Below are 72,089 nucleotides of genomic sequence, written 5' to 3'. Positions count from 1 at the left end.
GCGTCGATTCTCTTCAGATCTTCCTGTGTCTCTGAACAATTTTGTATCTTTTCGACATCTCTGTACACATCTTCTTCATCCGTGAAAAGCCTCACGAAACTTCCGACATTATCCACTAGGTCAGTTATACACTATCTCATCAAAAGTAATAGTGGACATTAATATGGGCTATGCCTACTCTTCACCTTTATTCCTGCGTGAACTCTGCTTGGAACACCGTCAGAGAAGTGTCTTAATGACAGTGAAGGATTGGTTCATCAAGAACCAAAGACAGCGAGGGTAATGATGTTGGACGCTTTGGCCTGGAGCGAAGTCGACGATTTACCTCATCCCAAAGCTGTCCCATTGGACTCAGGTCGGGACTCTGGGCAGGCTAGTCCATTTCAGAAATGGTGTTGTCCACAAGGCGTTGGCTCACAGTTGCTGCTTTATGAAAGGGTGGACTGTCTTGGCACTAGAGTCAGTCATTTTATACGAACTGTAACTCTAGTGTACGGAGTACTCCATGTGGTAAAATGTGTTCATATCCCTTCGCATTTAGCGCAATAAGAAGACCATGAAAACCATACCATAACGTAACACCATTTCCGCCGTACTTCACTGATGCCAGGCAACGTTCTCCAAGCAATCGCCAAATCCCAACTCAGCCATTGGATTACCACAGGTGTGAGCGTGTGGGTGTTATTCTGTCATTCTGCGCAACGGTTTAATCTGAGATGTACCCTTTACCCTGTGACTCCTGCAAGATGCAATTTCCACCCCCACACTACTACAGAAGTCAGACAGACGCTCCTAACGTTCTAAAGAGAAATGCCTGAAAAACTCTCAGCAATAAATATCTTCTGGAGTCGTCCGCTGTAAGGAAATGACTCAAAAATTCACAAAATTTCTTACGTAGTTAGTGGGATACCTGGGTACTGGATTAGTGCTAGTTAGTGTAAGAAAAATATGAAACTAACGAAAATTATTATTTATTTTGCAAAAATTCTGAGAAATCACAATGGCACTTTTAGTTATCAACTGAACAAGTTATTTCCGGTTTTTTTTTTCGGAATGTGAAGTTACCTCTTAAGGATAGGACTCGCGAATGCAATTTCTATACAAAGTTTAAGATTGTTATTGGCTTGACAGAATGGCTGAGAGCCGCGCCTACTCAACTTGAATAATTATCCATTAGAATGTTGCTAGGTACGGTCGAGGCTGTCGTGTGTGAAATGCAGCGAAGTGTACTGTTGTGGAGGAAATATGGGGCTCGCAAACGCTGTAGCGCACAATACCGTAAGCTGCGATGACTGCTGTTTTCACCGCTCTCTGCTGACAAATAACATAACTTTCATTCTATCTGGATTGACCTTCGCCAATAAAATTCTCCCTACGCCTTGATGAAGTCAAGGACTCCTATTCGCCCCTAGTCTAACTATTGGCGTGGTACACCAGTCAGATAACCAGCCCACCGTGATACCACTCAAAAATTCGCTCGCAGGCGTTTAACTCTGTCCGTTCACACTGTACAATAAGTGTGGCGGCTGACACAGTGAACAACGCTTAACCACAAGGACTCAATATAGAGTTGCACTCCTATTCGCTCTCGACAGAGGTGCTCTCCCAGTGAAGTACTGAGGAGAGACTTGTTCCTCGCTCTTTGAATACACGTACGAGTGCACACGCTCTCGTTACGTGTTCTCGCTCCAAGAGCGACAACAGAACGGCCCCTCTCCACACCAGACGTGAAGGGGTATATCTTTAGGTCTCTTCTGTTATTCCTTCAGCTCAAGGCATCAGGAATATCGTCTGCCGATCAGCATTGCTCTTCTAAAACGGGAGAATGACGTTTCGTTTAAGGTGGCCAATCCGGAAGTCTGTAACATCAGTGTTTGGCGTTTGCTGTCTCCCTGTGAAAACCTCTGAAACTGCGTGCTATGTTTGTAAAGAATGTGTAGGCTGAGCGCTCCGACACAATGTAGCGTAATTTGCTTTTAAGCCGAACACGGGGTCGTTCTGCCTTTCACTCAGGCAAACGCTGTCTGCTATACCGGCCCTCGCCGTCTGACGTAGATAGGCTGACTCATCCTTCGAGGGGACCGGCCTCCCGGCGTGCGGTCTGCCTCTCCCGAACTAAAAGCCCCTACGACCGTCGTGTCTTGAGTGTGTGTGTGTACGCCGGCCTCGAGTATTTCAATCTCGGTGCGCACTTTCGATTTAATACTTATTTGCATATCGTTTACATGAATTCATACAACATTGACTTTATCTTATCGAGTTTGGGTTCGAGTGAAGCGTCTTGATGAGCGGAATATGATTGTGAGGGCGAAATATGTAAGCAATGAAGGTCAGGAGACGACGATATCTTACATACAATGAAGGTCAGGAGACCACGACGTCCTACATACCTCTCTCCTTCTGACAAAATTTTTGTCTGGGGTTTGTCAATGCTGAGGAAAACATTGACAAAGGCAGGCAAAAATTGTTCTTTTAGCATTTCCAATAAACTTTTCTCAGTTACGCTGAACAATTTTTTCTAATGATTTCATTATATCTATTGTTTCTATTTTTAATTCTACACTTTATGCTTTGTTATTAGGCAAATATAGACTTTACAAAGGTTGTTATTCTTTGTCATTGCCAGTATGTATGTCTGTTTTTCTTTTTCATTTCCAAAAATGGTTTTTTCAATATTAATTTTTCTAAACTCGTTAGTGTACTGTGTGTCATGTTTTAGTGTGGTTATATCTTTTCTTTAGTTAAGCTTTCCGTGAATGTTCCCAAAAGCTCTGTTGTGTGACTTTGTTTTATTTATTTAGGCATTACTTTTCTCGTGTCACTGTTTTAAGAGTGAAGAAGTGTTTTTTTCTTTATTCTATCCTCTTTCAACCTATAATTAACCAAAACCGTTTTTATATAAAAACCTAACTAGGCTTTACAGGGATTTTTGAGATTATCTACTTATACTAATTAATATTCTTTACATAATATTTTAAGGTCTCTATCACATTATGGGCATTACATATATGATAAAATAATTACTTTTACAAAAACGGAAAAAATATTTTTACAAATATATCATTTTCTTAACCCTACATTTGTATTTTATCAGTCTTTTCGTTTTATGCTGCGTCAGTTTCTGTGCTAGACGATCCCCACTGAAATACTGGAAGGCGTCGACTCATTTGTATGGGTGTCACAAATCATGAGAGAAGCACTCTAGCATGCGAAGCCGGGTCTTACTTGTCGACATTGCCAAAATGGAGTGGTACTTTTAACCGATTATGATGACTGTGGTTTACCGCATAAACAGTGATGTCTTGGTACTCCTTTGCTGTCACACCTGGGGCAGTATGGCAGTTCGATGATTGTAGTTGACTACCGACGATCATCACCCAATATTATGCTGTGACATCTTGGTACTTCACACCTGGTTCGGTATGACAATTTGATGATGTGGTAGGGAGAATACTGTTCTTTTTGCTGAATCTGTTTTTGGATAATGTTGGTTGGTACTACGTAATATTCCGTTTGCCGTTTGCTTGTATTTGTTTGACTATTCAAGGTTTATTTTTGGAGAGGTGGTTGTAGTAGTTGCTATGCCTCAAAGTTCATGGAAAGACGTTTGTAGCAATTTGCTTTGTAGGGTAGGAGAGAAAGGTATGTTGCTGTTTTCTGCCCTTCTTCATCTTGTATCTTCTGTTCTTCTCTTCTTTCTTGCATTCTTCTGCTCTTATTGGGCTAGGAATATGTGAATTTTAGTGTAGGAGTGATATAGGATTTGTAGGATCTGACTGCCTTTCCAAATGTTACTTGATGAGTTTGTAGATCTTAGTAATTTTTTGTACCTTCATTGTCGTCTCGTCGTATTATGATTCTCTCCACATCTTCCGTTGTGTAGCAGTGTCGTGACATATGAAACGTCCCTGCTGTACGTTGTCCTCCTGAAGTCCAACCTGGTTGCAACCTGCATTTCCAGTGAGGCGTTGGTCTTCATGTTGTTGTTATTGCCCTAGATGCTTTCTCAACATGTCTGTACCCTCTCTGTTGCTATCTCGAAGCATCTGGTGTTAAGGGAGCTGATGATTGGTGTTGGTGGCGATGTCCCTTTTTTCGTGTAGAGAAATTTTTTTACAATGTTTTGTTTTATACCAACAACAAGAGATTTTGACTCTATACAATGCAATGTTTAAGAAAATGAAGAAAATTATTATTTATTTCTCTTATGATAATTTAATTAAAGCACATATCTATCATTTTTATAGCCTACCACTTCTTCATTCTTTTAACCCTGCTGTTCTGTTCGGGTCTATATGACCCGAAACGAATATGAACGTTATTTTACATTATGTAAATACCAATATATATTTATGAAACTTTGTGACTTTGTCTGAAAATGGATGAGCAGCATGTGTTTTAAAAGGTTTTAAAAAAGTTTAAGAAGTTTGGGCTTCAACTGTAATAGTTGCATATGTAATGTTCGGGTCATAATGACCCGACACAAATATGTTTAGTGTAACTCGTATTTATTTCTAAAATCTGGAAATGGCGAAAATTATTTTTGTTGTGTTGTGTGGGAATAGTGACTGCATCATTCCAACTTACTCTCAACAATCACCTAAAGCTCCATGCGTTCACAACAATGGGCTTGTTTGTTGCTTTCCCCAGGAAATAATAATTGGCAGTTCTCAATAATTGGAATGCTTTGTTTCTGCCCAGTTTGACTTGTGACACCATGGCGATGAGACCATTGAATGATCGTGAGTTGGAAGAAATAGTAAATGCCTCACCAGATGAAGGATCACTTTCTGAGTTTGAAGATCACATCAGCAATGCATCTGAAAGCGAGTGTTCCGATGACAGTTACGACAGTCCACAGCCCATACAAAATAGTGTAGAGACTTTTCTTTCTAAAAATGGGAATATAGAATGGCAGTTGCATCCACCAGCACAACATGGTCGCCTACCAGCTTCGAACATCATCAAGAGTACCCCAGGAGTTACCAGGTATGCAGTCAGCAGAATATCTGATGTAAAATGTTCATTTGAAGCAGTATTTCACACAGCGCTTCAAAATGAAATAATAGAGATGACAAATATTGAAGGGCAGCGAGTTTATGGTGAACAGTGGACAGATATTGATGGTTCTGTTTTCCATGCATACTTAGGACTCTTACTCCTAGCGGGTGTATATCGATCTCATGGGGAGTCTACAAAAAGTTTGTGGGATAAAGATACTGGGCGAAACATATTTCGAGCAACCATGTCTCATGAAACATTCTGTAAGATATCACGTGTCCTGCGATTTGACAAGAAATCTACTAGAGAGGAAAGACGACGTACTGACAAACTTGCCGCAATTCGTAGTATTTGGGAGAAGTGGGTAGAGGTCCTTCCTAAACTGTATAATCCAGGAGAAAATGTTACTGTTGACGAGCAGTTAGTAGCATTTAGAGGTCGCTGTCCATTCAAGCAGTATATCCCAAGTAAACCGGCAAAATATGGGATCAAAATATGGACCATGTGTGACAGCAAAACTTCATACGTACTGAAAGCCCAAATTTATACAGGAAAGGTGAGTGGAGCGGCACCAGAAAGAAATCAGGGAATGAGGGTGGTATCTGATCTCACTTCTGAGTTACGTGGTCAGAATATCACGTGTGACAACTTTTTTACGTCGTACAATTTGGGGCAGCTGCTTCTGAAAAGGAAATTGACTATGTTGGGAACTATACGGAAAAATAAGCCGGAGCTTCCACACAAAATGACCAACAAGGAGGTACACAGCTCTTCATTTTACTTCACAAATGACACTACTGTGGTTAATTATATTCCTAAGAGACACAAGAATGTTGTACTTATGAGCACTCTCCACCATGATGCGGAAATCAGTGACAGGGCTGATAAGAAGCCAAAAATGATTTTGGACTATAATTCAACCAAAGGTGCTGTAGACACGCTTGATCAGTTATTAGGTACATATACATGCAAACGAAAAAGTAATAGGTGGCCAATGATAGTTTTCTACAATATTCTTGATGTTTCTGCTTATAATGCATACGTTTTGTGGATTTCGGTTGACCCTAATTGGAATGCAAGCAAATTGACTAGAAGGAGAATATTCTTGGAGGAACTTGGAAAGTCACTGATAAAAGAACATATTGCATCAAGAACGCATTTCCCAAGAACAGAAGATTCTTTGAGAATGGTCACAAGCATCCAAAACCCGAATGATGTGGGTGGTGTGTCAGAATCGGTAACAACAAGAAAATCTACAAAACGTGCACGCTGTAAGTTCTGTCCATCAAGTAATGACAATAAAACAAACATGGTGTGTGGAAAATGTAGTAAACATATTTGCAAGAAACATGTAACCTACTTGTGTCCACAGTGCAAGCAGTAAGAAAAGAACTGTAGTATTTTATAAGATGATTGTATTGAAAATTCTGTTGTTTCAAATTTATGTGAATACTTGTGCCTAAACTACAATCAGTAAGAAGAGAGGATTCTAAAGTTGTAGTGCTTTCTATGTTGGAATGTAATAAAAAAACTGTAGTGTGTTCTGTACTGTAGTGTGCTCTAAGATGAATATCTGTAATGACAACTGTCTGTTGTTAGAAAATGTCAATACTTACGTCTAAACTGTCAACAATAAGAATAGAAGTATGGAAAAACTGTAGTGCTTTCTAAGTTGAATGCCTGTAATGGAAACTGTCTGTTGTTTCAAATTTATGTGCATATTTAAATGAAAAATATCCCTCAATAAAGTTGTATGCATTGTTATTATTATTATTATTACCATTATTATTATTATTATTATTATTATTATTATTACTAACAAGGTACTGGAATAGAACAACAATGTCGATAGCTAAAACTGTACCAAAATTTATGTTTCTAAAGCATTTTGATATGTCGGGTCATATTGACCCGAACAGTATATATGTCAAGTAAAAGTGAACAGAACAGCAGGGTTAATTGTTGTGTACCATTTATTGTTTGTGTGCATGTTGTAGTGTACTTGATACTACAAGAGATTGTTAGTGTGTATTGTGTCCCTTTTTCTTTTAATTAATGTGTTATTTTGTCGATTCTTAATTTATTTTTTATTTAGGGGTTAGTGTAAGATAGGGTGGACGTTAGTTTGCCTAACCTCTTCGGCATTTTTCAATGCAATCTTTACGTTTTGCAGTCTTCGGTGTCCTAACTTCTACATCTGGTTTCCCTTTGGTGTGTTGTTCTTGTCTCTGTGGACCATAATTTCCTGTGTAATTATTCGCGCCTTGGTCTCGCCAGTTGCTGTTTCTGACATCGTGACCTCTTTCAAAGTACCCTTGACCGTTGGCATTTTGATTCCTAAACCCATATCCGCCACTGTATGAGTGTCAATTACCGTTCCTATTTGGGTACCAATTATTCTGGTTATCGTTTCTATGACAATTGTCTCCATTGTGCCACTTTCCTTGTCTGTTAAATTGCCTGAAATTATTGGTGTTAGGATTACGACTATTATTATTGGAATATTCGTTCCTAGTCCTCTCCTTTTGCTGTTCCCTTTCCTTTCTTTTTTCTTTCCCCTCGTCTTCTTTAAACATAAATTCAAGTTCCCTTAAAACCTCTTTGAATTCTTCGGTGTTTTCATTTTTACCTACTGTCGCCTGTTGATACTTTACCGGTGATTTCATTCTAAATAGACGTATCAGCTCTCCGTTACTGTATGGTTTGTCTAGGCATTGATTCTTTTTGTCCATTGTATCAAAGAATTTTACCACGCTTTTCCCTCCTGAGTTTTCATATGGTGTCATTTGAAGTAACTCGTATTTAATTTTGTTTTGCGCCTCCTTAGACCAATACATTTCGAGAAATGCTGTTCTGAACTGTAGGCAAGACGTACAGGTAGCCGCGATCTTTTGCATCACCTCTGCTACTGTCCCTGACATGTGTGCACAAATGAAGTCAAATTTGTGAGCTACGCTCCAGTGGTTTGGTAAGCCTACTTGAAACTGATCGATGAATGTGCGTGAATGCAAGCTACCGCCTTCTTCCTTGAAATGTCGAAATTTTCTAACTGTAAGGAAGTGGTCTGTATCATCTCTACTCATAAATCCGGTTTGTGGATGATTCATGGACTCAAATAACCTGCCACTGCTTGTGTCGTCGTGTTTATTCTCTGGTAATCTACTGCCTGTCTGCCTATTCTCAATTTCCTGACGCATATCCGCGTCATATCGTATCATTTGTGAACAAAAGTGTTGCTCGTGTATTCTACTCTCGTCGTTCGCGGTATAGTACCAGTGCTGCTATTATGTTGTGTCATTGGATTTACTGGTTCAGTTGCCTGTCTTTCGATTGGTATCGGCTGAATGTATGTGTTCCGTTTTTCTAGATACTGTGCCTGGTCCTGTGGCATGTCATGTATTACTTTAATCGGGGTTTTCTGTTTCGATTTCTGCGCGAGTGTTACGTCTAGCCTTGGTTCTACTTGAACTTTCTTAGACGGCGCGTGTTCGTGTACTGAATTAATACTTGACATGTCAGTTGTATTGCTACAGGTGTAATCGGTCTCGATCTTTTCTTCGATAGTTTGTATCAACTCTGTTCGAAGCTTTTCAAACTGATCTTTGTTTCTAAGTCCTATTTTATTGATCCGCTGATCATATTTTTTCAGTGAAACCTTTGCGACCTTGCTTTGAATTGCTTGTTCTTCCGAAATTTGTATCGCTGTGCGAGTGTCTTTTTTTGCAAAACGTTCCACCTTTTTGTCACCGTTTACGATGTCAAATTGGACCCTGTCCACGTCAGTGCGTAATTGTTGCTGACATTGTGTTAGTACCTGAATTCTTTCCCTAGATTCTTTCGCATCTTTGTTTATCTGAGTGATCTGACTATCAATTCTGGCGATCCCTTCTTCCACCTGGATTTTAACCTGTTGGATCTGTGTCTTAACAGCCTGATTATCCTGTTTCAATTCCTGATTCTGTTTCGTCAAACTAGCGTTCATTTTTTGTAACATCTCCATGATCGCGTCCTTTCCTGTAGCACTACCTTCTGCTGAACTATGTGTTCTCGATCTATTGATTTCTACTCGGTCAGTTACGTCGTTTACTGGGCTATGCTGTGGCGTTTCTAAGTTTGATAACTGCAATAACCCGTGCTGTCTGTGTTGAGGACTAGTTGCGTTTGTCATTGAACCATTGCGTGGCGCAAACAACTCCCCATTCTGCCCTCTCTGTTGTGTATTTCTTGTGTTTGCAGGTACAGTTTCGTCTGTTACGGAACCTTTTGGTGCCGCTCGTAACTCCGCACAATTCTGTGTTTGTTGTTGGGGGATATTTAGAATGTGTACGATAGGTCCGACGTATTCCAAATGTTCCCCCTCTTCCTCACTGTCTATTTCTCTTTGAACGTTAGCTAACTGCCGGTTCATTGACTGTATTGACGCGTATTCTGTCCCTCAATATGCGACAAACAAACGCGTTTCCTGTGCTCGTTTCGCTTTTATTCTTTGCCATTTCCTACGTGGGCTGTATATTTCTGGCACAGAATGTACCCTACTTGGAATTTCATATTCTGGAAATTCGATGTTCTCGTACCTTCGATTCCCATCTGTCTGATCTGTCTCAGTTTTATCCCAGTCTAAATGAGCCTGCTGATTCTGCAGCTCCCCGACTGTCCTATTCTCTGATTCACCGTCTGTCCTATTCTCAGGTTCACTTTCTGTCCTATTCTCAATAAGCTTGTTTACTTGCTGTCTATCTGGTTGATTCTCCCCCATCTTTCCTACTTGCTGTCTCTCACGTAACCTTTTGGCTTGTGCTCTCCTTAACATGGGAATTCTTTCAACACAACACAACCCTATCTACAAAACTGTAAGACCACTTACCAGTTGGTTGAACCAAAAACAACAACAATGTCGTGACTTCTCGGCTAATGTTGTGTCTGCTCTGCTACAGTCTCCAATCGCCATCTGTGCACTTGCAAAGGGAGAAAAATAAAAATGTTATTTCTTAATTCTAACTTATATGATGCTGCATCACACTGCGTCTCTGCATCACTCTGTGTCTGTGCGTATCACCTGAAGATCCTATGTCCTAACAGCTACACAAAAATCGTAAAAAATGCAAAATTTTCCAACGCTATAACACACGCCCTTTTCCCTACAATTCTGCTTTCTTCACTGCCTGTATCTATTCTGATCCCAATCTTTGCAAATAGCTATTTAATACATGAAAGAAAATTCTTCAAAGTACTACTGCTGCGAACTGCCATACCTAACTATCCTGACACTTTCCTATCCTGGTAGCTTGCCTATTTTACCTATCCTGGCAGGGTCGCCATTTTCTGGGAGTGTGTGGGTGCTACTCTGTCATTCTGTGCAACGCATTAATCTGAGATGTACCCTTTACCCTGTGATTCCTGCAAGATGCAATTTCCACCCCCACACTACTACAGAAGTCAGACAGACGCTCCTAACGTTCTAAAGAGAAATGCCCTAAAAACTCTCAGCAATAAATATTTTCTGGAGTCGTCCGCTGTAAGGAAATGACAAAAAAATTCCTTGAAACCGCACTTTTGCAGAGAGATAGTGGCATCATGCGGACACATAGCCACGTGTGATGCTGATCATAATTCTTCCCTTTAGGTTACCTCATATTTTGTTCGAAGTAAGAATAGCGATTCGAACGTGTCAGTTGAAGAAAGTACAAAGTGTTCCAAAGCCGCCTAATCTAAACTGTTTTTACACAAAGAACGATAACAAGCTCATGAATGTTACTTAAAATACCTTCACTATGAAGTGGTTTGATCATTCAATGAAGAATCAGATACGGTGGCAGAACACGATAACTTCTGTGAAAAAAATCTACGATTGTATTAATGGTGCAAATAATTTAATTGGCCGTGGGTGAGTATGGACCAGTTACTAATACGACTGAAACTGTTCAAAATAAACTTCTGACTTCCGGCCAGATATTGGGCTATGTTTGCCAATTTGCTACGCAATTTTCTCAGTGCTGTGCAGATATTCGCTCATGTCCGTCTCCTCAGGAATGCATGTTTAAAAATTGACGAAAGCGGAGAATTCTGTGTTGATACAGTGGCGCAGCATCACTTCAGTGACCTGGAATTTTATGAACATGGCCGGAAATACTTTGACAGCCTCTGTTGAAGCGTATACTTAACGTTCGCCTGTGTGTTTAATTTTTTAGTTCTGAGAGAGTACATTAGGAAAACGATGTCTCTGGATTAGCGCGCGGGGAAGCCGCGTGGTCTTGGGCGCCTTGTCACGGTCCGTGCGACTCCCCCCGTTGGAGGTTCGAGTCCTCCATCGGGCATGGCTGTGTGTGTTGTCCATAGTGTAAGTTAGTTTAAGTTACATTAAGTAGCGTGTAGGCTTAGGGATCGATGACCTTAGCAGATTGGTCCCATAAGACCTTACCACAAATTTCCAATTTTCTGAATTAATAACTCCCAAGAAGGTTCCTTAGATTCTAGTATTAAGCTAAAGTTAGAGAAGGTTGGGGAACTTATGTATATCGACTTCACTGGCGTAAACAGTGTCTCAACAGCTTTTACCATGGCCGAAAGAACATACATGTCCGAAAGAACAGATACCATCTTCATATAGTTAAGGCTAACCGGCCACTGACCATCTTATTCTGTGCTGGATGCACACGCATTGCCCGAACTCTTACGGGACTCGACAAGATTGTCTGCCGCGAGTAATGAGTGTATTGGGCAGGGCACTACGAATGTAGTGTGTGGACATTAAGGTGGAAATGTGGGTCTCACGGGGAGTGTGCAAGGGATAAGTCCCTGCAGTCGCACTATCAACTTTGCCCTTGGTGGCTCACATGGATAGAGCGTCTGCCATGTAAGCAGGAGATCCCGGGTTCGAGTCCCGGTCGGGGCACACGTTTTCAACTGTCCCGGTTGATGTATATCAACGCCTGTCGACATCTTAGAGTCTTGATGTAATTATCATTTCATTGTTAAACTGATGTTGACGCTGCATGAGATACAAATTGTATAAAGAAAACACTAGAATATGTATGATATGGTAGTTGCAGAGGGATAACAAGATTAGCACAACACAGGAAGAGAAAGCAGATGTCATCAAACCAGGCAAAAATCGTGTTGACAAAAGAAAAAGAAAGTGGTTCAAATTGCTCTGAGCACTATGGGATTAACTTCTGTGGTCACAGTCCCCTATAACTTAGAACTACTTAAACCTAACTAACCTAAGGACATCACACACATCCATGCCCGAGGCAGGATTCGAACCTGCGACCGCAACGGTCGCGCGGTTCCAGACTGTAGCGCCTAGAACCGCTCGGCCACCCCGACGGCAAGAAAGCGGTCAAATGGTTTTATTGCCTAAGAAATATTGGCAAATCTGATGATTTATCAGATCAGTGTAGATTGTTAGATTTGTTAGGATTCGTCAAGCTAGGTTTCAAAATAACTAAAGCAAAGACGGATTTCTTAAACAGGAGAACCATGATTTATCAATAGCACTAACCAATACCGAAGTTCATTTCAGTACGGCTAAATGAAGTTGGCAGAGTAGGAGTCAGGGAGTGTACTTTTTTTCAGGACGCACGTTCGTGTCGGTATCCGAAGTAGGTTCTTGAGAAAGACGCAGAAAATAGTTTCACTGATCCTGTCTCGCTATGTTGAACTCCAAATTCCAAGAAACATGTATTCACACTGTTGTGTAATAGACATGGACTGAATCCTATAATTCAGGATAATACTCTGCAGGTTCTTAGATGTAAGTTCAGCTATGTGAGTTTTTTTTTTAAACGAGACTATTGTCTTTTCAAATAGTTTTATTATTGGCTATGCAGAGCACTTTTATTGGGTCAGTAAAATCACTCTTTGGTCCTTTTCTGTAATGTTTAATTGAAAACAGATCCTCTACCTTATCTGCACGGTTTTGACACTAGACTGAAAATATCTCGACAGTTTCGTGTTGTTCTTCGTACTACGCACAGAACCATCTGAAAATGTGTTCCAGAAACTCGCAGAGCAGTGGGCTACTAAGTGTCCGACTGGATTACAGAAGGTACATTATGAAACAGGAGTAGTAGACTGTGTTCATTCCTTCTATAACCATGCGTGATTTAAGTGTGATACTTGACAATGCAGCAAAAGGAAAGAAATAAGCGTTTAACGACTATCAGATTTAAACGATTTTGGGGAACCTAATTCTGACTGGGCGTCAGAATCCTGGTCCTCCCGAGGGCGAGTCGACATATTTACCACAGCACTACCTAACAATGCAGATTGTAGTACAAAGTCTATTCCCCATACATTTAAAGTAACACTCCATCAGAGAATTCTGATGGGCTGATAGTCATGTTCTGTTGCAGTGGTGATAGTACACCTCAAGAGCAGTGCGTTTGTCTCGAGAACGCGAGCAGAAGTAAAACGAGATCAAGAGCACGAGTGCGCAATCTGTGCCTGCCGATCTAGACTGCTAAATGGTCACACGGCGAGGCCTCAGTCCACCGGCTACGCGCTATATAAGTCCGCCGCTGCAGCTAGCGGCACCAGTTGCTCGCAGACGACAACCGACACTCCCACACCATGTACAAGCTTGTGAGTATCCCTCTCTCTTGCTGCGTGTCTGAACGAATGTGGGGGTAATGAAACTGTAGGTCAGCTGAACATACGATTTCTGGAACTTTTTTGTAGTGGATGAATGTAGGAAGTTACAGCTGATAGCAACTACAAGCTGACAGATGTTGCAAGAGAACCGTCAATAATAGACTAGTAAGATTTCTACACTCGGGAAGTCTGAAATAAGACAGGATAAGCTGTCTTGGTCTCTGTATTGTGCAGTGTTTTTTCGGTTTATAAAACTATTACTCATTTACCCGGCCGAGGTGGCCGAGCGGTTCTAGACGCTACAGTCTGGAACCGCGCGACCGCTACGGTCGCAGGTTCGAATCCTGCCTAGGGCATGGATGTGTGTGATGTCCTTAGGTTAGTTAGGTTTAAGTAGTTCTAAGTTCTAGGGGACTGGTGACCTCAGAAGTTAAGTCCCATAGTGCTCAGAGCCATTTGAACCATTTGAACTTATTTACATTATTTCTAAACACATTATGGAGTAATAGGCATAGAAAGAAATAGCTTTATGTCAGTCAGTGACTACTCAAACAAAAGGTAACATCAGTTCATGTCTCCTTCTCGTAATCATGTACATAAATGAATAGAAATCTTCCAAAAGTAAAACGGTTTTTACAATTTACTTACAACTTAAACGTATAGTGAAGCGAAATCATCAGACATATTTACTAAAGGTTTCCAGTTCTATGATTCTCAGCAATCCTGCACTGTACGTTAGAACAAGTACATGTAATCTGTCCCTTTGGAATCTCTTTAAGAAACATCTGGAGGAGACGAAATCGTTTGAACCGAGTGCAGTAAGGAGTACAACAAATCCAACAACTACCCATAAATTAACCATGGAATGATAAGAAATGTTTTAAGAAACTGAATGTTTTAAGTATTTTTATGCAAGAAAATCAGTTCTATTGCTTCAAGTAGGTTATTTACAGTTCCTGTCGCACACTTGCGAAGTCTGTAATTAAGGTTCTGCGTAAGAACTTTTGTCTGGTAACGAAGGACTCACATTGTTAATTTTCGTGATATAACTCAACCACACATGTGACATGTGACATGGTGCAATGCTAAGATGCAGGATTCCTACTTGAGAGGATGGTGGTTAAGAATCTCATCTGGGCATTTAGTATTTTCATTGTTCCTTTTAATTATAAAAGGCAACTAACGGTTACTTTTATAGGACACAGGCGATTTCCTAATTTATCTTTCCTAAGCTTGAACTTGAGCTAGAGTTTAAACAATAATATCGTCGTTGTCGATGGGAGGTGAAATTATAATTTTCATTCTTTCCCTTCACACTGAGCGTTTATATGTTATGTCCACTTGATGTTCTTTGTTTCGTAAATTCGACGTACACTAACTAGTTCTGACAGAGTGTGCTAACTCTCTCAGTATATACAGTTTGTGGAACGAATGTGGCAGTCATCATAACGACATGTTTCTGTTATTTACTACAAAACAAAGAATAGTACTCTAGTGAGATAAAAAAGATACGGTTTTACTTTTCCTTACGAAAGATGTAGGTAAATTTCTGGACGTATTTTTCTACGTGAAACTTTCTCTAATGCGTCTCATTTGCGACCTCTAGGAGTGTGACCTGTTGTATTAACTGTATGGTCAGCTTGACAACACAGTAAATATTATCGTATATAGTTGTAAAACGTGGGCCGGCCAGGGTGGCCGAGCGGTTCTAGGTGCTACAGTCTGGAACCGCACGACCGCTACGGTCGCAGGTTCGAATCCTGCCTCGGGCATGGATGTTTGTGATGTCCTTAGGTTAGTTAGGTTTAAGTAGTTCTAGGGGACTGATGACCACAGCAGTTAAGTCCCATAGTGCTCAGAGCCATTTGAACCATTTTTTTTTTTTAAAGTGACTTCATATGGTGGTACTTGCAGGTGATCCTGATGTGCGCCGTGGCCGCCGCCCACGCCGGCTACCTGGGAGGCTACGCCGCCCCCGCCGTCGCCGTAGCACCTGCCGTGGCCGCCCCCGCCGTTGCCGTGGCCCACGCCCCCGTGGCCGTGGCGCCCGCCGCCTCCTCGTACGCCAACACGTACCGCGTGTCGCAGACTGCCCGCCTCCTGGCCGCCCCCGCCGTCGCCGCCGCCCCCGTAGCCTACGCCGCCCCCGCCATCCATGCACCAGTAGCCTACGCTGCACCTGCTGTCGCTGCTCCTATCCTCAAATATCACTAAAATCTAACTTGTGTCTTGTCGACAATAAAGTGGAGTATTTATTACAATAAGTGTCTTCAAAATTACACCATCACCTATCATACGTAATTCGTTACTGGCGTCAATAATGGACAGCAAGTTCATTCTTATGCATAAAATGGCAACGTTAATCATCATTCACCCACACTTAGATTATGGTTGTGTACGCATCAAACTTTTCCCTGGTTAGTACAAATATATTCGAAATCTAACGTTTTCTGATAAGTACTCATGTAACTTATCTCCAGTTTCACCCATTCGCTGCCTTAACAAGAAACACTTTACTACTTCAGTACGATGCGTGTTGCATTTTATTGTACACTCGTAGATGTTTAAAGAGCTATTCTACGTGTCGTCCTAACAATGGATGCAATATTGTACTCGTCTGTGCAAAGAGCTACGACTTCTTCCAAATAGCCCCAAATCGTAAGAGAAGGTTGCGTGGTTTTTTGCTGCAGTTCTTCAACGGTTTCAATGGGAATGCTGTACAATTCGCTTTCTAGAAGTTTCCGGCCAGAAAAGTCCAGAGGATTAAGGTGAGCTGATCTTTGGGGCAAAAGTACGGTTCAACTTATCCATCTTGAATCATATTTACACGTTGGATGTTTTCTTACATCAACAACGATATGCGGTTCGCTCCCATTCGGAGTACCACATTCCTCAAACTTGTGAAAGAGGAACGTTCTGCAGCAGTCCTAAAAGACACTGCCGTAGAAACAAAAGGAATCCTTATCCATCAAGCTGTTTTGGAAGAATATATGGCCTAATGAGAGGATCACCAAATCACACCTTCACCGAGAAGTGTTGCTGTCGTGGTGAGTCACGAACAACATTTAGGTTTACGTCAATCCAAAGAATGTGTATTATGGAAGTTAAATACACCATTACTCTGAATCTCGATTCGTGTTTTAATAAAATGTTACTTGTAAAAGAATGGTTGGCTGCAGACAGTTTTTTCATCCACTGAAAAAAAGAGGCTCTCGAGGACCAAAGGTCCTATGACTAAAATATGGAACGTCATGGAGATGGTATAGATAGACCGAATAGCGTTGTAAAATTCCCCGTACAGTACCAGTAGTGTGACTCAGTACAGAAATATGTGTCGGTATTGTTCTTGTCGTATTTCCAGAAGGCGTTTAAGTGATTGTTAAACATCTTCAACTTCGGGAGCGCGGCAGACTGCAAACCAAAGGGGCCCGGGTTCGATTCCCGGCCGAGTCGAGATTTTCTCTGCTCAGGCACTGGATGTTGTATTGTCCTTACGTTCGTATCGTCATAATTGGCATCCCACAACTGAGATGGCTGTATGGGAACGTTCCGCAAGCCCATAAAAAAGATAAAGAAAGTACTTCAGGTAAGATGCGTGCTGGTTTTCCTTCTCGTTTCACACATGCGAAGCCTCCCTGCTGTCGGAGGGGTGTATGGAAATCTACGACTTTCAGCCTGTCATCGATCATTATTTTTTTCGAAGCAAACATACAGCTTGCGACTTATTACCGTCAGCTCTACCATCCATGAAATTCCTGTCTGCATTCTCTCAGTTGTTATACGGCTCCACTGTGGCTATACATAACACTTCGCAGATATATGACGTGACCGATATGACTGCGCACTGAATCCATTCTATCCGTCCAGTACGTACGGCCTGACTTCAACTCCACACCCTTTCTCGGTGATGTTCATTTTTGCAAATAACATCACATCACGGACTGCTTCAAGTACGCAACGAGTGAAGCATAACGGTACTGACGATGAATGAAGCCAGTGGCGGCTGGTACCCACCAATGGCAATCTCTGCGTAAACGACTCTTCTGCAGACGCAAGTTAACTGGGAAGTTTTTCTTCCGTTATCGCATAGCTTCACCTAAGTTATTTGTCGCTGTTACTTGTGATGCACCCCGTATAGATGACTTTCTGTTTGCTACATATCAAGGAGAATTACGTATTTTTGTCAACGTAAGTACTGTTATCAGTACAAATAACCTTTCAATAACATCGGAAATTGTATGTAATAGAGGTAAAAGTATTACTGATTAGCTTTTAACAAATGGTTTCTCTCTTAATTCACGATAACACACACACTGTCACGCATACAGCCACAACAACAACAACAACAGCAACACACACACACACACACGCACACACACACACACACACACACGCGCGCGCGCGCGCGCGCGCGGATGCGCCCGTGCGCGCGAACACACGCCCACACGGGCGCACATACGCACACGCGCACACTCACGCACATGGGCACCCACCCACTCACCCACCCACACCCACACACACACACACACACACACACACACACACACACACACACACACAACAGGCACAGAGAAAGGGAGAGAGAGAGAGAGAGAGAGAGAGAGAGAGAGAGAGAGAGTGGATTCTGAGTTATGTATAATAAGGGATATAACACAGGTGTTTAATTTAATGCTTAAACAAGACTTTCCAACTAATTTCCACGATCCAGTCACATTAAGGTGACCACGACCTATGTTCTACGTCAACGTGCAATAAGCACTCACAGACGCAGAGTTGCAGCAGTAGCAGTGGAAGGTATTGAAGCGTGTCAGGAGGACGCGGATGAATCCTGCAATCGTCGGCAAATGTGTGTGAATTCCTATGGGACTAAACTACTGAGGTCTGCTACTTTAACTGAACCAAGAACAACACACACACCCATGCCCGAGGGAGGACTCGAACCTCCGGCAGGATGGGCCGCGCTATCAGTGACATGGCGCCTCTAACCGCCCAGCCACTCCGCTCAGCTGCAATCGTTGTCGTAATGCGGAAACGGAGTAATTTATCTGACGTCCAAAAGCACATGATGACTGACTTTTTGGCCAGGGCTGGAATCATTTCTGAAGCGGATTAAAGTACACCAGCCGTGACAAAATGGGGCTATCTAAAACCGGCGCCGGGGCAACTATGGTGCACCACATGTCATAAATGACAGGAGTTAAAGAAGGCCGTGTAGATGTGTACGGCTGAATAGCTGACCACGTATATGTATCAAGGGGCTACAAACTGTGTCTCCTAAAAGACCTTTCGCCAGACGTTGCTCCCTGTGGTCCTCTATAGCAGGCACCTCATTCATCCACCCTTGCTTACCACTGTTCTTTGCGACGAAGGCTGCAATTACGACGGCAGTATCGGAACCAGACGGCCACCGAGTGGCGGCAGGTGGCGTTTACAGATAAATCGAGTTTTATGCTCAATTGACATAAAACGCCTGAAAGTAAACACGGTGCTACGTTGGGAGGGTCCAGGCCTGGGGGAGGGCCTTTATTGTCTGGGGAATGTTTTTGTGGCGTTCCTTGGGTGACTTCGTCATTCTGGAAAGCAGAGTGGGTCAGCTAAAGCATGCATCCACCCATACATGCAGTTGGTTTTTCCTCGGCACGATGGTATCCACCAGCAGGACACCGTGATTTGTCTCACTGCTCGCAGTGTAATGGCGTGGTTCGAAGGGCTCGAGGATGACTTTACAGTAATGTCTTGGGCAGCAAAGTCATCGGATTTAAATCCAATCTACAATCTGCTGGACCACCTCGATTGGGGTGTTCGCGCCACGGATGCTCAGCCGAGAAACCTAGCGCAGCTGGTCACGTAAGTGGAGTCGGCATGGCTCCAGATCCATGTGGGTACCATTCAGAACCTCACTGACTCTTCCTGCACGTCTCGCAGCAGTCCGCGCTGCAAAATGCGGATTTTGGGCATTTGACTGGTGATAACAGTAATGTGATTCGACAATGTAGATAATTGTGTCAGTGGTGTTGCGTTACAGCTGAAATCGCTACAACTAAACGTTACTCAAGAGTCGGCTCATCAGTTTCTATACGGAATTTTCGGCTATTTTGGCCCCTCTTAAACGATAATATACCACAGATCACTCGAACAAACAACTGTGGTTAACAGTTGTATTTGACATTTGTTTGCTGTCAAAAACATTTTGAAATCAAACTAACATGGTATCTGGAACCGAGTGAAAACTCCACGCCAGCCAACATGAATTCCTGTTACATCGGACATGCGAAACTCACGTCGCAGTTTTCCCATAGAGCACACTGAAATCCATAGATCAAGGTAGTCAGGCAGATACACTACTTCTTGATGTCGGAAAACCATTTGACCAAGGACTACTACAACCGTTATGAAGAAAGCCGGCCGGAGTGGCCGAGCGGTTCTAGGCGCTACAGTCTGGAACCGCGCGACCGCTACGGTCGCAGGTTCGAATCCTGCATCAGGCATGGATGTGTGTGATGTCCTTAGGTTAGTTAGGTTTAAGTAGTTCTAAGTTCTAGGGGACTGATGACCTCAGCAGTCAAGTCCCATAGTGCTCAGAGCCATTTGAGCTGTTGTGATGAAAATTATGACCTTATGAGGCATTAAATGAAATCTGTGACTGAAGGTTTATTGGTCCCACAAACGTCTGTGCTACTGTAGTAAACGTAAGCAGTCACTTAACTCAGTATTGGGAAATTATGAAACTTATGTATGCTCAGGCATGACGCCAGGTACTTGTAGCTCCGACAAGGTATTCCGTACAGGCTGCTCTGTGACTGCTCAGACGCGGGAAACTCGTCCGTGCGCAATTCTTGTAGAGTAACGTGCATTATCGTTGTTCACCATTGATTTAACCTATTAGTGTATCTTCTTGGAACTTTCCCCCATCTTTCTCCTATGTATACGACATATTTGCGCATGAATTCATATTTTCACTTAAGATCACATTTCTTCTTCAGTTTCTCTTTCTAAATTTTGCACTTTGGTATTTTCTTGTGCTGTCTGAGCAGACACGTTTTCCGTCGTCACCTCGTACCTTTGTTCTTGTTCCTGCATGTTTCATTTTGTAGTATGTAATGCCTCTACCATCTGTTCATAGGTCTTTTGACAATTCAATCTACGTCTATTGCCTATCCTCGTGTAATTCATTACGCAGTTCTATCCTTACTTGAAGGGTTATCACGCATAAGGGGCTAAGCTCCAGCATTATATAGATAATGTTTTCTGGTTCGTTAGGTGGTATGTGAACAAGACTTTCACATAACAAAAACTCTGTGTCCAATGATGTCTAATGTAAGAGCTGCGAAGCGCAGTAGATGGATGAGAAGTAACTCCTATGACTTCTTCATACTAACTTGGGTAAGTGCAGAATGCGTTACAGGAATTAGGTATACTGGACATAGATATTATACAATTCTTCTCGCTACTATCGTTTTGTAGCCTGTCTATTTCGTCTTCTCATTGTCGGTACAAAAATATGAATAATTAAAGAAAAGGAAGTGGTAGAAAAACTGTTAACTCTAAAAGAAGTCCGTTATTCAGAAAAGAGCAAAGATGAGGAAATATTTTGTTTCTGATGATGTAATGAACACCATAGCAACAACTGGCAATAAGCAACCATTTAAAGTTGTTCATATGATAGGGAGTTATTTTGTGGACTTTCAGCAAGGAGCTGACATGCTAATTATTAACACAACTAAGGAAGTCGAAATAGTTCACGAGTGAGCTGCTGGACGTTAGCGTGCAACACCCACAATATGTCGACAAATGATCGCGTTGCCATCATCAGATACGCTGATGAACTGACTGACGGGGAGCCGGCACCGCGGTTTTATCTTCTCCTCCCTCCCTCTGGTCGGTCGCACCATCGGCCGTTTGCGCCTAGCATCCCTAGCCACGTTCCTGTCGCCGACACAGTGTTTCGTCCTCCTGGTGGTTGTGCGCCGCAAGCGCTAGAGTTGCTTGCCGTCCTTGTTGATAGCGTGCCCGTCCCTTCCGAAGGCGCTGCCGCTTTTCACCAATCGTCCTCCCGCTAATGTCGGCAGCCAGGGTCGTCGTCTTGTCACCGGGCCCTCAGTAAGATGAGATCGCAGGCTACTTGGACTTTGGATAAACAGCAGAGTTTTCATGAGGACTGTGATAACCTGATGAATGAAAATTAAAATTCGCTACTGTGGAAAATAAATACACTGCTGGCCGTTACAACAGCAATACCAAAAAGATCAGCAAATTTTACTTATTTTGAGAACACAGTTCAGCAAAATGGAAGCATGATTATCCCTGCGGCTGGCGTGTGGCGGCGTACAGTACCGCCAACTCAGTTTTCTTTCCGTAATTGAATTAGCGCGCCATGTACACAACAGTAGTGATATATATGCTTCGATGACATTGTCAGTCGACAATTTTCACTATTGTCGCGTTGTAAGACCGTTCATAATAGCCATGACTGATCTGTGAAGTGGTCAACTACAATTAGGTGGCCCTGACTACCGCACGCGCCCGGTGATGTAACTAAATGTGGTGTAATCTCTGCTGAATGTTTTGAAGATCAGAAGCTATATTTTACAAAAACACTTTGAGGGTATGATTATTTAGTTACTAAAGATTAATATTTTCCTATTGTCTTGAAGGTCCGTACCTAAAGAAGGATTGGCGCCAGACGAAATTGAGCGACTTCTTCTGGAATCACCTGACGAAGAGGATTACGCTAACTTCTTTTACAGCGATGATGAAGCAGAAATAATCGATGCTGCAGATTATGCCAGTGAATCTGAACGGCGGGAATGAAGTGAATCAGCTACCAAGTGATGAGTGCGCGTCAGTGGTACCATGTAAAACACAACGTAATAATAAAATCAGTGTCTTACCTGGTCCAAAACGCTACAGGAGCTAGAACTGAAATTGAACGTTTTCTCAATTTTTTTGATCCTGAGGCAATCGATGTTGTTGCGAACACCAATAAATATATAAACAACAATTGTTCATCCGTGAATTACGCGAGAGACTTACACTGCAGAAATACGTCTCCTCCTGAAATTATGTCTCTCTTAGGAGCACTGTTTTTCATTAGTGTACAAAAAGGGGTAGGGACAAACGTATTAGAGCTGTGGGCATCAAATGGCACAGGGATGATTATTGTCAGGGCAGCATTTAGCTAGAAGCGCTTTCTGTTCTTTCTCCGGACGCTGAAATTTGATGATACCTCAACGAGAAAAGAGCGACTTCCAATGGACAAAATGGCTGCCATTGGTGATCTCCACTTTGCATTTCTGAACAACTGCAGAAGTAATTCCAGCCCAGGAGAGTTCAGAATCGAAGATGAAATGCTTGTTCGGTTTCGTGGACGTTGTGATTTTGTACGGTACAAGCTCGATAAGCCTGCCAAGTATGGTTTGAACATGTGTGCATTGTGCGACAGCAAGACATTTGTAACTTTGAAGTACACTGCAGCAGACACTATCCTGGACCATATCTTGCATCTAACGAGCCTATGGATATTGTGAAAAGATTAGTTGAACCAATCAAGGGCACTCACAGGAATGTAACAATGGACAACTATTATAGCAGTTATCGTTTAGGAAAGTGTCTTCTTGAAAATGGGCTAACCCTCATAGGGTCACTGGAAAGAACAAGAAGGAAATTCCTCCGGAATTTTTGCCAAGCAGGAAGCGAGAAACTGTAAACTGTCATTTCGGATTTTAAGATGACTTCTGTCTTGTTTCGTGTCAAACGAAAAGAAACGAGGCTGCATTTTTTCTCTCGTCGGTGCATGAAACTAATGAAACAGTCACTTCCACAGGAAAGTAGATTGTGAATCTGGACTACAATTCAACCAAAGGAGTCGTATATACTGTTGATTACATGTGTACATGAAATTTATACGTTTTGATTGGCTGTGATCCAGCAACCGTACTCTATTTAATTGCAGGATGTATACAGGGTGTTACAAAAAGGTACGGCCAAACTTTCAGGAAACATTCCTCACACACAAAGAAAGAAAATATGTTATGTGGACGTGTGTCCGGAAACGCTTACTTTAAAACGTTAGAGCTCATTTTATTACCTCTCTTCAAATCTCATTAATCATGGAATGGAAACACACAGCAACAGAACGTACCAGCGTGACTTCAAACACGTTGTTACAGGAAATGTTCAAAATGTCCTCCGTTAGCGAGGATACATGCATCCACCCTCCGTCGCATGGAATCCCTGATGCGCTGATGCAGCCCTGGAGAATGGCGTATTGTATCACAGCCGTCCACAATACGAGCACGAAGAGTTTCTACATTTGTTTGCGTAGACAAGAGCTTTCAAATGCTCCCATAAATGAAAGTCAAGAGGGTTGAGGTCAGGAGAGCGTGGAGGCCATGGAATTGGTCCGCCTCTACCAATCCATCGGTCACCGAATCTGTTGTTGAGAAGCGTACGAACACTTCAACTGAAATGTGCAGGAGCTCCATCGTGCTTGAACCACATGTTGTGTCGTACTTGTAAAGGCACATGTTCTAGCAGCACAGGTAGAGTATCCCGTATGAAATCATGATAACGTGCTCCATTGAACGTAGGTGGAAGAACATGGGGCCCAATCAAGACATCACCAACAATGCCTGTTTGATGCTAGTACTGTAGAGCAATGAGTCGCATGTCAACACAAGTACCGAAGTCAACATTACCTTCCTTCAATTGGGCCAACTGGCGGTGAATCGAGGAAGTACAGTACATACTGACGGAACTACAATGAGCTCTAACATGGAAATTAAGCATTTCTGGACACATGTCCACATAACATCTTTTCTTTATTTGTGTGTGTGAGGAATGTTTCCTGAAAGTTTGGCCGTACCTTTTTGTAACATCCTGTATAAAGCCACATCTGTTGCACAAAACTTTTGTCGGTTGACCATGGTTTCGATTCCACTAGTTCAATCTTCATCAGAATAAAAAATTACATGGAATACATGTATCACATCATGGTTAAAAGCGTCTGAGTAAAAGTGCTCTCGTCAAACAGAAATGTCACAGGAACAAAAACTAAAGAGTAAAAGTATAACATGATTTATCTAGTTGACAGTCATGTAATAAGGTACATGTAAAAGATGGGAACTAGCTTTTCGACTTATCTGGCACACTTAAGTGAATCAAAACATCTAGCCATACTCTCGCTTGTTTACTTGTTAATATTAGTTCCCAAGTCATGGAATATAACGCATTGGTTCAAGTAATGTAATGTAACGTCATGTTGTGTAACACGACACATTCCATCATGCAACTGACCATCACATTTGTCGTGCAGTATGACACAACGTGTCATTAAAGTTTAAGATGCATGCATCCCCACTCTGGGATACTTCCTATTATACTGTACGTGCACCCCCCCCTCCCTTCCCCACCACGGCTTTCGGATCTTTCTCATTGCTGATGCATCCCACTCTATATACGAACATAAATTTGTGTCCATTTGTTCTTACACCCCTCACCTTACATGTAACAGGGGTTGGGACTAGGAGAGTTCATTGAGCTGGGAAAGTATGGTTAACTCGTACAAAAGCGTGTATATAAAAAAGTGTTTTTATTTAAATGTCTTTGAAGCATCGAGATAAGTAAGAAAGCTAGTCCCCTTCTTTTACATTCCTAGCTCTCCCTAGGATACATTCTCCTCTTTTTTTTTTTTTTTTTTTTTTTTTTTGCTGCGATAGGAGCATTTTTCATTCTGGTTCCCAACTTTTGTCCTATCGTAATTTTAACATTAGTGTGTCATAGCATAGCAACCGATATCGATTTTGTTGACTCGGTCAACAACTGATCCGGTATATGTTTTTGTATTGTCTTTCGAATCGTGTTGCTTATATCGTGGCAACGTTTAAATCTTTCAAGAAAAAGGAGGAGGACCATTAATTAGATTGTCCACCTTTTTAGAAAATTTAAACAGATTCGCACACCTCTGAAAATTAGAAGTGGCGCGCATAAAGAACTCTAAAAAAACGTCTTTTTGCACGCAAAATGAGAATGAAGCTAGATTTTGGAAATCGAATTTTCAGTTTTATGGTAAGAATTCATTTGTTATTTGACTCCATTTAAACCGTTTCTGCGCATTCAGTTCACGAAGGAACGAATTATACGTGCTACATTTAGATCGAATGTAAATCACCGTATCTCGACAATGCAATTAAACTACTCGATAAAAAAATCGTTTAGACTTTATTCGACTACGCGCAAAGTTTGAACCGCTTCGAACAAGTTTAATATACAGAAGCGTCGCTCAGAAACCTCCCAGAAAAAATTAAAACGTGGTATCTAGACAGCGGATAAAAAATGTTGAATAAAGAAAGTACGTTTTGACCTTATTCATTTATCTACATTCGGGCATAGCTTGAACCCATTCGACAAGTTTAAAGTATAGAAGTGGTGCACTCCAAAAACCCTAAAAAAGTGATTATTACACTTAAAATACAAACGGAGCAAGGCTTTTTCAAAGAGTCAAAACATATCTTAGACAATGGTCCGATGTACTGGTGGACCAAATTTGAACAATCATTCTCTCTGCAGTACAGAGTTGCTTTTGCATTAATTTCAGCCCAAAAATTTTTACTTCAAAAGGAATTAATCGAATCGCACAGCTTGCCTGGGCGCCAGCTCCAGCTATAGTGAAACAGGGGTTCAAATATTTTTAATAATGACCGCCGGTCCGGGATTAACTGAAAGCATTTTGCTCTGTGTTGTTAACTCAGATAGGAACCGAGCACCAAGATCCGCCATTCTCTACATAAACCACGATTCTGCGCGCTCCCTCTTCAGATGTGTTTGTAAAGATAGAAAAACAGATATGTTGCCTTAACCACATGGGTTTGCCACTAGGTTGAAACTATGTCCACTGATAAAGTACAGTCGTTCATGTTATGTACAGAGCTATTTAAACAGGAGCTAGAGATCTTCCAAAGTGCACTACGGAAATATTGTTCAGGCGGTAACGTCAGAGTTACTAAGTGTACGATCGGATTATAGAACCTACATTACGAAATTAAAAACATGGGAGAATAAGAGTTATACTATTCATCCCTTTTGTAATTATTCACGATTTAAGTATAAGAGAGATGATGAGCGTTTAACGATCCTCCGACGTTGAGGTCATTAGAGATGGAGTATGAACTGAGACTGGACAGAGCCGTGGAAGGAAACCGGCCGTTCCTCTCAAAGGAATCATCTCTGTATTGACCTTAGGGGAAGAAAATAATTCCGTTGGGAGATCAGAAGGCTGGTTTCCCCCCCCCCCCCCCCCCTCGCCACCCACTCCCCACCACCAGTGGGCGAAATGAGTGATTTTTCACTGCTGTACCTAAAATAGTATATTATAGTTCAAATACTTTTTTGTGATGTATCCCTGATATAACTAAGCCAAAACTCACCCAGAGAACTCTGATGAAGCGATCGTCCTGTTCCGTTCCGGGGGTGACGGTACACGCCAAGAGTAGTGCATTTGTTTCAAGAACGCGAGCAGAAATCGAACGAGATCAAGAGCACAACTGCGCAATCTGCGCCCGCCGACCTAGACTGCTAAACGGTCACTCTGCGAGGCCTCGCGTCCAGAAGCTGCTGGGTATATAAACCCGCCGCTGCTGCTTACCGGAATCAGTTGCTCGTAGACGACAACGAACACTCCCACACCATGTACAAGCTTGTGAGTATCCCTCTCTTGCTGCGTGTCTGAACGAATGTAAGTGGCGAAAATGTAGGGCACCTCATGCCGGAACTCTCTTGTCATTCACGAATGTAAATCGTTAAAGTTGATAGCAACTACAAGATGACAAATGTTCAAAGAAAATTGTCAAAATTTACTAGAAAACTTTCTTTAATCTAGGGACGTTGAAATAAGACTACGTATGCTCTCTTGACTATTACTTGTAAGAAAGATCTGTTTTCAGTGATTGGCAGAGCTATATGTTTATGACATTATACAATAGCAGGAATTGGTTCCTTAGAAATTAGTCTGGACTCAAAGTTTTTAAGGCAGATGGTCATTGTATTTGTTCTTAGGGCTAGTTCGTACGCTCAGAAGGCAGCGCGCTTAACATGTGAAATCCGTATTTTGCAGTGTTTTTCCTGGTCTACACAACAATTACTTGATTACCTTACTTGTGAAGACATTATGGAGTAACAGGCACAGACAGACATGGTACACCAACTGTTGGCGTAATTCGTCGCTAGTCATTTGGTGCTTTTTGCTGTGCATATAGTTAGCTATTTCGTATTCTACACGTTTTTTCTTTACACTTTTGGAAAATCCATCGTTGTACGTAATTATTGACTTCTGTAGAATTAGAATTTTATGTTAATCGTGTTCATGTGTGGGTTTTGTTGTTCACTGCTTGTAATACTGTGATTAACGATGTATAAAACCGAGTTATGTGGTTTGCCACGCCATAGCCGTTGTGATGCACCTTAACAGTATCGTGTGTAATAGGTGGTGTTCACGAGTGTATGTCAAGAGGTAGTTCAAAATATTTCTAGATTCACTTTTAGCGAACAGAAACTTAAGTGACTGTCTAATAGTGTTGGCTGAAGAAAGTACTCGTGTGGTACCTCATTCAGTTCAGAGCAGAATTTTTATCTGCGTTAATTCTATCCACAGGCGATTTTTCTAAATTTTACGTTTACATCAGACGTTCCGTCGTGTACTGAAAGATATATAGTGTAACAGATCTTGCATGTTTGACGTCATATTTCACCACAGGAACAGCTGAAAAAACGTCTTTTAGAAATCTTTTACCTGTCTCTTTTGCTTTCTATCGACTGTCGAAGAGCCGCCCGGGATTAGCCGAGCGGTCTATGCCGGCAGGGTAGCTCAGCGTGTTCGGTCAGAGAGCCGACTGGCCTCTGTAATAAAAAACTCACGGAAGGATCAACAACGAACTTGAACGGATATTATGTGACGTCCGCAACGACCAAACACAACGATCAACAACGAACAGAATGAAAAAAAAGCGTTCTAAGGCGCTGCAGTCATGGACTGTGCGGCTGGTCCCGGCGGAGGTTCGAGTCCTCCCTCGGGCATGGGTGTGTGTGTTTGTCCTTAGGATAATTTAGGTTAAGTAGTGTGTAAGCTTAGGGACTGATGACCTTAGCAGTTAAGTCCCATAAGATTTCGCACACATTTGAGCATTTTTTTGATTGTCGAAGAGTAGTTTTTATTAGAAAATGTCGCTTTATGTTAATCAGTGTCTGCAAAGACAAAAGCAAAAATAATTTTATCTGTCCATCTCGCCATCCTTTACACTGATGAATAGAAAACTTCCAAAAATAAAAGAGGTTTTGGAAAATTTACAATAATTGCAACTGAAACGTATAGTAAAGCGAAAACATCAGACATTCATTAAAGGTTTCCAATTCCGTGCTTCTGAGCAATCCTCCAGAAAACAAAACAAATAAGAGAAATCTGTGCCCTCAAATCTCTTTGTTAAACGTCTGGAGGAGACAAGAACAACTGAACCAACACCCTATATTCAGTAAGGAGTCACACAAAAGCAATAATTACCCGCAAATTAAGCGCCCCACAATGGCAAGAAAAGTTATAAGAAATTAAAGATTTCAAGAGAAAGTCAGAAAGTCAGTTCGGCTGTTACATGTACAGTGTCTACAGTACTTATTTATAGAGGCTACAGCTGAAGTTTTACGTAGGAACTTTTGTCTGGAAACGAAGAACCAACATTTATAATTTTTGGATATGTCTCAACCACATTAAGTGTTACTAACCGAAGTGGCTTACCGCTAAGGCAGTTGACTCCAATTTGAGAGGGTGGTAGTTGCAAACCACATCATGTCATTCAGATTTAGATTTATTACTGTTTGTTTGAATTATGTGAGGTAACTACTTGTTACTTTAAGGGGATGTGGACAATTTCCTACTCTGTCTTTCCTCATTTTGAGTTCCTTCAATAATGACATCGATTGTCTACAGGATGTGAAACTGTATTTTCCTTTCCTTCCTTTCTCACTGAGTGTTTACATGTTACATCCACTTGATGTTCTCTGTTTCGCTGACAGCACACACTATATGTGTGACAAGCGTGAGTCATCATACACTTGCAATTTTTGGGAGAGTGTACTTCATCTCTCTCAGTATATACAACGATAATACTACAACGAGATGAAGGAAAACATATTCGACTTCATTTTTCTTCATAAAAAGGGACGGTCAGTTTTTGGACATATTTTCCAATGTAAAACTTTATCTATCAGTTTCCGTTTACGACCTGTAGGGCAGTGACCAGTCACTTTTGGAGTATGGTCGGCTTGACAATACCGTAAATATTATCGCACACAGTTGTAAAAAATGACTGTATATGGTGGTACTTGCAGGTGATCCTGATGTGCGCCGTGGCCGCCGCCCACGCCGGCTACCTGGGAGGCTACGCCGCCCCCGCCGTCGCCGTGGCGCCTGCCGTGGCCGCCCCCGCAGTCGCCGTGGCCCACGCCCCCGTGGCCGTGGCGCCCGCCGCCTCCTCGTACGCCAACACGTACCGCGTGTCGCAGACCGCCCGCCTCCTGGCCGCTCCCGCTGTCGCCGCCGCCCCCGTAGCCTACGCCGCCCCCGCCATCCACGCCCCTCTGGCCTACGCCGCACCTGCTGTCGCTGCTCCTATCCTCAAAGTGCACTGAAATGAGTGCACCATACTAAATTTATTACTATTTATGTAAGAAATAAAAAGTTATTTAATAATATTTTCCATCCTTGGCTCTTTTATATTATTTTTAATTTACATATAAACTTACTTATTAACTTAAACCAATTCTGTTTACAAGGAGAAATCACTAACATATCGATATTAGGACCACACGATACATGGTGTTCATTTCAACGGAGGACAGTGAAATACCTCGAGAACTAAACATCAGATCAGAAAAAGTTATAATTCCAAATCCTTTGTTTCGCAGGAGAACTTCCAGTGATACCACATTCGACCCGCCACCCACCCTGTGCGTAGGTGGCGGGGAACAATGTTCACATCTTCAATGGGAACCCCGTTTTTTTAATTTTGTATTGCAGATTACGATTCTACTGCAAAATCCAATATCCAGTGACACGTGAGACCACACCTTCATGCTGTGAAGGTAGGACAGGCCAGTACTTGATAACTTCTAATGGGAAACCCATTCGCAAAGTTGTATTCCACCGACATATCGAACAGAGGTTACTCTACGCGCACTTTGACTATGGCTAGAGACAAACGCTACTCTACTCTGCAATTAGAGTAAGTGTTCAAAAGTACTACCGCCAACATCAATACACCTAGTGACCCCGTTTTCAAGTGACCGTACACATCACAGAAACAAATCTGCGGGAATGTCGGCTCAGATGTTTCTGATGTGGTCGACCTCGTCTTCACAGACTGTTTGACTTGCTGGTACACCTTACCTTTTAAACATACCCACAGAAAGATATCCGGTGACGTCAAATCCGGCAACCCAGCGGACCATTGAATAGTGCCACCTTTGTCGATGCACGGATCATATCTCCCATGATTCAATTGTGCAATGGCCTGGGCAGCCGTCGTGCTGAAACCACATACGTTGTCGAACGTCCAGGGCGATATCCTGCTGTAGTGCCGGTAGTTCCTGCTTCAAAAACGTTCGATATCTCCGTCCATTCAACGTACCTTCGATAAAATACGGACCAATGAGTTTGTTTCCATGATGGCACACCATACTTTAACCGACCAAGAACGTCGGTGGTCAACTTGCCGCAAGCAGTGAGGATTGTGTACACTACAGCAATGCAGTTTAGGCTGGTTTATGCTCCGATGATTTGTGAATGTAGACTCATTGAAAAATAGTGTCTCGGCAAAGAACGTAGGAGGTCCTGTTCTCCTGTAATTTGTCTCTAGTTTCGCCCGCTGCCCACCTGAACAAGTAACACAATATTGCTTCATCGCATTACGTGCTATAGTTAAATGCCTGTTTAAAGAGCCGTTTTACATGTCCTCCTCAAACTGGATGTGACGTGGCACTCGTCTCTGGAGTTACGAATTCTTTCTAATAACCCAAAATCGTAAAATCTGACAAGACTGTACGATTCGTTGCAGCAGTTCTTCAACGATTGTAATGGAAGTGCTGTACAATTCGCTTTTGAGATGACCCCAGACAAAAAAATTTAGAGAAAAGAAGTGACCTTGGAGGCCAAGCTAAGGACCGTTCTTGACCTATCCATCATGAACTGTACTTACGCTTTAGACGTCGTCTTACATCGTCTTACATTAACAGTAAAATGTGGTTTTGCCCTTTGCCACCACCTCTCATGTTAGTACCATATTCCTCAAAGCTAGGCAAATAGAATGTTCTCAAAAAGTCCTAAAAGGTACCACCGTAGAAACAAAAGGAACCCCTGTGCATCAAGTTTTCTTGGCAAAATTTGTGGCCTAAAGAGATGTCCACTTTCTACACAAAATCAGACATTTAGCGACAAGTGTTGCTGTAGTGGTGACTCGTAAACAGCATTTGGGTTTACGACAATGCAAAGAATTTATATTATCGACGTTAAATATACCATTGTCCAGGAGCCCGATGCGTCTTTCAGTCGGTATGCACACCTTGGATTCTATTCATGGTGAAAAGGTAGGATCAAGTGCTTTTTATAGCCCTTGAGCTAGGGACCATTGGGATAGCCAACACAAAAATCACCTTAGTGTCACTACCTTACAGTACAGTGTTAAAATATGACTATTGCACACTTCCTCCTGTTTAGCAAATGGAGCACATAGGTTGGTTCTGTCTGCTTTTGAAGTTGGCTACCGTGGGCTTGATGGGACTTAAGGTAGCGCCACTAGTACAAGGGTGATTCCTTGGAACCCCTCCCCCCCCCCTCTCCACCATCCCCATAAAAAAGTGTTCTTAACTATCTACATTTTCGCCGTCACCAGCAGACCAAACCCCATCCAAGGATTCCAAGACGGATAAGCACAGCAAATGGCTGTAAGTCTTACGACGTATTCCTAAGATTCTGATCTCGAAAAATTTTGAGAATTTGACTGATATCTTTATCCGTTTCCAAGATCCACAGGTTCATAGTTACTCTACTTCTACACACAAAATCCCGTATGAGGTGAAAGCTACATAACAAATAATCGTTGTAAATTGTTCAGATTTTGACAGTATATTCAATACAGTTCATCTAGGAGAGTCACTTCACCATTTAACCAATGTTTATCCGTTACCGAGAAACATCCGAAAAACCTATTTTTTGCGTACCAAAGTCCAGCCGCGGACCCCGAAACGGAGATGCATAGCAAATGGTTGTAATTTTTTGCGGAATATTCGTAAGATTCCGATCTCGAACAACTTTGAAAATCTTTTTCATATGTACAGGGTGTTACAAAAAGGTACGGCCAAACTTTCAGGAAACATTCCTCACACACAAAGAGAGAAAATATGTTATGTGGACATGTGTCCGGAAACGCTTACTTTCCATGTTATAGCTCATTTTATTACTTCTATTCAAATCACATTAATGATGGAATGGAAACACACAGCAACAGAACGTACCAGCATGACTTCAAACACTTTGTTACAGGATATGTTCAAAATGTCCTCCGTTAGCGAGGATACATGCATCCACCCTCAGTTGCATGGAATCCCTGATGCGCTGATGCAGCCCTGAGAATGGCGTATTGTATCACAGCCGTCCACAATACGAGCACGAAGAGTCTCTACATTTGGTATCGGGGTTGCGTAGACAAGAGCTTTCAAATGCCCCCATAAATAAAAGTCAAGAAGGTTGAGGTCAGGAGAGCGTGGAGGCCATGGAATTGGTCCGCCTCTACCAATCCATCGGTCACCGAATCTGTTGTTGAGAAGCGTACAAACACTTCGACTGAAATGTGCAGGAGCTCCATCGTGCATGAACCACATGTTGTGTCGTACTTGTAAAGGCACATGTTCTAGCAGCACAGGTAGAGAGTCCCGTATGAAATCATGATAACGTGCTCCATTGAGCGTAGGTGGAAGAACATGGGGCCCAATCAAGACATCACCAACAATGCCTGCCCAAACGGTCACAGAAAATGTGTGTTGATGACGTAATTGCACAATTGCGTGCGGATTCTCGTCAGCCCATACGTTGATTGTGAAAATTTACAATTTGATCACGTTGGAATTAAGCCTCATCCGTAATGAGAACATTTGCATTGAAATGAGGGTTGACACATTGTTGGATGAACCATTCGCAAAAGTGTACCCGTGGACGCCGATCAGCTGCTGATAGTGCCTGCACACGCTGTACATGGTACGGAAACAACTGGTTCTGCCGTAGCACTCTCCATACAGTGACGTGGTCAACGTTACCTTGTACATCAGCAACTTCGCTGACGCTGACATTACGGTTATCGTCAATTGCACGAAGAATTGCCTCGTCCATTGCAGGTGTCCTCGTCGTTCTAGGCCTTCCCCAGTCGCCAGTCACAGGCTGGAATGTTCTGTGCTCCCTAAAACGCCGATAAATTGCTTCGAACGTCTTCCTGTCGGGACACCTTCGTTCTGGAAATCTGTCTCGATACAAACGTATCGCACCATGGCTATTGTCCCGTGCTAATCCATACATCAAATGGGCATCTGCCAACTCCGCATTTGTAAATATTGCACTGACTGCAAAACCACGTTTGTGATGAACACTAACCTGTTGATGCTACGTACTGATGTGCTTGATGCTAGTATTCTAGAGCAAAGAGTCGCATGTCAACACAAGCACCGAAGTCAACATTACCTTCCTTCAATTGGGCCAACTGGCGGTGAATCGAGGAAGTACAGTACATACTGACGAAACTAAAATGGGCCCTAACATGGAAATTAAGCGTTTCCGGACACATGTCCACATAACATCTTTTCTTTATTTGTGTGTGAGGAATGTTTCCTGAAAGTTTGGCCGAACCTTTTTGTAACACCCTGGATATCCGTTTTCGAGATTCATTGGTTCAAAGTTACTCCACTTGAACACGTAAAATATGGATGTAAAATACGGTGTGAGGCGAAAATGTAATTTACCAAGCGACGTAGCACGGAGAAATATGCTGTGAAGTGTCTCCATTATCATCTGAGAACGCCACGTTGTAGTACTGGAGCACATTTAAAACTTTTTGCAGGTAAATTCCGGTCTGAGGAGTAAAATTAGTTTTATTTCGGTGTTACATATGTAAGTTATCTACATTTTACTGGCCAATACATTTCCGTGCTACAGCAGGGACAGTAAGGTTCAAAAATGGTTCAAATGGCTCTGAGCACTATGGGACTTAACATCGGTGGTCATCAGTCCCCTAGAACTTTGAACTACTTAAACCTAACTAACCTAAGGACATCACACACATCCATACCATAGGCAGTATTCGTACCTGCGACCGTAGCGGTCACGTGGTTCCAGACTGAAGCGCCTAGAACCGCACGGCGAGAAGAGTAAGGAAGCTAGCGGAAAAATGCTTTTATCGGAACACAGAAGTTAAAAATATGTTACTGTTTATTTAAAGAAACTGGCTGAAAATTGTGGTAACAGCTGCCTCATTCTACCTGCCTCAGCCCCATCGAAAATTTTCCTAATAACTTTGGGTGTGAACATATACTGAAAGAGAAGAATACAGTGGCAGTGCAAAGGGACGGGAAAGTAATAAATACAGGAAAATAGTAGCGGGTTTTTTTTATAGATGAGCGAAAAAAATGGTTCAAATGGCTCTGAGCACTATGGGACTTAACTTCTGAGGTCGTCAGTCCCCTGGAACTTAGAAGTACTTAAACCTAGCTAACCTAAGGACATCGCACACATCCGTGCCCGAGGCAGGACTCGAACCTGCGACCGTAGCGGTCTCGCGGTTCCAGACTGTAGCGTCTAGAACCGCTCGGCCATCCCGGCCAGCAGATGAGCGAAGGAACATTGACAGTATGAGAGAAAGACAGTATGAGTGGCAGTGGAATATAGTTATCAGTGACAGGATAGTGCCGGGAAAAGAATGGAGACAGTGCCAGGGGGGTAGAATAAAGAGAAATAGAAAGTGGAAGCGAGTGAGAGTCAGTGATAATGAGACACAGAGTATATGAGAATAGCAACGAGGAAGACAGAGAGAGATGGTGACAGTGAGAAGAGGCAGCAGTAGTAACGGAAAAGGAGTGAGATATTATGAGTAAGAGAGAGCAAGAGAAAGAGACAGTGATAGTGATAAACGAATGTAGTAGTAGGTCAGATAGAAGGGGCTGTGGCTGTGACACAGCAGAGAATGACTGAGAGACGCGAAGAGATAATAACAGCGAGTTGGGCTGAATGCGAGAGTGAGAAAGCGCAACTGGGAGTGGGTAAGTATGAAAAAAACTAATATGTTCGTATTTCAAAAGTTTTAAAGGTGCTGAAGAAAGTAGAACGAGGCAGCTGGTATCCCGTTTTTCAGTCACAAGCTTTTAAATAAACAGAAAAGTATTCGTTTATTTTATGCTCCAACAGGAGCATCTTTCTCCTGGTAAAATGTTCCTTCTGAACTGATTGGCTGCAGGCAGTTTCATCCACTGGAAACACGAAGCTCAAGGACCAAAGCTCCTATCACTAAGACAAAGAACTGTTAGAGATAGTAGTATCTCTACAGTGAATAGCACTGTAAAATTTTGCATACAATGCCAGAAGTGTGAGTTAGTACAGGCACATTTACCACTGTTTTTCTCGTCGTAGTTCCTCAGCTTCGGGAGTAATGCTGCAGGCCTTCTTGCTCATTATTGTCGGAGGGATACACGTAAATGTACGACTTTCATGGTATTTTTGTCGATACAAACATATAGCTTCTGATTCATCACCGTCAGCCCTGCCTTCCGCTGTGACTCCACCTACCACTTTACAGACATACGACGTGTGCTACGACTGTCAACTGTATCCATTCTATCCTGCCTGTATGTGCGGCTTGGTTACAACAGTTCTGTAAAAAACACCGGATTGAGGATCGCTTCCAGTGCACAACGGGTAAAGCGTAACGGTGCTTATAAGGAATGAAACCAATGGCACCTGGTACCCATCCATTCACAATTACCACATATCAAGGAGAATTATTTTTTTGTCTACTTGAGTACTACACTCAGTTCCAACAGCATATAACAGTCGATATTGTGTGTATGAATGTAAATGAATTACTGATCGGATTTATACAAATGGTCTCACTCTTAATTCAAAATAAAACACACAGAGATAAAGACACACACACACACACACACACACACACACACACACACACACACACACACACACACACGCACACACCACAAATAGAGAGCGAGAGCAAGCGCGATCGGGGGGGGGGGGGGGGGAAGGGAGAGAGAGAGAGAGAGAGAGAGAGAGAGAGAGAGAGAGGGGGGGGGGAGAGAGAGAAAAGAAAGGAAGGGATTTGAGTATTTGAGTTATGTACATCAAAGGATGCAACCAATTGATAAATGTAATACTTAAATAAGAGTTCCCAATTACCATAGAATCTTTAATATCTTTTAATGTTACCTGATGATACACGGAATAGGAGGAAAGCACACGAGTTCACATTTTTTTTTGTCGGTTCATTAGAAACCTTAGCGAAAAACTAATCCGTATGTTACCATAATTTACTTATTTGCTCTGAATAGTGACTTATGTAATTGGGTTATGGAATAACCCCTAAATAAGACAGGAAGCTCTCATTGCACGGAAATGTGAGAAAGAATTATGTATGGTACTGACTAATGATTTTCTTCCAAACAACTGATTAAGGAATAATGTATTTTCCCTACATCATCGCAGTACATTTATTCTCGCATGATATTTATTGGAAATATGGCATTGATATGAGGAAAAAGTAATCCTCCAAATTACAAAATTAGAAGTAAAATGGTCGTTACTCTTACTTAAGACTTACTTCAGAAAACAAAGAAGTCAAATACGCTGCCAACTAAATCTTAAACTGCTTACGTTATGTTAAAAACCGATTAGATATCGAGTCAAATTCTAAATTCAGTCAATAACTTCCTTAGAGGTATCTTCACTTATTTCGCGGACGGTTTTTTGAAACTTCCTGTGAGATAAAAACTGTGTACTGGACGTAGTCTCGAATTCCGGTCCTTTGCCTTTCGTGGGCAAGTGGTCTATCGACTGAGGTGCCCAAGCACAACTGAGGATCCTTCCTCACAGCTTGACTTCTGCTAGTGCCGTATCTCCTACCTTCGAAACTTCATAGAAGCTCTCCTGCGAAACTTACCATGTTAGCACTCATGGGAAAAACGATATTGTGAAGGCATGACTTAGCGACAACGTAACGGATGTTCCCAGGAAAGTTTGGAAGGTACGAGCAGAGGTCCTGGCGGAATTAAAGCTGTGAGGAGGGCTCGTCAGTCATGCTTGGGTAGTCCAACTGGCAGTTTTCCGTCGGTTACGGAGTGGCGAGGACGTGCGTTTAGGTTCCCGTCGGCCACGTGTTGTGCGGAAACTTGTTTACTTCGCGCGGGCGTGAGTCGTTAACCACAAGTTCACTAAAGCAACATTGAGCTCTTCTACAGGAAGAACACTATTGACATTACGTTCCAAGCCGTATGTACACGACCCAGAGCATATTAAGTAGGAAAGTTTTTGCGTGATGAACTCGATCTAGATCCACAGGACATCATTGGTATCAATTTCTTGATCACGGCCAGTGTCGTCAAAGATAAGACGATGTAAATACCTACCGAATGCCCGAGGCATGGCGCTTACGGTCCAATGAATACATTTCGTCTGCGATTACGCACCGTCGGGTGTCGGAAAGAGGCGTGGACGTTCACTATTCTTTGTTGAAGATTAGCCTGTTGATTTGGAGAGCAACTAATGCGGTCATCAGTACCATCTTTGGTGAAGAATTAACGCAGCTATGCAGATGCAAGATATATGGTATGATCGGGGGCGATTTTATTTGTACGGCGCTGCCAGCAAGCTCCACATATCAGCCCTGTTACCATTGAACATGCAGGCCTAGGCATGAGGACCCTCCGTTCCGTGTTTCCGAGCTACCTTTTGAGGTACTCGCTGATGCGGTTATCCCCACTCTTACGCGGTACGGGACTGTCATTAGCCATGTGGCTGAGAAGTGACAGACTTTTACAACATATCCCGTACTCACTGGAGTAAGGCAGGGGAAACTCCTACTCAGGAAGAATGTTCCTTCCTACTTAAATATAGTCGGTTGTTTTGCAATTATCATGTAAGCCGGGCAACCGCGCACATGCTCAGCATGTGGACAGGAGGATCATGTTCGCTCCGATTTTGTGCAGCAAATCACCCAGATTCCACACGCGAAGCTGAACATTATCATCGTCCTTCGATTCCACCATTTACTTATGTTTAAATGACGATGCCTACGGCGTCTGGAGCCGGCCGGTGTAGCCGAGCGGTTCTAGGCGCTACATTCTGGAACCGAGCGACCGCTACGGTCGCAAGTTCGAATTCTACCTCGGGCATGGATGTGTGTGATGTCCTTAGGTTAATTAGGTTTAAGTAGTTCTAAGTTCTAGGGAACTGATGACCTCAGAAGTTAAGTCCCACAGTGCTCAGAGCCATTTTGAACGCCGTCTGGTGGCGGAGATCGGGATAGATTACCACTGTAGATTGACGGACACGTTATTGATGAGCCCAGAGGGAGTCGCCAGATAGCCTCGAACAGCAGGGCGATGTTGATCCACGAGTCGTGACAACCCAAGCTTTTCTCTCGGAAGGGGCAGGAAATTCGGATCTACACACATTCTCAGACGGAGTCTCACATAATTCACCAGCTTTCGCTCTGCAAACAGAAGAAACGCCGACGGTCGACGTATGACGACTGTCTCTTGTGAACGGTTACACACGATCTTACTGGTTTCCGCCGTGTCGTGGACGCACTTGTTATTTTGGCGTCGGCCGATAGTACTCCCTGTTTCGGAATTGAGTCTTTTGATTTTTCTTCACCTGGAAATCCGTTCGGAGATGGAGGAAGCAATGGAACACGGTCACAGCAGCGAGGAAACACGACAAGGGCTTCCTGGGTAACCACTGTAACACACCGGCAGTCTCTCTCCAGAGAATCGTATGCGGACGACGCGGAAGACGACTTTTTTTTTGTGGACTCAGCGCTTGTTGTATAGGGAGAGCTACCCCCCACCCCTATCGCCCGAGGAAGGCATGTTAACAGAGACGACAGAGCGGCATTGGGTTAACATAACTCGGCACGGTTCACACTGACGACTGCCACTACCTTGGAGAACAACAGTCATGTCGAATCGCGACTATCAACATCAGGATAGTACGGTAGCGCGAAGCTGTCATTGTTACGCGACGCACTTCATACGGCCGACACTGACGTGACCTTACTGCAGGAGATATACGTTCTCGGCTTCGTGGACATGAATACCTCATGGGTCGGATATGGGCAGTGGCGTCGCAGTTCTTCTCAAGGCAGGGTTATTGGCCACTAATGTAAATACCTACCGAATGCCCGAGGCATGGCGCTTACGGTCCAAGGAATACATTTCGTCTGCGATTACGCACCGTCGGGTGTCGGAAAGAGGCGTGGACGTTCACTATTCTTTGCTGAAGATTAGCCTGTTGATTTGGAGAGCAACTAATGCGGTCATCAGTACCATCTTTGGTGAAGAATTAACGCAGCTATGCAGATGCAAGATATATGGTATGATCGGGGGCGATTTTATTTGTACACGATCTCACAAGGATCTAATTCTTCGCCACTCACCTCGCCCAGCGCTGTCATTCACGTGCTCGGCTTGGTAGACACTTTGGTCAACATCTGTGCTGATAGACCGGTTTCATGCACTTCACGAAACATTCGTCTAGCAGAGTTAACGAGGTATATACCGTCCGCTCTCTCAGGAATGCGGGCACCGCTGACGAGCTGTGGCCGACAGCTTTTACTGACCACGTTGCTTACATCTGTACTCACACGTGGACACTACCAGGAGTGGTACAGCCACAACCTGTGGAAACTCACCTCCCATCACCGAGATATCAGGCGGTGGTGAGCGACAAGTGGAGACTGCCTTTGACGACGAGGGTCGTACATGTCAGCTTTACAGTGGTGGCTGGACTATGTCAAGCCGAGCCTTCGACGTACCTTGAAGGCATTTAGTAGCGAAGCTGCGGCACGGAGGAGCAGCACTAAGGTGCTCTGTTATGTCATCCTCAGGGAGTGTTCTTCTATGCTTCCATAACATGACCGCCAGATAATTGTCAACTCAACCAAGCAAAAGCCAAGATTGTGACGTTGACGTGTCAGCACTGGGAAGGGACAAACATTCGTATACGCCAAACGGTCGCAATCGCCAACGAACTGCCCTCCATGTACCATATAGTCATGGGTCGAAGGCCCGGGCACAGGAATTTGATCTGTGAGATGGCGACAGAAGATGGTGTCCACCAGGTCATGCACCTGTAAGCGGAAAAGATATTCTATCCAGTTATCGTTGATGCTGTTGCTGGTTTGAATGCGTGGCCGCCCAAAACGACAATACTTTCGTAGCTCGTCCACTAGATGTCGGAGTTCTTCGAGCTCTGCTACTGGAGCAGTCACCATGTATCAGAAATTCTGATGCTTAGCAGACGACAAACATCACTCTGAAAGCACGTGTTGGAAAGCCGTTGGGGAGAAAAATGATGGTAACGGCCGCCATGACAGACTAAACAAACTTATTAAAAACTGACAATCACATATCTTCTAATAAAATGTGAATCAAGTAAGATACTGTAAAGCCAGTACAACCGAAATAAAGTGAAAATTGTAGTGAAACTGGGGGTATAAGTGCTTCCTTAATGCGTTGAATAGAAACCTATCCGAGAATTGAACCAAAATTGTGAAAATATTTATCACAATTTCGGTTAGTTATAGTTAAAAATTGTTAATGTTTTAGGCCGGAATGTGCATTCCGTGCTGAAAAATCGGCAAATTTTGTCTCAAGATTAATCTATATCGTGAAAGTAGCGGCAGCAAAAGAGAATAAAAATAGTTGGGAAAACAGAAATAATTTCATAGTTATTTGTTTATATTTATTAACAATAATATCACCAAAAGTAGAAGTTGTCACGTTAAAAGCGTAATTTATGCAAAAAGCAGAATGTGTACCAAAAATCTAACTTCAGCATGAAAAGATGATAAAATTTGGAAGTGATTTCTTATATAATGTATTTATCGACAGATTTATTTTTTAACATCTCAGAAAACAAATATACTAGATTCGACTCATGTGAACTACGTGAAAACATAAATATCAGCCGTGCGGGTTAGCCGCTCGGTCTGAGGGTCTTGGCACGGTCCATGCGGCTCCCCACGTCGGAGGTTCGAGCCCTCCCTCGGACAGGGATGAGTGTGCTGTGCATAGCGTAAGCTTAAGTTAGATCAAGTAGTGTGTAGGATTAGGGACCGATGACCTCAGCAGTTTGGTCCCATAAGACCTAACCACAAAATTTCCATAAATATCCGCTGGCCATATTGATTCGGGCAGCCTGGTTTGGGCAGTATTCACGAGTAGTTTGTGTGAAATGGACGGGCGGCGAGTCGGTCGCTTCGTGAAAGTATTGAGATTTTTATAAGTGCCGGTTGTGGACCTAGAAAATTTTCTAGTATGTCGCCAGTGAATGTTCAGCAATATTTTAGAGTAGATGCCCATTTTAATACACACGCAATACACAGAATATCTTCGAGTTGTTGACTTAGAGTATTTTTTCGTCAGAGGACGATTCCAAACTCTGAAATTTTACTTCCGATGTAGAGTGTGGAATCAGACTTGTGATTTGTGCCAGTTAGCATCTGAGAGCTTTAACTTGTAACTGAATCAAGCTGGACTAAGAATTTTTCGAGGTTTTGGTGTGGGTTGGGACCTATCTGAGATACTGCCTGGTTATTTACGTTCTCACATAGAATAAACACTAATCGTTTAGTGTTGATTACAATTGTTACTGCCGGCTGCTGTAGCCGAGCTGTTCCAGGCGCTTCAGTCTGGTTACTGAGGGTCAAAAGAAAAATAAATCTAACGATTTCGTGAAACTCTGCGGGTTTCCAACTTTATTGCGAAAATCGATACATTCTTGATTGGTAATTGTAATTTTGTATTGAATAATTTGGGCAAATGCGACGAATCAATGGTTGGCCCCTAGAAGTTAATGCAGTCGGGCTTTGGAAATATCCACCTTCTACTGTGGCGTGTGGTGGTGTGCTGCTAACTAAATCTTTAATGTGTAGGTAATTTGCACTGTTGTGCTGGGGTCCCAGAGCTGTTTCAGTGATCCATTGGACATTGAAATTCGAGTGACATAATTTCAATTCAGTGCTTCAGTTCTACGTTAACGTTTTCATGTTAGATAGTGCATTTAGAAATTAGTGATCAGTGCAATACAATCGCAACACACGCCACTGTTACTCCGGAACTCCACAGGAACTGCTAGAACCAGTTCCTGAAGAAAAAGTATTGGATGCCATATGAAAATGGGCACCAAATGGGTTGCCCCTGGAAATTTATAGGACGTTCCGGAGGCTATTAGTGCTCTTATTGGACGACTGTATATCAAGAACTCATGAAGCCGGACGTGCAACTTCAGGCTGCCTTTGTGGGAGGTATCATCATCCACATACGTAAGCCTCGCGGAAGATCACGTATTACGGACTTGTGTTACTACCTTTGTTGAACTGTGGCATGAAAATTTTCATACGCCTATTGGAGTCTTCAACTCGGCGTAAGACGTCTAGAATCCTATCAAAGGATCAGGCATCGATGGGTGGGATGCATAATAACCGTGCCGCTCTGTCTCACAGCAGGGATTTGACTGCCGTCGCTTGCTTGGAGCTTTGGCGGTGACAGACTTTAGTCAAGTTTTTGATTGCGTACTTAACTGCTGCCCTTTAGAATATGCGATACCCGGCCGCTTTCGTCGAGGTGGTGCTCCGTCTCCTACACGGCGCAACGTCGAAAGTACTTGTCAACCGTAGACTGTCGAAAGCCTTGCAGATTCGCCGCTCTGTTACGCATGGATGTCCCTTATCGACGATACTGTACGCCGTAGCAGTTGGAACCGTTGTTGTGCGATCTGCGAAACAGCCTCACGGGATTGCCTATCGGTGGCACCCTTTTAAGGTGCACTGCGTAAGCAGATGATCTGTGTGACGAACATGACGTCCGCATAGCCGTGGATTGGTGAGCCTCTTATGGAGAAGTGTAAATGTTCATAAATTGGTGGCTTTGAATATTGGTACTGACACCTGTAAGCGTCGTCCCACTCAGACTGTGCGACATAATCCGCTGTCTTGGTATCGACTTTACGGACGACATCCCACGCAAAACGACCCTTAATTACCGGAGCCTCTCGTGACGCATTTGTGCTGGACTTGTGGATCCTTGCGTCCTGGCTTTGGATCTTCATCAGCGAACCGAATTTCTTAATGCACATAAGATATCGCGAATTTCGCTTGTGGCGGAGGCGCTACCAATGCCTGAACACACAACTTAGAGCCTCATGGCTACATTCGGCTCATTTGTCAGTGCTTTAATGATATCTAATGTACGATACGGTTCCCTCATTCTTCCTAAGGAACGTTACTGACTTGACCATGTCAATATTCGTAATCGAGCGGTCTCTCTCTACGCTGGTATGCACATCAAGCCTTGCGGGCGATGCCCCACCGTTCTCGCGGGCATACTGATTTAGCCTCTTGCACCGTCTCCCCTTGACCCTCCAGTGGCGCTTACCGAGCTACCGCTGCCAGAGACAGAAATTGCAGCATGTATTCTAAAGACACTGTCTAAGTTCCCTTTTCGGCCTCTTCTGGAGTGCAGCTGCGCGGTATGGGATCCGCATCAACAAGATTGACGGAGGACATCGTAAACGTTCAAAGAAGGGCAATTCGTTTTCTATTATCGCGAAACGTTGGAGAGAGTAATGCGGAAATGATACACGAATTGGGGTGGCAGACTTCAATACAAAGGCTTTTTCGCTTTTGTAGGACCTTCTCATGAAATTTCAGTCACCAACCTTCTCCTCAGAATGTGAAAATATTTTGTTGGTGCCCACCTACGTAGGAAGAGCCCGCCTCGTTAGTCGTGATGCCTGACGCACTGCTTTCCGGGCAGGAAGGCGTGCCGGTCCCGACACGAATCCGCTTGCCTGATTAGTGTCGAGGTGCTGTGTGCAGGCCAGTCTGTGGATGGTTTTTAAGGCGGTTTTCCATCTGCCTCGGCGAATGCGGGCTGGTTCCCCTTATTACGCCTCAGTTACACTATGTCAGCGACTGCTGCGCAAACACCTTCTCCACATACACTTACACCATAATTACTCTACCACGCAAACATAGGGGTTACACTCGTCTAGTGTGAGACGTTCCCGGGGGGATCCCCTGAGGGCCAAACCGCACAATAACCCTGGTTTCTGTGTGGGGCGGAAGTGGGGTGAGTGGATTGCTGTAGACTGTTGTGGGTTTGTAAACCACTGAGAGCTAAGGCGGGTACGAAGCCTCTCCGTCTTTTCTATGTCCCCAATTTCATACAATACAACACAATAGGTAGGAAAAAATCGTCATCATAATAAAATAAGAGAAAGCGGAGCTTGCACGGAAAAATTTAAGTGTTTGGTTTCCCATGCGTTGTTCGAGTGTGGAACCGTACGGATGTAGTTTGAAGGTGGTTTGATGAACGTTCTGCCACGTACTTAATTGCCAATTGCAGAGTAATCATGTAGACAAAGACTTAGATGTTCTCAACCCTACAACTTTCGTCTTGTGGTCCGTCTTTCCTCTGCAGTATCTTCATAGGTCTTCGATAGTTCTTTCATACCTTGGAATATTTGCTTTCTATCATGATGTGAACCACAGTAGACCGAGAGAGTTGTCCCAGTGGTTGGCACACTAGACTCGCGTTGCGTAGGACGACGGTTCACAACCCCGTCCAGACATCCGCATTTAGGTGTCACCGCTCTTGGATGTCCTAATTTTCAACGTGCAAATAGGTCATTTCAGTTTCACACGCAACTATTTTAGACTCTCCAGCCCTGCTCACCATAATCAGCTCCTTCGCTGACCCCATTGCTGCGCTTCACTTGTTCTTACAACGCATTCTTCGTTGATTTCTCAGCCCAGCAACAGCTATAGAACCTTTCTCCCCCTTTCTGAATCTTCCGTTGATTGCCTGTTTCTGCCTTTTTAGTAACACCAATCTTTATTGTAACTGATGACTACCGTTAACTTACTCCATACCTTCACGTTAATTATGCCCCCATTAGTATTTGGACTAGGATAGCCATTTCTATAGCTGCTTTGCACCACGTGTAACAATCTGACCGACGCCAAAAGATCCCGGTGATGGTGCGGTACAACAGCTGCATCCAGTCGCTGTCCTCTGCTGCTACCGGCCCCGTCACTTCCGGAGATGCTGCCCCTTTCCACTGTCCGTGCTACCTATCGCCGATGTTGTCGGCTGTCAAGATCGTCGTCTTGTCACCAGGTCCGAGGTTAGAAGATCACAGGTTGATTACGACTCACTGACTTGGATAAATAACTGGGTTTCGATGAGGATTATTGCAAGCTGGTAAATGGAAATTAAAATTCGCATTCGTGCCAGTAAATATACGGCTTCTCATTAAAATAGCAAGTGTATCGTTTTTTTTATTTTTATTTTACTTAGAGCGTACAGTACAGTAAGATGAATACATGGTGCATCTGAAAAATTCACAGAACGGTCTCAAAAAATAAAGGAAACTAGATTTGCAAGCAAAATACCCGCCCTGGCTTTCGTATTAATCACCAGCAACCACAATACACCTTTGACATCGGTTGTAAAGCTGCTGGTAATTGTCAGAAAACGCATCTTGTGAAACCACTCAAAGCATCGTGGTCACATGTTGTAGGATGTCCGTATCATTGGAGAATATGAGATCTGGTCCTACCAACACGATCCAGAGACCAAGTGACTGAGGCAAGCTCTTCATTGTCTTCTCCGCTTTCCTCGATAGAGATTCACGCTGGGTCAAACCTTTGGTATGAAAAAAGGTGGTGAACATCACCTTAGTCTTGGATTTTGTCAGCCGACGCTTTTGGGGGGCAGTGAAGACGATGAACACCATGCCACTGATCGTATTGGAAGCAACAGGTCTCATCTCCTGCAGTAACGAGGATGTCCAACAACGCATGACCAGTGGAGTGATACCGCAAGAAGCGTTTGCTGACAGTTCCCAAAAGCTTTACAATCAATGTCAGAAGTGTGTAGTAGCGAATGGTGATTACTCTGAAAGTCAGTAAAGATATTTGGCTTGTCAATTTCCTTTATTTTCTGAGATCATTCGTCGAAATTTTCAGGGACACTTTGTTCACAATTAAAGTTGTAAGTGAATTGGCAGGCTCAACGATTCATCAGTCGTGATGGTGTACCTGCTGTCTCGGTAATACTTAAGCAAATGTTTCAAGTGGATGTGAGTATATGTTGAGCAGGCAAATAGCCGAACATCCGTTGTATCCATTTAAGCCAGGACAGTACGGGCAACATAGGCTTTCAACAGTGGACAACCACTGGCCGTAACACATTCGAAAGGTAATAGCTGCTATCCAAATTACAAGCTACGTGAACCAGAAGTGATCTTTCTGTATACCTGAAGGCACTCGGTACCACGACGGTTGGTGATGGGCCTATGTGACGCTGACGAAAGCAATCTGCCTTCTCTGAGCCTTCACACATGAATATGTCCATCATGATGCTGTATGCAGAACTGAGACTCATTTGAAAATGAGAAGGGCGCTCAGTAAGTAATGTAACATATTTTTTATGAAAGCAGGTTGGCTATTTTCAGGATTCCCTTACAACATATTAACCCCACTTTTTTGCCTACAAAACCCCATTTTTCAACATAACGTCCGTTCAATGCTCCGGCTTACGCTACGGGAGGGCCCGTGTGGACGCATGTACTACTCTACTGGTCGACTTCAGGGCCAACGTCTTGCTGCACCAATAACTTCCCCATCAACCACGTACTGCTCCCCGCAGAGTGCAACCGTCATTGGTCCAAGGAGACGGAAATCGAAGGTGTGACATTCTGGGAGTAGGGTGGATAAGGAAGAACAGTTGAATGAAGCTTTATGAGCTCCTCTCGGATGCACAGATTTGTATGAGACATTGTATTGTCATGGAGAAGGAGAATTTCGTTTGCACTTTCGTGGCCACGACAACGCTGAAGTCGTTTCTTGAATTTCCTGAACAGTACACCTCCGAGTTGACTGTTGCACCGTGATGGAGGACGTAAAACATAATAATCCCTTCAGAGTCTCAAAAGATCGTGGCCCTGATTTTACCGGCTGACTGTGCGGCTTCGAACTTCCTCTCCCTTGGAGAGATACTGTGTTGCCACTCCATGGATTACCGTTTTGTTTCCGGCTAGAAATGATGGACCCATTTTTCACATCCTGTGACGATGTTCAACAAAAAATTGTGACGATCAACCTCGTACCGCGCAAGCGATTCCGCACAGATGGTCCTTCGTTGCTCTTCTGTAAGGTGGCGAGGAACCCAGCAGGAACACACATTTGAGTACTCTAACTGGTGCAAGAGTGTTCCAGCACCACCAAGAGAGACATATAATTGTGCAAAGAGGTGTCTGACTGTGATCCGTCGATCACCACAAATGAGAGTGTCCGCATGGTGCAACACTGCAGGAGCTGCGGCTGTACGCGGCTGGCTGGCGCGCGGGAGGTGTCAGGTTTGGGCGACCTTGTTTCTTTGATGACAGACGTCTTTTGCAACGTACTTTTCTTCACTGCCAGTTCTCCATAATTTTGCAAACGTCTATCAATATCTGCAATGCGGTGGTTTTCCGCCAAAAGAAAACTCAATGACGTCTCTCTGTTTGGAAGGCATCTCAGTTACAGACGCCATTTTGAGGGCAGCCACGAATCGGAACTTCATGAAACTATAGGGACTGAAGCGGGAATGTTTCACAATGTCCTACAACAATTCTTCATTTCTTCAACCGCAACTAGCCGAAAAAAAATTAGCGTTACTTGGTGAACGCCACTGGTAGACTGTTGCACCACTCTTGTGTACGTAACGTCACTGGGTGTACCTTCTCTTGTGAGACAGGCGTAGCTGTACGCCTGATGGTTTGAGAGCCGATGCAGTGCCACGCGAGTCCCGGCGCAGGTGAGCACTGATCGTGAGGAGGTCGCTTGGGAGGTTACACGCTTGACTCTCAGACACACCTCGACCTCTGCTAATGGCAAAATATACAGGCCACCAAGTAAACCGGCGGTTAGATGGGTAGCAGGTAGTCTGAAGAGTTCCTGTCAGTGTTTGTCCCCAGGCGAGTGGCCGTTGCCGACCCGAGCGTTGTGTGAGGGTGGCACGACAGCAGAAACTCTGAGGCCTCAAATTATTTTACGGACGCTGCATAAAACACAGAACAGACAATAGTACCACATCAAAGAGAGAAACGAAGCGAGGAAACATGTCCAAACATCCAGACTGTAGATGCAATAGTTCTTCAGATATTGACGATACACCACTCGAATGCACTTCCCTCCTTTAAAAATTAATTATTTTTAATCGTCGTAAGCGATCTTCGTGAAAATATTCTCGACTTGTAGCGCCTGGAAAGCAGTGTCTTATAATAGCTTGAAAGTTCCTATTAGAGCAATACAATTTGAGTTAATGAGCCAGACTATTAATTGGTTCAAATGGCTCTGAGCACTATGGGACTCAACTGCTGTGGTCATAAGTCCCCTAGAACTTAGAACTACTTAAACCTAACTAACCTAAGGACAGCACACGACACCCAGCCATCACGAGGTAGAGAAAATCCCTGACCCCGCCGGGAATCGAACCCGGGAACCCGGGCGTGGGAAGCGAGAACGCTACCGCACGACCACGAGATGCGGGCAAGACTATTAATTCTAAGGGGGTTAAAAAACGTATTTTACTGCAAAATAAGTCGGAAAAAAGGGTAGCGGCAGAATCAGACTCCAACAGCTATCCGCAGAAATTCGGTCATTCACTGGTCGTCGGGACTTAGTTCGAAGAGGGTTTCATCACTGAAGACAGTTCTACTCCTCTCAATGATATTCCAGGCCAAAGACGTGTCTAGAGACGCCCCAGACAGCGGTGGGCTACCACCTGCTGCTGCCTGCCATACGACCCGAAACCAGGAGTGATGGTCTGCGGTGCCACGTCTTTTCGTACCAGGATACATTTGGTTGTCATCAGCGGCACACTTACAGCTTAGCAGTACGTCGAAGATTTTCTACCCTAAATTTTTTTGCTATTCGTGGCAAGTCAGCTTGGACTTAACATTTCAGCAAGATAAGCTTGTCTTTTGGTTGCCAAACCCTACCTTGGCAAGAAAGGTTGCCGGACCTCCCCCCCCCCCCCCCCCAATCTAATGCTCAAATTGGACAGAATTTGGGGCTATGTTCTTCAGGAGTGAGTCACCCGCTAAACCTGCAGGTGATTAGGATTGTGGAAAGGGCCAAATAAGGTGTCGGTCAGGTTCACTCAAAATTGTAATTTATTATAATTTAATAACACCTTTAAACCAAAACAGCACATAGTCGTACCTTTAGAACTACGAGTTAAAAAAAAGGCAATTATTTCACGGCTGAGGGCCTCCAAACAAGAAATCTTAAAAGCCAACAAAATAAAAATGCAGTTAAAATAGCAAATAAAATAATTAAAATGTATATGGTATCACAGCAAGGCTGGAAAGCGTCAACGCATAGGAAGAACAAACATATACAAGGTGCAATACAAGCGGCTGAGGGCCACCATTAAATCTGAAAATTTTAAAATATATTAACATAGTCTTTTAAGGCAGAAGGCAGAAATCTTTTTGCTTAAAGAATAATTTCAAGAATAAGGTTTTAAGCGGCTTAAAGCCCACAATTGATTTTCCAAAATTCAAAAATACATAAAGTCCAGTAAAACAAGCATTTTAAAATAATTGTCTATGATAGATTATTAACAGACGATTAAACACCGGTGAGTAAACAACACCGGTGAGTAAACAAAACGGCATTCAGAAGCCCTCAGGGAGGTCGGTCTGCCCTCGTTCACTTAGGTGAGACAGGTGGGGAGCCCATCTACACTTGATCCGTCGGAACCCAACCATGGGACAGCCACGGACCGACCAACAAACGACTTACATGTCATTAATCGGTACGTGAGAATTCAAACACAACATGTTATGGGCGTGATTGCCCACAATCTAATATGTATATGTATTAAACTGTCAGAACTAACCACCGTGTTGGACAGCGACAACATGTGAGGAACGGACAATGCCTGAAATTACGTTAGTGGCCAGGGCAGGTAACCGGAACACTAACGGTCACAAGGCTGAAAATTCCGCTGGTAAACTTGAATTTGAAATACGGTAATATAGTTAACTTCACCCAAAAGGAACACTGCCTGAATTTACGTCAATGGCCAGGGCAGCTAACCAGAACACTAACGGCCACAAGGCAGAAAATTCCACTGGTGCACTCGAATTGTAGTCAAAAAATATAGTTAATTGCACTGCATGGCAGCTGAATTTCAGCAATAGAAACACTCGGTGTTGCTCACAGGAAAACCTCTTCATCAGCGAAAAACCGAAACGAACCACACAACATGAATGAACGTGGCTCGGGTAGTTGAAACCACTACTCAACTTTGATGTCCTGGGCGGTGAACCACGGAGCTCGTAGCGATCGGACAGCTCCACACACGCTCCGACAATGCTCAAGGACCGCCAGCGGACCGAGCCGACTGCACCGCGCGGAGATAACTTCCCTGGTCCGCCGCAACCGACCAGCTCCTCTCAGAATGCCGACAACATCTAAAATAGTCGCCAATGGAAATAACAGAAACTACACACACACAACCTGACAAACACTTGCACGAAGACCTACATGATACCCAGCAGTAACTAAGTACACACGAAGACAAATGGGGAGTTGATGCAGACACACACAGCTAACGATCGGCGAGCCAAAACGCGTCTCCGGTAGGACGATCAACTGAAGATCCACCAAGAAAAAAATGGTTCAAATGGCTCTGAGCACTATGGGACTTAACATCGATGGTCATCAGTCCCCTAGAACTTAGAACTACTTAAACCTAACTAACCTAAGGACATCACACACATCCATGCCCGAGGCAGGATTCGAACCTGCGACCGTAGCGGCCACGGGGTTCCAGACTGAAGCGCCCAGAGCCGCACGGCCACACCGGCCGGCGATCCACCAAGACCGTGGCCCGGCTCAAGTGATGCGTGGTGGCAATGGTCGGGCGAGCCATGTCGACGCAGGCCTCACAGCTCCAACCCGACTGCACTAGTGCCGCATTGCAGCTCCCCGACTGGCAGGTCCGGACTGCGCTCCAGACACGTTCCCACTAACTGGCAGACCCGAACTCGCGACGCAAACTACCAACCGGAACTGGCTTATGACAGACAACAACCGGGAAGTAATAGCAGTCGAGCAAAGATACTAAGAGAGGAGAAATATCGATACGCGCTGCTAGCGCCGGTCACGGTCAGGCAAAGCAGCAACTCAGTGACAGTAGACATATCAATTAAAGTAGTAAGGTGGAAGTACGTTAAAACAGGGTGTAAAGTACATGATGGTGGGAGCACAAGCCACGCACGGCTCAAGGAGTATACCCGACAACTGTATTAATCAGTGCCAATCCGAATAACTAGTAGTATAAGGGGCAGGTGTGGGCCAAAGAGTTGTTGACTTACTCAGTTTATGAAGCTCTTTTTCTGTATTAAATCATAAGATATCTTAAATAGCAATCATATGTTCGTCTGTACATGTGTGTCACAACATCCACCGAATTCCGTCCCATTTGGATAATTCCTTCCTGGTGAGTCGTTTTTCACCTTTAGAGTGCAGTTGTAATACGCAATGAAACTCGCGCCATAAGAGAAGTAAAATTCACTTGTAACCTACAAGGCATTATGTTAGGTTTGCTCATAATAGACACTCAAGTTGCATGCTCTAAGGTCTGAACATTTCAAATTAATCCCTGCGTAAAATGTCTAGGTGTGCTGTTTTTGTAGCAAAATATACATTTTTTTTACCTTCGTGGCTTTTGTTACCACATATCGAACTTACGTGAGGGCAGCAGCCACATTGGCCTAGGTCAGTTTGCTTTGCGAGATCGGTGAGTCAGGGCTTGTGCTGATGAACGGCGTGTCAGTCGTTATTAAAGTGTTTGAAATTTGGTCGGCGAGAATTGTAGCGATTTGTAGAATTTCCGATGGGCTTCAGGAACTTGGAGAAGTGTTTTGTTAATCACGCTCGTGGGCTTTGCCTCTGGTCTCCAGCACCATATTGAAAGATCTATGAAATTTCAGTATAGGTTTGTGGACTTTGAAACGTTAACCGCAACCGACTAAGCTGACATGTGGTGAGCCGGTTCTTAGCACGTTCTTAATCAAGCTCGTGGAGCAATCTGCCATTGAACACTTGAATTTAGCTGTATGTTGTCGGTATTTGTAAATAGAAACTCTGTCTAGCTGAATTTTTCGCTAATAATCTGAAAACTGTCTGACTTCTAAATTCTGGTTAAATATTCAGATCTAGAATAGGCATTGCTACCATAGTCTTGAAAATGAACTTATTTATGCAAAATTCGTTTTAGTAATGTGATTTTAATTAATCTGAAATACATCTCAGTGTAAATTAGACCGCGTAAAAGAACATTTCGCAAGAATATTCAGAATGAGTAACTGTTATGTAATTTAAATATACCCTATTACATAAAACGCATCTAGGGAATTTACATAAAACTTCACTAATTGAAAACGGTTCCTAACATTCTGTCAAAAATGTTCAGTTATTCCCTACAGCAAAATCTTACCTTGGAACGGATGACTTGACTCTGCTCTAGCTTCCCAGCAAACAATTATTTGAAATAAGTATTTGCGTGGCAGTTGACCTTGTTGATGATTCAGAACACCAGCTCTTGATTCTCTTTTGAAAATTATGGTTTATTGTTCACGCGGAATTGCAAGGCGTCACAATGCAAGTTCTACCGAACATCTCTGTTTGAACAGTGGGCATATGCTCTGTGCAATATTTACAAATGACAAAACGAAGTATTTTGAAATTCTTTTAATGACACAAAATTGAATCGAACTAATATGAACAATCAGCATTCTCTCTCTCCACATTGTCATACTCAATAACGCCAGCTTCTACAAAATATTTCTATTACAAAAATTTCTTTCCTTGGATTCGTAATGGAGTACTATTTAACCGATCTAAATGGTGGGGAGAGGGGGGGGGGGAGGGGAGGCCAATTTGAACACTGAACTCATGACTGATAGTTTTCCCTGATTACCAGCACATAAATATTGTTAGACACTATGGAATCCTTGAACACCCTGCTCCAATGAGCCAGCTAACAGGAATTCATGGAAGGGCCAAGCCCCAGGTCATGACATCATTCATTATTTCCCAAGTGATTAAACAATGTTCTTTTTTAAAAAAGGCAATAATAGTAAAACTCAATGAAATATTCTTCTAAAAATAGCAAAATGATACCAGACTAACAAAACGGTATTAAATTACAGACCCAAGATTTTACGTGATCCTGACAAATTAAAGCATAATTTTTGATGTTCAAATGTATCAATCACTAGCACAAATTTAGTAACAGGTAAAATGTTTAAACAAATTTAGATGTTCCAAACTAATAGAATGCTGTAATTATAGACCAAAATTTTTGATGATGGGACAGCTGGTAGTACAAATTTAATAACAGGTAGAATTTTTAAACAATTTAAACGTCCCAAGTTAATAGAATGGTTTTAAATTACAAACCAAAACCTTATGAGGCCAAATGTAACAACGACTAGCACAAATTTAGCAACAAGTGAAATATTTAAACAGTTTGGATGTCCCAAGCCAACACAATGGTTTTAAATTCCAAATCAAATTTTTGAAATTCACATGTGACAATTTAGTAAAAGGTAAAAATGGTTAAACAGATTTTCATGTCCAAGCTGAGAGAATAGCATTAAATTTCTAATCAAAATTTAACACGGTCTATTGAGAGAGCCGACTAATTTAAGCGACACAAGGGTCAGCAAATGGCCCGGCTGACTATGGGAAACTTGATGGACAAAGGGCGCGACACAAAAGGGATCCAAGCCAAAAGACAAAAATACTTGAACTCTGAAAATATTTAGGCCCACGCTAACCAGAGAAGAATACACTTTAAAAAGCAGTCACCATGCCATAGAGCTGCTTCACACAGGCCAACAGCAACGGCGACTCCTCAATTGCTGGCCAGCAATATGCTGCAGCCGTTACGCTCACCCTTGTCAGACTGGCCCATTTGCACGCATACAATCCATAAGCAGTAGCTGATCCATCAGGCAACAGCGGGGCGCTAGTAAAATAAGCCTCATGCAACAAGAAGATGCCGAGAAACACCAACACGTCCATTAGTACAATAACACACTTTCAGAAAATAGTTAAACAAGCCATCCAGAATAAAGTACAACAATCCCGCGAAACGCCGATTAACAGATTACACTCAGAATTTCAAGAATACTACAATTTAAATGCTGACAAGAACCAAGAACAAGCATTTCAACATAACCAAACTACAAACATAGTTAAAGTAGATTTTAAATAACCATCGGAAGTTTCCTTCTGGGTTAAATTGCTGGTGCGATTAATAAGACAGGTCTGCAAAAAAATATTTTTTTAAAGTTGTTTGAAATTTGATAACTGACTTTTGTGTACTTTTCAACGATGATTTCAAACATGCAATCCATTTTGTCCATTACGTCAGCTTTTCTCATAAAAAAGGATTTTTGGGTATAATAACAAAATTTAAGCAATTTATCACATTCTTTCAAACGTTATAAAATTTTATTTTATTTATAAATTATGTTATAAACTACATTTCCATCACACTTACATTTCTTTTTGAGGTCATAAGTCCTTTTAATAATACTTTTGCTTTCTGTCGAAACTTATTTATGCTTTTTCCGGCTGTAGACTCGTTGAGGATCATCTCTTTTTATCATCCAGCAGTAGTCCGCTATCGTATTGACGTTCCTTCTACCTTGATATCTTCTGTCCATTTCTTTGATATCTTGGTAAAATCTTTCGCCCTGCTCTTCACTTACATCACCAAGGTTTGCAAGGAAATAGTTAGGATGTGAGTGGAGAAAATGAACATTAATGTTCGTTTTACAGCCCAGCTTCTTAAAGTTGTCAAGCATGTCTGCGACGATTGTCTTGTAGTTTGGATCTCTTTTGTTTCCTAGGAAACCGGTAACAACTAATCCAAAAGATGTCCATGCTGCATTTTCTTTTGTTTCCATTTTGTCCACAAAGTTGGGATCTGTCATTAGTTTTCTAATGTCTGGTCCGACAAAGATTACTTCCTATAGCTTTGCCTCCGATAAACTAGGAAACTGTTCACAAAGATATTCGAAATACTCCCCTTCTTTTGGCAATGCCTTAAAAATTGTTCATCAGCCCAACTTAATGTGCAGTGGTGGAAGTAACACCTTTTTCGGATCCACGAAGCTTTTCGTTCAACATTTTTAACCCCTACCTGTAAGGTTTTCCTCAAGGGCCAAGCTTTTTTTATGTAGTGTTGCTTTCTGTGTCTACTGTCCCATTCACAGAGAAAGCAAGGAAACTTTATATAGCCACTTTGTTGACCAAGCATCATTGAAATCACTTTTAAATCACCACATAGTGTGCATTTGTGTTCTGAATAGCACAGTTTGCTTAAAACCAGTTCAAGGTTTTCGTAACAATCACTTAAGTGTACCGGGTGTCCAGCTAATATAGACGCGCACTTAGTGTCATTGTGTAGAAGTACTGCTTTAAGGATTCTTTATGAAAAATCAATAAAAATTCTCCACTCATTAGGAGCATATTCTATTTTGAAACGTGCCATAAGTCCAGGAAAATCACTGCAAAACACCAGGTCACCTTCATGAGAGAAGATACAAACTCCTTTTCCCTCCATCGATACCAAGCAAAGGATGTACCTGGAGCCAACATATGTTTATCTTTCAATCTAGATTCTAAAACGTCTGCCAAATCTTTAGAAATCTCTAACTAAATCGTTCAATTCAGATTGTGAGAATGGAATGGGATCGATTGTGCCAGGATCGTAGCAATCTCTGTCTTCTTCACTATCACCTTGCTGAGCCAATCACCTATATCATCCAAAGAATCTAGAGGAGAGGGTATTGGTACTTCAGGTCCATGAGGAACACGGCGAATGGCTAATTGAATGTCAGGGTAAGAAATAACCTTCTTGTTTTTCCAGTTGAAACCTCGTACGTTGCAAGAACAAAAATAGCATGATTTTTGGGCTCCCTCCAAACCATTGGTTTTCCAAAACGTAAGGACTGCTTTTTACGTTGAAACTACTGCCTCAATTCTTCAACACACACTGGACCAACTTTGTGTGGGGCCCAAGGCTTATCTTGATCGTCTAACTTTATACCAAAATTGGCAAAATGTACTTTTTCAACAAAATCGTAAATGTTTCTTTGTTGCTTTTTAACGGTATAGTTACCACAAATGTAGCAGAGGCAATATGGCGAGTTTATACATCCTCTGGTAGCCATTGTCCAATGTCCATAAAACAACTTAACAACATAAGAAAACAGTCACTACTTTAAAGCTCTAGTAACAACAACACGTTAACAGCACAGAGTGAAGAGGCACTGTGAACTGAAGGACAATACCAGAAGCTCACTGCTCAGTGATGGCAGGGGAAGAGGCAGCGTGACAGACAGGCACTGACATGAAAATACTGCTGTTTTCTCATAATTACCCTTTATTTTACGTATATCTAGTATAAAAACGGCTAAATAACAGCTTATGGAGATCCTAAAAACCAAAATTCAAACTCAGCACAGTGCTGAAATATCGAAGAAAGCTAAAACTAGACAAGCAGTTTATGAAATGTACATGATGGAAATTTTTCAATATTTTTCCTGAAATCAGAGTTGAAAACACTATAAAAATCACTTAATAAATTTGAAACAAATTTTATGTTGCTGACCTGTGTAATATAACGGTCAGACACCAGTACAAGACGGCCTGCAGAACCAACCAGGCTTCAAAATTCAGGTAAGGGTGTCGCCTTACAACAACCAAGGGAGCCAACACAGAACATCTTACAGCTCTCCATCAGTGCACTCGGCATACTAGTGTATGTGGCCAGATTAGAATCTGAAACACAATTAAAAGAACACATTAATTGTAAATGTTCATGACAGCACCAGTAGCACCTGCGATCGCCGTCACATTCCCACCCCACACACAGACGGCGACAGTAATAATGTTAGCTATCATTTGGCAAGGAGAAACACTATTCAAGCCAAACAATAAAAAAACCATCACCACTATCAACACACCCGGGAACAACAACGAAGCTACTTTTTAGGAGAGCAACACAGGGCGCTCAGAGATACACGCCACACTACGTCGGATCCAAACTTCCCTGAAGGCACAGATTCAGAACTCAGGGAAGAATCACGCAAGGCAGGACAGCAACAAGAGAGTCCGCTAACGCCGCCAAACTGAATCACATAACACGGGGCGACCACAAGAGAGAGGTGACCTTTCAAAAAATGGTTCAAATGGCTCTGAGCACTATGGGACTTAACTTTTGAGGTCATCAGTCCCCTAGAACCTAGGAGTACGTAAACCTTACCAACCTAAGGACATCACACACATCCATGCCCGAGGCACGATTCGAACCTGCGACCGTAGCGGTCGCGCTGTTCCAGCGCCTAGAACCTGTCCGGCCACCCCGGAATAAGCCAAGATAATCAAAGTGGATCCCCTTGCAACGACTCCCTCAGAAAAAATCGGTCAAGATCCCCATTACCGGCACGTGACAAACGCATTTCCTCCACTCAACTTCCTCCCCCCTCGCCCTCCGGTGACTGTGAGTTGCCCCACTCGACCGCCTCGCAAAAATTTCAGGCCGGAAGACGCGGTGCAAGAGCTCCTTCCGGTTACCAGAGGAGAAGCGAACCAGACATACGACCTACACATTGCAATCGTACGAACCAACACGGCTCACACAGCAATAGTCATTAAATTCGGGCTTGCAGCTACCAAATTCAAATTTAATTACCTTTTTTGAAATGCTGTCTCTTTATATGATTATCTTACAAATCACACTTCATCCTCAGCTTTCAGATCTCTGTGCGGGACATCCGCTATCCAGCTGCTCATTCCGCCATGATACAACACCCACTCTTAGCGATTCCACAATTGATGCTACTCAAGGCTGTGACTCGACTCGATTCTTACATATTAATTTGCCCGTGCTTTTCTCAATAATGGAATCTTTGGAAACCAGAGACGATATATTCTCATGTGTCAATATTGCCAATAATTGCCATATTTAAAGTGTCAATATTGCCAAAAATCAGCTAATTTTCATTAGGTGTGCATTCAATGAGGCGTCAAGAGGTAATATATCAAACTAACTATGATTTACTATTATTTCATTTAATTATAAAGCTTTCAATTTCTCTAACATAATACTGGCCATAATTTTATCAAGTTATAGGAAGTTAAGAGAACATTAACGGTGTAATACGTCAGGTATGTGGCGGTTCCCTAGGCGCATACAAAATCAACAAACTCCAGAAACGCGGTCACGCACTTGCTGAATCCTTTCACGGGAAGAGAGTGTGTAAGAAAAGTACTAGTACCTCGAACGTTGCTACCTCGAAAAGAGCCGCTGCATCAGTAATCGCCGTGTTGGCAGTTAGTGGCCCTCCAGACGTCATCGCATTGCCCGTGTGAATATTTTTCTTGAAGATAACAAGACTATTTCGTGACTCAAGCTCCGTGACGTGGCTGAATGAATCAGCACAGGCAAGCTAAGAGTACATTTGCCCTCTCAGGTGCTAGCCTTGTGGGGCCGTTGAGGTCTTGCATGGCCATGAGTGTTATCCTCCTGAATCCCGATTCCAAATTGTGCCTGGCAGTCTTGGAATCCCAATCAAATCGAGCAGCCATATTGCGGAATAATAAATCGGAGCCTCGACAGATGTCGCACTTCGACGCGTTCTGATAGACTCTCCACCTCCTTGAACGAGGTATAATACTCATCAAACAATATTGAAACACCACTTACGAATGAGAAACGCTCTGTATAATCTCTCCTTACATATAGAACAATGAAGGCGTTATTTCTAGCTACTTCGAGCTTTTGGGCTGAAACCTGCTTTGTTTTCATATTCGAACATCTAGCACATTTTATGCCAATTTGGCGTTTGTTTATACCGCCTTCACGGTTCTGCAGTTTCAATGCCCAGTAGTGCTATATTTTTGAAGCATGGTAGCGTAGATTCCACAGCCCGAATAAAACTCACAAATCAGTACTTTTTGAGAACAAAACGGGCAGCCAAAATCTCACCACTTCATCAGCTGCTTTCAAAAGCTTGTGCAGTGCATACTGAAAGTTTGGCTTCTTGAGAAAGCTCTCGTTGCTTCTTTGAATTAGCCTGCCGCTCCGTTCTGAGGCAATAATCCGCCTTCCGATGGGTTCTCGTAGTCTCTATATCACAACCTGAGGCCGGCCGTGGTGGCAGAGCGGTTCTAGGCGCTACAGTCTGGAACCGCGCGACCGCTACGGTCGCAGGTTCGAATCCTGCCTCGGGCATGGATGTGTGTGATGTCCTTGGTTAGTTAGGTTTAAGTAGTTCTAAGTTCTAGGGGACTGATGAACACAGAAGTTAAGTCCCATAGTGCTCAGAGCCATTTGAACCATTTTGAATTTCATAACCTGACGGCGTACTGTGGTGATTCGTAGGTTATAAACATATCCAATGAAAAATTTCGGGAATGAAACCGTCTACACACGATTAGAGTCCATTATATTTTTTATGTCAGTGTAACATAAATTAATTACCAAGGGAATATTTCCAATGGTGATAAAACGAGACTAAATGGCAAGCTGTGTCTTCCTGATTGTCAGCAATGTCTGGAAATGGTCAAAGCAACGACCATTAGTGAGGAATGAGTTCCAGCCAGTCTTGAATCTTACATGTTAAGTAGCTACAACATGTAATGAATCTTCACTACATTAAATGAAATCCTTCGAAATAGAAAAGGAAAGAAGAGTAAGCATTAACTCACTTTCTCTTCTTTTTATACCAATACTGTCCAAAAATTATTTAAATAGTAAATATGACAAAGTTGTTCCGAACTAGTTAGTGCGATGATTTTTGTAGTGATTGGCGTTCGTTCTCAGAATTACACTACTAAGTTGATACTGTAAGTAGATTACATTGTGGTGCTCCAGATTTTAGTAGGCAGTACCATCCTTATTTTCCACCTTAGCGACATCAGATTGACCATGGAAGTATATGATTGAAGTATGCATTTTTATATAATGTATGTACTAAAATGTTTTTGTTTTTCTGTCTGTTTCATGTCGCACGAGAAACATCCTGGCAGGTGGTTCATCGATGTTCCACTGATGCAGTAATTATAAGAGCGCCGACAGTCCGCGACGCCGAGAACACTGGGTCTTGGTTCTCCGCATGTCCTCTGTGTATCATTGTAAAGTTGATGTTTAAACCGAATTTATAAAAATGTATTAGTTCGTTAGAAATCATGTAATGACCATTTCTGTCGGGTCTATCTACTGTAAATAAAAAGACAGTTATTTAAATGTGTGTTAACTGCGTCTACAGAGTAGCTTAGTCATTACACCAATCAGAAAAGACTGAGGTTATTACAGTTTGACTCACTTCGAGTTACCGTTTGAAAATCAATAGCTGATGCATTTGAAGGAAGAATGGTCCTCATTGTTATGATCTGTGAACATTACTGTGAAAGTTATTAGTGATCAAGTTATTTTGGGAAAACATTTGAAAGTGGTGTTAGTAGACAGAGTGGGAATCGCTGTCTGAACGACTCCCACAGCTACTTAAGATAGAGCGCTCACTTTTTAGCATTAATGAGCTTAACGTCAATTAAAAGTACGCCAGTAGGCACATGTGGTAAAGTACGACTGAAGTAACTGGCAATAACCATAGCTTAAACCATGTTTTCAGTTTAGAAAGGGGGCTAACATCCCTATAATTAAACAGGCACTTGCCTGATCAACACTGACAATAAATTCCAGAATATGGCGGTAACCAACGCTCTAAAGAACTGGAAGAGTTCTCGTTGTAGGACTTGGCAGATGAGAGATCAAGAAAGGCACCGCGAAAAATGAATGACCACAACAACGAACACATGTTCGTTGTTCCTAACGCAATACAAGGGTACCACTTAATAATTTACGCACGTCGGTAAAACAAGCAGCACGGACAAGTATACCAAATGTTCACATAATAAAATCAAAAAAGATCTCGTTCCTTACAACCGGCTAAAAATCAACGACATTCCTCAAGGATCTGGAAACAATCGTTAATACAAGACACTAGGCAGACAAACTGTAAGGCACTAGTCGTTCACGTAGTTGGACTACCAAAATACACACGACACATGAGTGCCTAATCACAGATTTCATATCATAGTGGCGCTGCCGGCCGCTGTGGCCGAGCGGTTCTAGGCGCTTCAGCCCGGAACCTCGCTGCTGCTACGGTCGCAGGTTCGAATCCTGCCTCGGGCATGGATGTGTGTGATGTCGTTAGTTTAGTTAGGTTTAAGAATTTCTAAGTCTATGGGACTGAAGACCTCAGATGTTAAGTCCCATAGTACATAGAGCCATTTTGAACCATAGTGGCACTAACTACCATGGAGCTATCAACAATTCCTGAAAAGGTGATACGCGATAGATCAGGAACACTCACACCAACAAAACCATTCTGACAACAAATTAGCGTTGCCTGCCGCAGGAAACAAATTCCAGCCTGGTGCTGACGGAACTTGGAAGAAGCCAATCAGAGCTTTCGAATTTTAAAATAAGTTACGGACCAATGTCACAGTGGAGAGAAAAAATTCAAATAACTTCCACTTGCAGACAAGTATGCGTAGGGTCTAACACTGTGCCGATTTCGCTGCAAATGACGGAGTTCACTACCACTACCACTACCACTACCACTACCACTATTACGGAAACGAATACAGAATTTCAGTCGGATTGCACAACGCAGGTTTCAACGCACAGCTGGCTGTGCTAAGTCTCTGGAATAGCTTTCGGTCACTAAACCTCCAAATGTTTCGCACACATGACAAACATAAGTATCCCATTAGGAACGGCATATAACGCTGGAAACCTTTCCAAGCAATTAAAGCGATATCATTAGACGTGGTGCGAATTTATGCTGGTAACACACACAGTCACTGGTGCAAAACATGAAACCGACACAAAATGGAAAACTCCCTACACCCGGTTCGCACACCGAACAAGCAAAACACGTATTCTTAATCATTAACCACGCGTTGTTTGCTAACCCAGTCCCAGTGGAGCCAACGAAACTCAGAACACGTGATTCATGATAGATTAAGAACACAAACACTCGTGTACCACACCGAACACATTTGATCAGAAACGTGGGAAGTAGAAAGTCGTTTGCGGTAGCGGCAGCTGCAGGCAAGCGTGGATGTTATGCCCTACAAAACACAGCACAAGCGACGCAACATTGCGAGGTGAGACAGCCTCGTGACGTACGGAAAGCTGACACAGGACTGTCTAAGCATAAGAGGGAGGAAACCTTTCCACAGAGGCGGCTGCCCAAAAGTTTAGTATACAGTATGTGCCGCAAGGCGTAGCGAAAACCAAGCAAATTCAAAACTTCCATCCTCAAGCACGCTAGCTTCCCTAGATATGAAAAATCTCTATACCAGTGGAGGAAGCTATTAAAATTATTGCCGATAACTTTGCTAGGAACAATTCCAGTGGAGAAACATATTAGTTAAATATGAAAATAAATCAACACTAGCCGAGACGTAACATAAAAGGTGCTGGGGTAAGGCCAAGCAATATTTCGGAAAACTACACCATGGGCATTATTTATGTGATATTGTCAAATATTATTATGCGAAGACATAAGTCCTATAGTCCTATGAAGTGAAGTAACTACCAGGTATCAAATGGAAATCGAATAATAACTATTGTTAAGTGCATTTACTCTCGAATTCTATAAACGTTTGCCGGCCGGTGTGGCCGAGCGGTTCTAGGCGCTTCAGTCTGGAACCGCGCGACCGCTACGGTCGCAGGTTCGAATCCTGCCTCGGGCGTGGATGTGTGTGATGTCTTTAGGTTAGTTATGTTTAAGTAGTTCTAAGTTATAGGGGACTGATGACCACAGATGTTAAGTCCCATAGTGCTCAGAGCCATTTGAACCATGCTTATAAACGTTTCATGACTAGACAGCGTTATTAAAATGTATGTACTCTTGAAATTGCAAATTGCGTTTGAGGTAAAACAGCAAACCTGAAGTCGCTCAGCTGCGGATGAGGATATGTGGGGCTCCAGATTTTAGTGATCAGCACCGTTCTTACTTTCCCCTCCTTTTCCCTTGAACCACATCCGGTAGGTAAGAAAAGTGTATTCTTTACTTATGTCGGAAGATGCACAAAAAGTTCTCCTATCTGTGAAGAATCGTCAGAATTATAGCCTTAGAAAGCTATAAAAAGGAAAAACTTAATTTCTTTTCAAGTGACGAATTTTCAACAATACAGCGAAATTGTATCGTTTTAATATGTGAGTGTAAATTTGGTCATGGTAGTCATTCAAAGGTAAACACAGAACAATACGGCTACGCGAAATTTAACCTGTTATGCTTATTTATTTACAGCTTCATATTACAGATGTGTTTGGCAGAAAAATGCACATAGGAATTTTAAGGAGTAACGAATCTCACATTCGCATAGCTCACACTTAAGAAGTGACTGCGGATAGGTGGCTCTTGGTGGGAGTGTGGAGCGGCCATGAGGCGTACTGCTGTGCCTCGGATGGCGCAGTGGTTATCGCACTGCTAGTAAGCGGGAGATCCAGGATTCGAATTACGCTGCGGTACACATTTCCGCTCGTCGTCGCTGAGTCCGCTTAATGGCCCGCTGCAGCCGACAACAGAGATGCCACTTCAGTTTACATGAAGTGTTTTGCAGCTGAGGGATCTGCGTGGTGTCTGTTCTTTCGAAGGAACAGGCAGCTTACATTCATATATATCCCGAAAACTGTATGATTTAGTTTGGTAGGCTGCCCTGAAAAGTAACGTAGAAATGTGTGGAGTGGAAAACATACTGATGCCACATTTAAAATGTTCAAATGTGTGGGAATTCCTAAGGGACCAAACTGCTGAGGTCATCGGTCCTTAGACTTACACACTACTTAAACTAACTTATACTAAGAACAACACACACACACACCCATGCCCGAGGGAGGCCTCGATCCTCCGGCGGGAGGGGATGCGCAGTCAGCAACGTGGCGCCTCAAACCGCGAGGCCACTCCGCGCAACGATGCCATATTTGCGTCAGTGTTCTGTGTACTGTACATTGTGTCATTTACAAAATTTTACTAGCGCTCTATCCCATAATTTAAGAGATTGTCACGGAAACTACTGTAGCTTCGTGTTCAGAACTGCTTCTGAGCCGGCCGAGTTGGCCGAGCGGTTCTAGGCGCTACAGTCTGGAACCGCCCGACCACTACGATCGCAGGTTTGAATCCTGCCTCGGGCATGGATGTGTGTGATGTCCTTAGATTAGGTAGGTTTAAGTAGTTCTAAGTTCTAGGGGACTTATGACCTCAGAAGTTGAGTCCCATAGTGCTCAGAGCCATTTGAACCATTTGAACTGCTTCTGATAAATTGCGTTCTCTCTCTCTTGTGCATGTGTGTGTGTGTGTGTGTGTGTGTGTGTGTGTGTGTGTGTGTCATATAGTGCATTGAGACCAAAGTATGAAAAAACATGAATAATTTTAACATTTGTGTCTAAAATACACTCACATACAGTGTTAGTGCCATATTCAACCTAATATCACGCGGATGAAAAGCGGGACAGGACTCAGAACATTTAATATTCACATCCCATCGCTCTGTATAGCTTCCTATATGAGAACAGTATAAATTGTAATTGAGATCTGTAAAACGTGGGGTACGGAACAGAAACGCTTGAAGTTCTCTGACGCTATACGTACTACGATAATGAATACCTCAGTAGGCAGTTCAGTTGAAGAGGAATGAACAGCTCTAGAAAGGCCAATCACGGAATAAGGTTCAAGATTGGGATTAATATTCAAGGTGAAAGATTCGCTGATGACATTGCTATTCTCCGTGAACGTGAAGAAGAATTACAGGAAGTGCTGCGTGGAACGAACAGTTTAATGAGTACAGAATGTAGATTGAGAGTAAATCGAAGGAAGACGAAAGTAATGAGAAGTAGCAGAAGTGAAAACAGAGAGAAACTTAATGTCAGGATTGATGATCACGAAATAGAAGAAGAAGTTAATGAATTCTGCTACCTGGGTAGCAGAATAACCTATGATGGACCAAACAAGGACATACAAAGCAGACTAGCACAGGTAAAGATGGCAGTATGGCATTCCTGACCAAGAGAAATCTACTAATATGAAACAAAGACTTTAATTTGAGGAAGAAATTTCTAAGAATGTACGTTTGGGGCACAGCATGAGTGGCAGTGAAACATGGATTATGAGAGAACCGGAAAAGCAGAGAATCGAAGCATTTGAGTTGTGGTACTACAGAAGAATACTGAATTTTAGATGGACTAATAAGGTAGGAAATGAGGATGTTCTCTGCAGATTCGACGCGGGAAAGACTATATGGGAAACACCGACAAGAAGAAAGGATAGGATGACAGGACATCTGTTAAGACATCAGGTATTAACACCCATGGTAGTAGAGTGAGCTGCAAGGGATAAAACCCGGAGAGAAACACAGAGTTCTGAATACATCCAGCAAATAAGTGAAGATGTATGTTGCATGTGCTATTCTGAGACGAAAAGATTGGTCCATAAGAGGAATTCGTGGATGGACGCATTAAAATCAACAGAAGACTGATGACCAAAAAAAATGGGAAAAATCAAAATCATGTAACGTTGCATATCAATAGCTGGAAGTATATCCTATGAAAATCGAAACGCTTGAGGATCCTGAATATTTATAGTGCGGTACAAAGGAAACAGTGTACTGTAAGCAAATGTACAGTTCGTGTTGCTGCTGGGTAAAATGACAACAGCAACAAACCTGACAAGAGAAATCTTGTTTACAACTTTTTTACGTTCCTGCACATATCGTAGGGAAATGTAATTTGTAAATGATCCTTCAAAGGACCAAATTACAAACAAATCAAAGCTCCGCAGACTGGCCATGACAGGAGCAAATTACGTTATTTATTAATGCAAAACTAATACTGGGTAAACCGGCTGGAGTGGCCGAGCGGATCTAGGGCTGCAGTCTGGAACCGCGCGACCGCTACGGTCGCAAGTTCGAATCCTGCCTCGGGCATGGATGTGTGTGATGTCTTTAGGTTAGTTAGATTTCAGTAGTTCTAAGTTCTAAGGGACTGATGACCTCAGAAGTTAAGTCCCATAGGGTTCAGAGCCAGCCATTTAATACTGGGTAGGATCCCATCTTAAGCGGTATTTTATTTCGATATTTATAAGATGATGTATACCCCGTAAAATGAAGTGCACTGAGGTTATACAGTTCCTAATATCGATATGGCGTCAATAAATCACACGATTTGGAGCATTGAATGGTTGTTTTAAGATATTATTTGTTTCATGATATAAAGTCAGTAGGCAAGATATGCACAATATTGATTTATTCCTGCACATTCCTGGATGGTACAGAAGCATTGACGAGAAACGACAAAAGTGATTGAATATGAGGATGATGAACATAGAATTAGAATCAGGCGGTCATAGCAGTCAAATGGAAGGACACTCCGTAACATCGTCAGGAGCTCGGAATAAACTTACAGCAAGCCTTTCTGCTTACACAGCAAGAGGAAATATCATTCTCCTTGAAATAAAATTCCAGGGACAGCGAACCTGAGAAGACGAACGGGCCGTCCTAGTCATATTTGCTTGTCTCGACTGCAGCTATATTTGTGCGTGATCACAACGCCCGTTGAATCAGGGAATTTGGGAACTGTATTTAGAAGTAGAATTCACTGTTAAGTAGTTAGCTGTTGTGCAGCCAGTTATAATAAAAAGTAGGGTATTTGGCTCTCGATCGCTGGCGGATAGCGAATGGGATCAAGAACGCACTGGCGTAACGCGCTACCGGTCCAGATTGCAAACGAGACGACAGAGCTGCGAGTACGGGAGCCACTCCTATATAAGCTCACGGCGATTCTACTCCACATCAGTTGTTTGTAGACGACAGCAGACCTCTCACATCATGTACAAGCTGGTGAGTACGTGGCTATGCCCACCACCTGAAGTCAAATACAGGCGAGACCACCGTACGCATGTACGGTATTCGTGTGAAGTAAAACTTTGATTTTAACATACAGGCAATAACGTGTTGGAATTTTTTTAATTTCGTAGTACTGGTTATTAAAAGTCTAAGACAGCAAGTACTGAGTAGCAGGTGGTTACCTACATTCATGCGCTCTTATGCAACTCAGTACTTCGGCTTGTGTAATGGAATGTAATTAGTGTGCATCGTGCACTGTCTGCACTGTCGTCGTATTCTTTTTCAAAAGCAAAATGAGTTTCTTTTTTAATTTTTAATTTCTTTTATTTTTTTGAGTCGTCAGCCTTCTCACTGGTTTTATGCAGCCCGCCACGAATCCCTGTCCGGTATCGACCCTTTAATACCATCTCAGAGTAGCAATTGCAATTTACATCCTCAATTATTTGCTGGATACATTCAAATCTCTGTCTTGCTCTACAGTTCTTACCCTCTACAGCTCCCTCTGTTACCAGGGCACTTATCCACTGAAGTCTTAAGAGATGTCCTATCATGCTGTCCCTTATTCTTGTCAGTGTTTTCCATGTACTCCTTTCCTCATCGATTCTGCGGGGAACCTTCTCATTTCTTACCTTATCAGTCCACTTAATATTCGACATTCTTCTGTAGCACCACTTCTCGGATGCTTCGCTTCTCATCTTTTCTGGTTTTCCCGCAGTCCATGATGCACTAGCACACAATGCTGTGCTCCAGACGCACATTATAAGAAATTTCTCTCGCAAATTAAGGCATATGTATAATATTAGTAGACTACTCTTTGCCAAGAAAACATACTGTACTGAAAAAAAACTAATTTCCGTGAATAGTTGAAATTGTGGACATTTATTGTTTTATGTCCGCCATTGACGAATGGTACATAAGATCCAAGCACAATTCTGGTGTACGTTATATGAATCCGCAAACATTAATATTCCTGCTTATTTATGTTTTTCATTTTTATGTTACAATCTGTTTAGAGACACGCGGTTAGGTTCATTTTTACAAAATATTATGGTAATGACGATGTACAGCAGATTTCCTGCAGACGTTAAGTGACCTCAGAAGTTCATCCTGGTAACGTATCAGAGAGTTTCAGATACACGATAGTAGGGTACAGGGTCATGTACGAGTATTTCATGTTTTGGTTAATTAACACGTGTCTGGCATAGTATAGCTGGTACAATTTGCCAATTAGTGCTTCCGTTTGAAGGAAAGGAAACGTGGCTTTCGAAAGGCAAGAGGAGTTGACAGCGAGAAAAGCTCTAGTGGAAGAATGGTATAACGGAAAACACAAATGTTTCTCAACTTGTAAGATCCTCACTATTGTACTGCATTCTCTTCTTAATGTTTGAAGTTTTGTTACAGTACCAAGGTAATCATTTGTAATCATTTACCAATACCGCAGACTCATTAAAGTCATAGTGCTCAGTTTTCTGTTTCTGAACATATTAATAACAATGATAACATGATATCAAATGGTTCAAATGGCTCTGAGCGCTATGGGACTTAACAGCTGAGGTCATCAGTTCCATAGAACTTAGAACTACTTAAACCTAACTAACCTAAGGACGTCACATACTTCCCTGCTCGAGGCAGGATTCGAACCTGCGACAGCAGCGGTCGGGTCGTTCCAGATTGACGAGCCTAGAACCGCTCGGCCACACCGGCCGGCGATAACATGATATCGATTTTCATACTTGAGTAAGGTAATTTCCTCATTTATAGGTCGATTTTCCTCGAAAGATTTTAATCTCGCTTTATATTAATAGAAGTTCGTTTCAAGTAAGATTTTATGCTCTAAGGTAATTGAAATATGATACTGAACTCTTAATTTGGAATGTCTAGCCCAGATAAGAAAGAATATGAATATAAACGTCACCTAGTAGAAAAAGCACTTGAAGAGTTGTAAAAAAAGGGAAAATTAAAGAAAAAGACAAGCAAGCGTAGTATATAACTCCTTGGTTAGATACGAATAAACATCGGATGCTTGGAGATTGTAAACGCAACTGCACATGGGACTCATAAGGGCCTCCATATTTTGTTACATGGACTGGCCTGTGAAATCATTCGATTTGCATGAGACTTCCTGAATAATGACGATTATTTTGCATACTAAAGTTCAGTGGCAAACTGATCATCGTACTGAAAATGTGAGGATAGGTCATGAGTCGTGCTTGTGTAACTCAGTCTACTGGCGGCGTCGTGGTTAAGTGGCTACGGTGTTGGACTGTAAACCAAACGGGCCGTGTTCAACACTCCCTCATACAACTCAATTTTTGGTTAACAATCTGTGTGGCAGCAAATGGGAGGATTCGCTAACACCACAGCTAAATATGCGTGGAGTTCGATAGTAGACCCCCCGACAAATCATTATAACGTACACATAGATTGGTTGTCTATCACCATAGGAAAGATCTGATCTTTATACATATACTTAATTTTGACGGCACGATACCTCAGCGTGTTCGGTCAGAGGGCTGCTCACCCTCTGTTATAAATAATAGAGTAAAGGAATCGAAGATCAATTTCAACGGATGTCTTGTGATGTCCGCCCATACCAAACGCAACGAACAATACCGAACAAAATGAAACAAAACGTCGATAGAGTACTTGCCCGTGAAAAGCAAAGTTCCTGAGTTCGAGTCTAGGTCTGGCACACGGTTTTAATCTGCCAGTGAATTTGATCATCATACTACTTTCTTTTATTTTATTTAAGTGTTACGCCCTGTCATCGAGATGGTCATATTAATTAATAAAACTGCTGTTGGACCTAGTACTTTCTTTTCTTTTATTAAAGCTTTACACCCTGTCAACGAGATGGTGATATTAATTAATACAACTGCTGTTGGACAAGAACATGTGGCTACATGTTATTTGTGGGCTGTGTTAAACAGAAATTTCCCAAAGAACTATAGGAAAAATTCAGCTCGTTTCCAGTCAAAGCTTTGTAGTGAAATCACACTAATTGCAGTGACGTAATAGCAAACTAAAATTAGTCCTCTTACTTCCTCACCAGGACCTAATTGAGAGATTAGCAATTTCAATACATAGACGATGGTCCTTTCCCGTTGCAGGTGATCCTGATGTGCGCCGTGGCCGCCGCCCACGCCGGCTACCTGGGAGGCTACGCCGCCCCCGCCGTCGCCGTGGCGCCTGCCGTGGCCGCCCCCGCAGTCGCCGTCGCCCACGCCCCCGTGGCCGTGGCGCCCGCCGCCTCCTCGTACGCCAACACGTACCGCGTGTCGCAGACCGCCCGCCTCCTGGCCGCCCCCGCCATCGCCGCCGCGCCCGTGGCCTACGCCGCCCCCGCCATCCACGCGCCTGTGGCCTACGCCGCCCCTGCTCTCGCTGCTCCCTTCCTCAAAGTGCACTGAGTGAGAAGGGGCTGTGTCAATGATATTCCACACATAATGAATCATCTTTATTTAATAAAGACATCACAAACAGAGTACATGCAATTTATGTTTCGTCATTCCTTCCTTCTATCACTGCGTTCCAATTCTACAATACAGTCATTCTAAATCGTAGTTAAGTCGTATTAAGTCACTGTTGATCATAACCTAATAAAAATCGAGGACCATACAGCAGAAACCAGCTACACAAAGACATTAATAGAGGTTTCATTCAGTATGGGCGTTCTGGTCACCAAATACTGGAGAATAATTGCTGTATTACTTTCACGCCTAGTACACACCTGTCCCACTGCTGTTGATGGACCTCTGTGTTACGCCACTCCTGCTGCCAAAGCATCAATTTTCAAGATGGACTGAGAACAGAACCAGTCAGCAAAGAGCTAATGGTATGAAATTTATTTATTTGCATGCCTTTTCTGCGCGGTTTCATCCGCTGATGAGTTCTATACAGGTACTGAACACACGTTCTCCTTCCCTTCTCTGTGTCCACCTCATCCTCCCACCTCTACCTGTCAATCTCTTTCTTCACACCCTCTCTGTTTCTTCATCTCCTTCTCTCCTTGTCCATTTTCTCCGCTCTCTTTCATACAGATGTACACATATACATTCTGCTTTATACATAGAACCTATTAAGGAGACTGCCTTGGATTATAAGACCTAAGTTTCAGATTACGTTTGA

General features: G+C 42.8%; 1 protein-coding gene and 1 non-coding gene across 2 annotated transcripts; both read left to right on the top strand.

Moving 5' to 3' along the window:
- The first annotated feature begins 11,818 nt into the window (after window positions 1–11,818).
- On the top strand, window positions 11,819–11,893 carry Trnat-ugu. Its single transcript has one exon. It is a non-coding gene; the product is annotated as a tRNA-Thr (tRNA).
- Window positions 11,894–13,572: 1,679 nt separating this feature from the next.
- LOC124606179 (cuticle protein 38-like) lies at window positions 13,573–71,371 on the top strand. Its single transcript, XM_047138146.1, has 4 exons — window positions 13,573–13,584; window positions 15,508–15,756; window positions 29,968–30,258; window positions 71,072–71,371. Exons 1-4 carry the CDS (start codon window positions 13,573–13,575, stop codon window positions 71,369–71,371), a joined length of 852 nt encoding a protein of 283 aa, XP_046994102.1.
- The last annotated feature ends 718 nt before the right edge of the window (window positions 71,372–72,089 follow it).

The sequence above is a fragment of the Schistocerca americana genome, chromosome 3 (assembly GCF_021461395.2).
Source record: "Schistocerca americana isolate TAMUIC-IGC-003095 chromosome 3, iqSchAmer2.1, whole genome shotgun sequence".
Taxonomy (NCBI): Eukaryota; Metazoa; Arthropoda; class Insecta; order Orthoptera; family Acrididae; genus Schistocerca; species Schistocerca americana.
The sequence above is the reverse complement of the archived record's forward strand: the minus strand, read 5'-3'. Positions and strand labels throughout refer to the sequence as shown.

What these genes read in the sequence shown, in the direction of transcription:
- LOC124606179 (XM_047138146.1), top strand. An exon ending in CCCCCGCCATCCATGCACCA is followed by an intron (nt 15,757 to 29,967) that starts GTAGCCTACGCT and finishes TGGTACTTGCAG; the next exon opens with GTGATCCTGATGTGCGCCGT. An exon ending in TCGCTGCTCCTATCCTCAAA is followed by an intron (nt 30,259 to 71,071) that starts GTGCACTGAAAT and finishes TTCCCGTTGCAG; the next exon opens with GTGATCCTGATGTGCGCCGT.